The sequence below is a fragment of the Rutidosis leptorrhynchoides genome, chromosome 10, assembly GCF_046630445.1.
Source record: "Rutidosis leptorrhynchoides isolate AG116_Rl617_1_P2 chromosome 10, CSIRO_AGI_Rlap_v1, whole genome shotgun sequence".
Taxonomy (NCBI): domain Eukaryota; kingdom Viridiplantae; phylum Streptophyta; class Magnoliopsida; order Asterales; family Asteraceae; genus Rutidosis; species Rutidosis leptorrhynchoides.
Window position 1 is genome coordinate 315,477,614 of NC_092342.1, and position 72,089 is coordinate 315,549,702.

The 72,089-nt window shown below is 33.4% G+C and overlaps 2 protein-coding genes across 2 annotated transcripts; one reads left to right on the top strand and one right to left on the bottom strand.

Annotated features, from left to right (window-relative positions):
- The first annotated feature begins 22,439 nt into the window (after positions 1–22,439).
- Positions 22,440–27,688, top strand: LOC139872890 (uncharacterized). Its single transcript, XM_071860822.1, has 10 exons — positions 22,440–22,693; positions 23,533–23,658; positions 23,774–23,861; positions 24,169–24,254; positions 24,722–24,937; positions 25,326–25,486; positions 26,098–26,256; positions 26,621–26,701; positions 26,789–26,843; positions 27,286–27,688. Exons 1-10 carry the CDS (start codon positions 22,583–22,585, stop codon positions 27,472–27,474), a joined length of 1,272 nt encoding a protein of 423 aa, XP_071716923.1. The 5' UTR covers positions 22,440–22,582; the 3' UTR covers positions 27,475–27,688.
- Positions 27,689–27,841: 153 nt separating this feature from the next.
- On the bottom strand, positions 27,842–29,895 carry LOC139871641 (uncharacterized). The gene is made up of 3 exons (XM_071859360.1): positions 29,669–29,895; positions 28,353–28,409; positions 27,842–28,236 (listed from the first exon to the last, which is right to left on the bottom strand). The coding sequence occupies exons 1-3, from the start codon at positions 29,729–29,731 to the stop codon at positions 28,018–28,020; spliced, it is 339 nt and encodes a 112-aa protein (XP_071715461.1). The 5' UTR covers positions 29,732–29,895; the 3' UTR covers positions 27,842–28,017.
- Between the last annotated feature and the right edge of the window lie 42,194 nt (positions 29,896–72,089).

A 72,089-nucleotide genomic window follows, 5' to 3' on the forward strand; every position in this document is an offset into this window, starting at 1 on the left:
GAAAATAATGGAAAGGAGGAGTTTAATTTATAATGGAAATATCAGACGGAGAAATCGAGGCAGATCACCGTATTTAATTATAGAGATCTTAATTTCCTTATTCGCCGAAGAATCAAATCTTTTAGATTTCGAAGATTTTCTTTAAATCCCTTGAATTTTAGGATTCAATCGTGACTACGTCAAAAGTTATGGAAAATCTCCATTTCTTCATCTCGATCTTTGGTGATAGCATCATTCATACGATTCGATTAATCGAATCATTTTATTCATATTACTCAATAATGATAAAACTTTATTTATCGACTCATATTCGTCATGAAAACATTTTTATTGTTAGTCATAACTACCTCACTCAAATTTCGGGACGAAATTTCTTTAACGGGTAGGTACTGTGATGACCCGGGAATTTCCGACCAAATTTAAACTTAATCTTTATATGATTTCGATACGATAAGCAATGAATGTAATGTTGAGTTTAGAAAATTTTGAAAACAATGTTCATATATTCATTTGACCATGACTATTCCCGACGATTCACGAAACATTGCTTGTAAATATATGTACATGTATATATATATGTAATAACTTGAATTAAATTAATAAACCATTATTATATATATAAATAAATATATATATATATATATATATATATATATATATACACACACACACATATACATATATAAATATATGAATGTTACTTGTACATATATATTGTTATATTAAATTTAATTACTTAACATATATAATTAATATATTCTTTTGTGTAATAAAACTTGCTATTTAAAACTCTTTATATATAGAAAGAGATTATATTAAATATAATTGATTTTGAGCTTAATTAATAAATATCTGTAATACTCGGTTGTTGTTTTGTTAGTTTTAATATAGATATGGTACATGTTTATGATGGATTAAAATAGAAGTTAAACTGTAAATCGATAAAGGAGATTTTAGATTTGTTAAATGTATTGTTACCTTTTTAAGTTTAAATATTAGTACTCCGTACATATAAATTGGAACAGAAAATAAATAATTTTCGAACCTTTTTTATCAGATTTCAAACAGGTAATGAGTGAAATAATTAAATATTTTTAATCTAAAAGTTTGGGATTTTTAAGAACACTTTTATGCGTTAATTGTTTAGCAATGGACACACTCCGTTAAGAGTGTCGGTAGAAAGAGCCAATGTTAAAGGCTGCTTCACTGTTTCTACATTCATTTCATTTTATGCACCGAATGATTGATGTAATTATTTATTATTATATTATTATTATTAATCATTATTAATATTATATTTTTATAGATTATATATATTACATATATACCTACTTACACAGATAGTTTGAAAACCATACCACACCCATCATAACTTCTAGTTACGTTTCTTGTTTTTGTGTGATCATCTCTAGTCATCAACCACTTCACCATCATCTAGCCACCGCCACCAATACCACTCGGCAAGCATGAACTACCACCTATGACAACCACCGTCCTCATTACCTCTATCTCTCCCTCACCATTATCTCGTTCGACCACATACGTTTTCCTTTCCTTGTTTATCGAGTTCAATCACTAACACCACCACCTCACCATCGTCACCGCCACCATAACCATCGACCACCACTCCTTCACTATTACTTATAACCGTCGACCACCACTCTTTCACTATTACTTACAACCGTCACCCACCATCTTCTACTTTATATATACATATTTTTTTTTGTTTTCAATCGAATACCGATCACCATCCTTTTCGTTCACATTCGTGCACCCTTGTCAATCTACTGCTCTTGTTTTAATTCGATTGTTTTCTATATCTGTCAAAAGACAGTAACATGTGGCTGCTCCTGTACATAAACCGAACACCATTTTTTTTTCTTCTTCTCAGCGTTTCCATTCGTGTTCTTGTTCAGTAAATACATTAATGACGATGACAGTATGATGAAATGAATATGGGCTGTGAAGATACTACACGATATTAATGATAATGATTCGTTTATGGTGACGAAGATGATGAAGATGATGAATAGTAATTTGGGTAAATTTAGATGAAACAGAAAAGAAGGATGGTAACGATGATATAAGCGACTGTGATGATCACATGATGATAACGAGTGATGATGTTGTCGTTGAGGAAGGGGAAAATTGATGATGATGGACGGATGTTATGATGATGATGATCGAAGAAGATGATGATGTTATGAATATAAAGAGAATAATAAAACATGGTGACAACCTGAACAATAATGATGAAACTGTGATCGATAATGATGTGGGAATGAAAATGATGATGATGAAGAAAGTAAATGGGTTTAGTAGTAAAGAGAAGCTATTAAAGTCGAGCTATGTATATTTCAAGGAAATATAATTTCAAAAAAAACAAGAGTGGAGGAGTGGTTTAGGAGAGTGTGTGGTGATCAACAGGTCACAAGTTCGAAACCAACTCGTGACGTTATTTTTATTTAAATAGCAACAGAAGCTGTTGGGCTTCACCTAGGCCTGGCTTGTAGTTGGGCTAAATAATAATTTGGGCTCAATATTACAAACAGAATACAGGTTAAATATAATTGTTACGAGTATTGTTACAGATGGGATGGAACTGATGGTTTAAAGGAAGTGTCGGGTAGCGGAAGGTCACAAGTTCGAACCTGGGCGGAGACAATTTATATTTGTTTTGAAGCTTTTTTCTTTCAAAGGTAGTTCCATTATCAATTTATTTTATCATTATTATTAGTTTTATTATTATTATGATTGTAATTATAATTATTATTGTTAAGGTATGTATTATTATATTTAACATGTTTAGGATCATTGTTAGTATTATTTATTAGTTATTATGAGTATTATTAATATTAATCTAAGTGTTTTTATCATTAATATTACTATATTAGGAGTACCCTTTAACATTCATTATAGTATTATTAATTATGAACACTAAAAATTCTATTTAAAAACGATAATTATTATTAAACTTACCATTACTATTGAAAATGCTATCTTTTGCTAAAACTATTATTTTTACTTTATCATTATTAATAAAATTACCATTGTTACTAAAATTACTATTATCAATATTATTATTATCCTTAAACTAGTATTACTACAATTGATAATTTTACAAAACGAACGATATATACACATATATAAATACAGATATATTTACTAAAGAAAGTATACTAGTACTACATAAAATTTCATTTTAACTAGTAACATTAATTAAATATCAAATAAGTATTATAATGTAAAGTAAGTATTAATAAAGTTATATATATAAGAACATTAATATTAATACATAAAATATTAGATATACACTTGTTTGATTACGATTATATATTTTAATATATACACAAATGATATAGGTTCGTGAATCCGAGGCCAATCCTATACTTGTTCAATGTCGTCATATGTATTTTTACTACAAAATACATTAGGTGAGTTTCATTTGATTCCCTTTTACTCTTTATATTTTTGGGCTGAGAATACATGCGCTGCTTTTATAAATGTTTTACGAAATAGACACAAGTACGTGAAACTACATTCTATGGTTGAATTATCAAAATCGAATATGCCCCTTTTTATTAAGTCTGGTAATCTAAAAATTAGGGAACAAACACCCTAATTGACGCGAACTCTAAAGATAGATCTATCGGGCCCAACAAGCCCCATCCAAAGTACCGGATGCTTTAGTACTTCGAAATTTATATCATGTCCAAAGGAGGATCCCGGAATGATGGGGATATTCTTATATGCATATTGTGAATGTCGGTTACCAGGTGTTCAATCCATATGAATGATTTGTGTCTCTATGCATGGGACGTATATTTATGAGAACTGAAAATTGAAAATCTTGTGGTCTATTAAAATGATGGAAATGATTATTTATGTTAAACTAATGAACTCACCAACCTTTTGGTTGACACTTTAAAGCATGTTTATTCTCATGTACGAAAGAAATCTTCCGCTGTGCAATTGCACATTTTAAAGATATTATTTGGAGTCATTCATGACATATTTCAAAAGACGTTGCATTCGAATCGTTGAATCCATCAAGATTATTATTAAGTCAATTATAGTTAGATATATTATGAAATGGTATGCATGCCGTCAACTTTCGATGTAATGAAAGTTTGACTTTTCAAAAACGAATGCAATGTTTGTAAAATGTATCATATAGAGGTCAAGTACTTCGCGATGTAATCAACTGTTGTGAATCGTTTATAATCGATATGGACTTCGTCCGGATGGATTAGGACGGGTCCTTTCAACATGTTTACTAATGCATTTATAAAATGTATAATACAATATTGATTAATCATTTATGCCCTAAAAGATAATCATATGAATTAATAAGTATTGATAGTATTAAGATAAATATAATTATAGTCATGATCATTAAAATTTTAAGTACGAAATTGATTATGATCATAAGATGTTAATATAAAGATAAGCACACATATATGAGAAAGATAATAGTAATTAAGTTATGATTATGAACTAATTATAATTTAGTGTAAATATGATATGAATATAGATATAAACATAGGTATTGATAAAAGATAATATTATAAATACGAATATTAATATTATGAAAATAATGAGGATAAGGGAAATTAAGATAAGTATAAATATATGTGACTCTATTATTATTATTATTATTATTATTATTATTATTATTATTATTATTATTATTATTATTATTATTATTATTATTATCATTATAATTACAATTATTATCATTATTAATATTATTTTTATTTTTATTATTATTATTAAAATTATCATTTTTATTAAAATTATCATTTTTATTAAGATCATCAATATTATTAAAACTATAATAATATTTTCATTATTATTATTTTCATTATTAGAACTATTAATATTATTATTTTCATATTAATAATATTATTATAACAAAAAAATATTATCTATATAAGAATATACTTATTACAAATACTATAATATTACATATAATTATATATTAACATCACTTATATAAATATTTACATGTAACAACTTATTTATTTTTAAAATGAAACTAATCACATATATATATATATATATATATATATATATATATATATATATATATATATATATATATATATATATATATATATATATATATATATATATATATATATATTAAAGAAAAAATATATATAAATATTAATTAATGTAAATATATATACAAATTAAATATATAAGATATATAATTTAAGATATAATATATAAATTTGTTCGATTTCGACTATATGTGTTAATATATATACTTGATATAGGTTCGTGAATCCGAGGCCAACCCTGCATTGTTCAGTATCATCGTATGAATATTTTTACTACAAAATATTGTAGAGTGAGTTTCATTTGCTCCCTTTTTAAATGCTTTTGCAATATATATTTTTGGGACTGAGAATACATGCGCTGCTTTTATAAATGTTTTACGAAATAGACACAAGTAATCGAAACTACATTCTATGGTTGGATTATCGAATCGAATATCACCCTTTTTAGCTTTGTAGCCTAAGAATTAGGGAACAGACACCCTAATTGACGCGAATCCTAAAGGTAGATCTACGGGCACTAACACCCCCATACTGGAAAATGGTATGCTTTAGTACTTCGAGTTTATATTATACAGATGGATTTCTATTTTGGGGATATTCTATATGCATGATGTTAATGTCGGTTACCAGGTGTTCAATCCATATGAATAATTTTTAAACACTTGCGAGTGTATGATTATTGATTAAAGGAAATCTTGTGGTCTATTATATTATTGGAAATGATTGTTTATGATAAACTAATGAACTCACCAACCTTTTTGGTTGACACTTGAAAGCATGTTTATTCTCAGGTATGAAAGAAATCTTCCTCTGTGCATTTGCTCATTTTAGAGATATTACTTGGAGTCATTCATGACATATTTCAAAAGACGTTGCATTCGAGTCGTTGAGTTCATCAAGATTATTATTAAGTCAATTATAGTTGAATATATTATGAAATGGTATGCATACCGTCAACTTTCTATGTAAAGAAATATTGTCTTTTAAAAATGAAACGTCCGCGACTAATCCTTCCGGACGGAATCTTCAACAGTTGGTCCCATCGCGATGATCGAATCCAAATAATGTCCTTAACATGAGCTTATGCACAGCGGAAGACTTAAATCGTACCTGAGAATAACATGCTTTAAAAAGTCAACATAAAGTTGGTGAGATATATAGGTTTGATGCTAGTAGCGTTATAACTATGGACCACAAGATTTCATGTTTATACATAATACACTCCTCGTGTATGAAAAGTCGTTGAGCACTTGGTAACCATACTTAACATTTAAATCACAGCAGCATATTCTTAAATAAACCCTACACCGTACCAAGTGTAGTAACGAAACGAAGTACTGTGCAACCGTTTAAAACTGGTCGTCCAGCCCGGTTGGGATTGTCAGGCCCGATAGATCTACCAACAGGATTCGCGTTTACGCTCCTCACGTAAATATTAGCTACCAAGTATAAAGAGATATGCCATGGTACAACTCAACGTAGAATTTATATTTTTGATCACTTGTGTCCATAACGTAAATCATTTATAAAAACAGCGCATGTATTCTCAGCCCAAAATATTTAGAGTTAAAAGGGAACTATATACTCACCTAATGTATTTTGTAGTAAAAATACATATAACATCATTGATCAAGTATAAGGTTGGCCTCGGATTCACGAACCTAAATCATTTGTATATATATTAATACACATAATCGCACTTAAACAAAATTTATATATTCTTATTAATTATTATTTATTATGATTTAATAGTGTTATATATATATTTATTAATGTTTTATCTTTATCTATTATGTACTAAAATTAATACTTTCATACATAATTATATTGATATCTATAATATTTGTAAAAATGTTTATCAATTATGATAGTAGTAATACTAATTAATAATAATAATAATAATAATAGTAATGAAAATAATAAATTTAAAATAAAGATACTTTTAATATTAATGATAGAAAAATGAAAATTTTGCTAATACTTTTAATAATAATAAAAAAAATGATAATTTTAATATTTTTAGTAATAAAAATGATAGTAACAATATTAGTAATAATAATAACTTTAATAACTATAATAATAATACTTTTATTAATAATGATAATAATAATAATGCTAATAATAACTATTAATCATAATAATTTTAATGATAATACTAATAATAATTCTCATTTTAATACTAGTAATATTTATAGTTATAATAATCATATTAATTGCAATGATAGTAATATTAATAAGTGTAATGTATGTATTTGTATTAGCATAATAATAATAATGATTAAAATTGGAGAAGACTACCTTAACAACTTAAAAAGAAATAAATGGCATAGCACGGATTCGAACTCACGACCTCTCGTTAACCGACCCAACACCTAAACCATTTCCCTACTTCTTTTTATCTATTTTAAATCCCCTGATTAAACTATATAACTCGTACATCATCATCATTTCTATCGTTGTTTCAACGGGCAACAATATACAATTACGGCCCAACAAACTTAAGCAAATTCACGGTCCAACAGCCAAATAAATTTACTCAGCCCAACTAAATAGGATGGATCTTCGGCCCACACTACTTAGACATCTGTTATATAAAAAAAAAATGTAGAGTCCTGGTGGTTTCGAACCCAGGACCTCTTGTTTAAGAAACGCACTCCAATCCATCTGCTCTGCATCTCCTTTTTGTTTTAGTTTATACCCCACATCTATTTAGCTACTGTATCAGTCTCCTTCTTCATCAATGGTAACCCTCATTATTATAAAATCACTGTTATCGTCATCGTTATCCCAAATAAGGTTTTTATCTCGATCAAAGCTCATCATCTTCTTCAATTACAATTCGTAATCATCATCATCTTCTTAATCATCATCGCCATAGTTAGTCATCATCATTATTAATATTATACATTTATCATCATCACCGTCACCATCCTGCTTCACGTAACTATCATCATCATCATACATCGTCTTTATCAGCTTCGTACACAAATTGCAGGTTTGTTGGTTGATGTATGGTGATATGGGTTTGAGATGTTCTCGGTTAGCAAGAAAAAAAAAATAAATAAATAAAACGATGATGATGGCGGTGGCCAGTGGTATGATAGCGATGAAGGTGGTCGTCGGTGATTGTGGGTTGCCGGAGTTGGTGAAGTGATGGAGATCCCACGGTTGCAGTGTAACAAAGATAGAACTAATGATAGTTTTTAGGTTCGGGTTTGTAAACTGAAGTAAAAACATAAACATGATATCGATGGTGGTTTAAGGCAGTTTAAAACATGAACCTAAACATATGTCGTAGCTGCAGTAGCAATCGAAATGAAACAGAAACGTATGTGTTGTTGTTTGGGTTCTGTAAAATAATATACATATATTTTAGGAGAGGGAGAGAGAAAAAGAAAGGTGGCAACGGCGGTGGTTTGTTATGGTGACAGGAGGTGGCGGATGACGATGAACTATGGTGGTTGATGACTGAACAATGGAGATGAAGAGTGATGAATTCTTCATATCACTTATATCTATATGTATATTTATATAAGGTTAAAGATAATAATAATATAATATATAATAATTAATAATAATAATTTAATATATCAAAAGAAACATGTGCAAAAGTAATAGGAATATCTGCCGACACTTATTAGCTTTTGGGTATTATTGTGTCCATTGCTAAACAGTTAATATATAAAAGTGCTCCTAAAAATCCCGAATATTTAGATTAATTATATTTTATTATTTCACTCATTAATTGTTTGGAACCTGATCTAAAAGGTTCAATAATTATTTATTTTCTTTTCCAAATTATATGTACGGAGTACAAAAACTTAGTTCGAAAGGTAAAAAAATATTTATCAAAACTATTATCTTTTTATTCAAATTTTGAAACAACATTTATTTTAAAACTTAATATATATATATATATATATTAGGCCTATTTTAGAAATAATTAAACGTCAACCGAAAGTTACAGACATTTACCATTTAAACTCAAAATTAATTATATTTAATATATACTATGTATATATATAAACAGTTTTAAATAACAGAATTTACTACGCAAATAAATATATATTAAATAATTAAATTAAATATAACAATATATATATATAAGAAATATACATATAAAATAATATATTTTTTTTTATTACGATATATTTTATTGTACATATTTATTTATAACAATAAATGTATATAATAGTTTATTAATGTTAATGTCATTATATACATATTTTTACATATACACATATTTATATAAATATCCACACATTCACAAGTAATGGTTCGTGAATCATCGGAGATGGTCAAAGGGTAATTGATTATCCGAAAATAGATTTCAAACTTTCTAGACTCAATATTACAGATTTTGCTTATCGTGTCGGAAACATATAAAGATTAAGGTTTAAATTTGATCGGAAATTTCCGGGTCATTACAGTACCTACCCGTTAAAGAAATTTCGTCCCCGAAATTTGATAGAGGTCGTCATGGATAACTATAAGAATGTTTTCATGACGAATATGAGGTAATAATGGAGTTTTATCATTATTGAGAGATATAGATAAAACGATTCGATCATGTGAAGCGCACGAGTGAAGCTATCACAAAATAGTGAAATGAGTAAATATATATATTCGTTTCAACCGATGACGTAGTTACTATTGACTTCCGGGATTTAAGGGATTTTAAAGAAAATCTTTGTAATAAGATTTGATTCTTCGATAATCAAGGAAGTTAAGATCCGCTTTAAATGTGATTATCTATTTTGATTACTCTGTCGGATACTTCACTATGAATCCACCCTCTTCATTTCCTTTATATTTTGGAGTTCCATACTTTTGTTTTCTCTTCCCGACTCTAAGTCAAACGAATAATGGTCCGGAATTCGTAGGTATAGATTTTGAAATGGACATGGTCAATGTTCTAAGAAGGGAATGGTAATGGCACGATCATGATTTGTCAAATTATCGGAATATCCGAAAAGATAGAACTATCAAGAAAATATGTTCTTAATATGTTTAGAGATTGAGTAGAATGCAAGAGTCGTGTAAATAGCACATGATGACGGTACTGTGAATCATCACGTTCCATTAGAAACTCAGCATGAACTACTGTAATATAATGACGTTGATCAAGTGTCATTATATTATACTAACTCATGCATCAGTTCCCAACACTACTTCAAAAACATTCATATTTTAAATTCGAAGATTCGCAGAATATAGAAACTAAAACAGTTTCCTTTTATGATATAATACGGATAGCGCAGAGAAATAATTAATATCGAACGAGAATATTTATGAAGATATCTTCAGAAATGTTGAGGATATTAATAAAGAAAGGTACGATGATATCTTAGGATTTTAGAATCAAATTATGATGAAAAAATTCATTTACGATGATTTAAAGTGGTTAATGAGTAAGGTATTCGCTAAAGATTTTATCAGAAACAGAATCATCTGGATTCTTTATGTACAAGTTTAGTCCTTGTAATTTGTTCAGAGTTTCATGATGAGAGATATTTTTAGGGATAAAGGTTATATGTATATATAACTTTTGATGTAGTAACGCTGTGAGATTCAAAATACTGATTGCTGATTTCCCGATATTTGGTATGGCAATTCTCGTTACACGATGCGGATGGGTAAAAGATGGAGTTTCAATGAATAAGTATAGTGACTTTTCGAAGAGGCTTAAGTCAATGAGTAATGAAGTTGCTGGTAAAGTTACTGCTAATGTGGTGGGATATAAATGGTTCTTCGGTAACGATGACGAAGGGGCAACTGTATATACCAAAGTTATAATAAGACTTATTCGAATGAAAGACCGAAGTTGATTTGTTGGAGCTGTTACAAAATTGACTAATTTGAAAAGGAATTGCAAAGTTATTTTCGGTAATAACAATGCTAAAAGAGCTGACACGGATACGTGTAGTTGGATCATCCTCTCGATTGAGGTGTTTCCAAGATTCGTGAAAGGTTTGAACGCAGATTGTAATCGTCAAGATACAAATGAGGTTTAAGATGAAATCAAGTGGCAACTTGAAGAATTATTTAGTTTCATATGTTATAATCAACATTTTAATTCATTTTATTTGTCCAGAGTTAGCAGTCCAATAGTCCGATTGTCCAATGGTCCAATGAATTCATATATAATTTAATATATAATATTCGAATTAATTAATACGTATCGTGACCCGTGTACATGTCTCAGACTCGATCACAACTCAAACTATATATATATATATATATGGGTCGATATGATATGTCAAAACATTGTATACGTGTCTCGATATTTAAAATGCGTAATTAACGGAATGACAATAAATAAAGTGCGTAAAATAAATAACAGAATTTAAATGACGATAAATAAAATTGCGAGAATGTAAATTGCGATAAATAAAATGTAACCAGTTAGCTAGGAACAGTTAGCTAGGAACAGTTAGCGTGGAATCTTAACAAATTCATCATAGTTAATTTGTTTGTTTCTAACACTTTTATTTTGTCCAATGTTTTCTTCGTTATGCCACTTGTTGGATTCTGATAGGTCAAAATCCAATTATGTAATTTGAATCGAAATGGTTATTTTGTGGTGAACGGATACGTATATCGGTGGTTGTAAGTAGGATAGTAAATGACCGTTGAATCAAATTCGAAGAATGTACATTGTAACTTATTAATGTGAAATCTAAATATTCCTCGGGTACTACCTACCCGTTAAAATATTTTCACCATTAATAGTTTGTACAAAAGAATTTTTAATTACAATCTTTATGAAAATATACTTGCATATATATTTTCTTCAGATGTAATTATGGATTTAATGAGTCAATATAATATTAAACTCATTTGATTTACCGTTAGAACAAGAATATTTAATCTCCAAAACATTAGAGATTACTTAATTGCCATGTCGAACGAAAATAAATAAGGTAGAACGATACGTAAAGCGAAGATAATCGATATGTAGAACAAAGATCATACTCAAAGTACATCTGGTGATATTAAGGCGTGTGATGTTGATATCCGAGGTACAGATTGTGATGTTGAGGTTTATGACGCGGTTGTGGTTGAGGGTAATAAGGGTACTGTTGGCGTTGATGATGGTGGTACTGATTATGCTGCTGGTGCTGCTGTTGGTGTTTGCATCCTTCGCACCATGTTTCTCCAAAGTCGTCACGCGAGCGCGTAGTTCGTTAACTTCTGCTAGTACACCGGGATGATTGGCGGTTGGAGCGAGCGAATGAACAAGATTCAAAATATGGGATAGTATATAATCATGACGAGATACTCTAGAAATGAGAGAGAAAATGGTTTCTCGAACAGGTTTGCCGGTAAGCGCTTTACGTTCATTGCCAAGAGGGCAATTTGGTGGATGGAAAGGATCTTCGATGTGAAATGATTTTCAGATATCGGATGATATTCTAACTATATAGAATATCTATATATGTAATACTAAAGATTCCGTAGACTACAAAGAAACCTACAGCATATGTCGGGCAAGTCTACAGATGTGCTATGATGTGAATTTTGTCTATACATTATCGATGCACTAAATGCAGTAAGACGTGTCTAGACTTAAGAATGATAAGCAGGTAATTTTCTAAGGATGATAAGCATATGATTTCTGACTAGAAATGATAAGCAAAACTTTTGACATGCAGACACGGTCGAAGTCCAGACTCACTAATGCATCTTAACGACTATCAGTTAGACACACTAATGCAAGACCTGGTTCGCTAAGACCACCGCTCTGATACCAACTGAAACGTCCGCGACTAATCCTTCCGGACGGAATCTTCAACAGTTGGTCCCATCGCGATGATCGAATCCAAATAATGTCCTTAACATGAGCTTATGCACAGCGGAAGACTTAAATCGTACCTGAGAATAACATGCTTTAAAAAGTCAACATAAAGTTGGTGAGATATATAGGTTTGATGCTAGTAGCGTTATAACTATGGACCACAAGATTTCATGTTTATACATAATACACTCCTAGTGTATGAAAAGTCGTTGAGCACTTGGTAACCATACTTAACATTTAAATCACAGCAGCATATTCTTAAATAAACCCTACACCGTACCAAGTGTAGTAACGAAACGAAGTACTGTGCAACCGTTTAAAACTGGTCGTCCAGCCCGGTTGGGGTTGTCAGGCCCGATAGATCTACCAACAGGATTCGCGTTTACGCTCCTCACGTAAATATTAGCTACCAAGTATAAAGAGATATGCCATGGTACAACTCAACGTAGAATTTATATTTTTGATCACTTGTGTCCATAACGTAAATCATTTATAAAAACAGCGCATGTATTCTCAGCCCAAAATATTTAGAGTTAAAAGGGAACTATATACTCACCTAATGTATTTTGTAGTAAAAATACATATAACATCATTGATCAAGTATAAGGTTGGCCTCGGATTCACGAACCTAAATCATTTGTATATATATTAATACACATAATCGCACTTAAACAAAATTTATATATTCTTATTAATTATTATTTATTATGATTTAATAGTGTTATATATATATTTATTAATGTTTTATCTTTATCTATTATGTACTAAAATTAATACTTTCATACATAATTATATTGATATCTATAATATTTGTAAAAATGTTTATCAATTATGATAGTAGTAATACTAATTAATAATAATAATAATAATAGTAATGAAAATAATAAATTTAAAATAAAGATACTTTTAATATTAATGATAGAAAAATGAAAATTTTGCTAATACTTTTAATAATAATAAAAAAAATGATAATTTTAATATTTTTAGTAATAAAAATGATAGTAACAATATTAGTAATAATAATAACTTTAATAACTATAATAATAATACTTTTATTAATAATGATAATAATAATAATGCTAATAATAACTATTAATCATAATAATTTTAATGATAATACTAATAATAATTCTCATTTTAATACTAGTAATATTTATAGTTATAGTAATCATATTAATTGCAATGATAGTAATATTAATAAGTGTAATGTATGTATTTGTATTAGCATAATAATAATAATGATTAAAATTGGAGAAGACTACCTTAACAACTTAAAAAGAAATAAATGGCATAGCACGGATTCGAACTCACGACCTCTCCTTAACCGACCCAACACCTAAACCATTTCCCTACTTCTTTTTATCTGTTTTAAATCCCCTGATTAAACTATATAACTCGTACGTCATCATCATTTCTATCGTTGTTTCAACGGGCAACAATATACAATTACGGCCCAACAAACTTAAGCAAATTCACGGCCCAACAGCCAAATAAATTTACTCAGCCCAACTAAATAGGATGGATCTTCGGCCCACACTACTTAGACATCTGTTATATAAAAAAAATGTAGAGTCCTGGTGGTTTCGAACCCAGGACCTCTTGTTTAAGAAACGTACTCCAATCCATCTGCTCTGCATCTCCTTTTTGTTTTAGTTTATACCCCACATCTATTTAGCTACTGTATCAGTCTCCTTCTTCATCAATGGTAACCCTCATTATTATAAAATCACTGTTATCGTCATCGTTATCCCAAATAAGGTTTTTATCTCGATCAAAGCTCATCATCTTCTTCAATTACAATTCGTAATCATCATCATCTTCTTAATCATCATCGCCATAGTTAGTCATCATCATTATTAATATTATACGTTTATCATCATCACCGTCGCCATCCTGCTTCACGTAACTATCATCATCATCATACATCGTCTTTATCAGCTTCGTACACAGATTGCAGGTTTGTTGGTTGATGTATGGTGATATGGGTTTGAGATGTTCTCGGTTAGCAAGAAAAAAAAAATAAATAAATAAAACGATGATGATGGCGGTGGCCGGTGGTATGATAGCGATGAAGGTGGTCGTCGGTGATTGTGGGTTGCCGGAGTTGGTGAAGTGATGGAGATCCCACGGTTGCAGTGGTAACAAAGATAGAACTAATGATAGTTTTTAGGTTCGGGTTTGTAAACTGAAGTAAAAACATAAACATGATATCGATGGTGGTTTAAGGCAGTTTAAAACATGAACCTAAACATATGTCGTAGCTACAGTAGCAATCGAAATGAAACAGAAACGTATGTGTTGTTGTTTGGGTTCTGTAAAATAATATACATATATTTTAGGAGAGGGAGAGAGAAAAAGAAAGGTGGCAACGGCGGTGGTTTGTTATGGTGACAGGAGGTGGCGGATGACGATGAACTATGGTGGTTGATGACTGAACAATGGAGATGAAGAGTGATGAATTCTTCATATCACTTATATCTATATGTATATTTATATAAGGTTAAAGATAATAATAATATAATATATAATAATTAATAATAATAATTTAATATATCAAAAGAAACATGTGCAAAAGTAATAGGAGTATCTGCCGACACTTATTAGCTTTTGGGTATTATTGTGTCCATTGCTAAACAGTTAATATATAAAAGTGCTCCTAAAAATCCCGAATATTTAGATTAATTATATTTTATTATTTCACTCATTAATTGTTTGGAACCTGATCTAAAAGGTTCAATAATTATTTATTTTCTTTTCCAAATTATATGTACGGAGTACAAAAACTTAGTTCGAAAGGTAAAAAAATATTTATCAAAACTATTATCTTTTTATTCAAATTTTGAAACAACATTTATTTTAAAACTTAATATATATATATATTAGGCCTATTTTAGAAATAATTAAACGTCAACCGAAAGTTACAGACATTTACCATTTAAACTCAAAATTAATTATATTTAATATATACTATGTATATATATAAACAGTTTTAAATAACAGAATTTACTACGCAAATAAATATATATTAAATAATTAAATTAAATATAACAATATATATATATAAGAAATATACATATAAAATAATATATTTTTTTTATTACGATATATTTTATTGTACATATTTATTTATAACAATAAATGTATATAATAGTTTATTAATGTTAATGTCATTATATACATATTTTTACATATACACATATTTATATAAATATCCACACATTCACAAGTAATGGTTCGTGAATCATCGGAGACGGTCAAAGGGTAATTGATTATCCGAAAATAGATTTCAAACTTTCTAGACTCAATATTACAGATTTTGCTTATCGTGTCGGAAACATATAAAGATTAAGGTTTAAATTTGATCGGAAATTTCCGGGTCATTACAAAAAACGAATGCAATGTTTGTAAAATGTATCATATAGAGGTCAAATACCTCGCGATGTAGCCAAATGTAATGTATTCGTCCAGATGGATTAGGACAGGTCATGAAACCTAGGACTTCTGGAAAATTGATTTTCAGATAGTTCATTTCGATTAGATGACTTTTTGTTTAGGACTCGTCTAAATCCAATATACGGTTTATGATTTATGGCCTTCCGAAAGTCACTACGCCCTTGTAACGACGTGCTGAAAATTCTGACCTACTCGTGCTTGAACCGTCGCCACGGTCAAACGAAATCGAGTTAGGATCTGAAAATTGGACAACGGTTAGAGGAGTCACATACGGAGCCTTGGCCATTGACCACGCGTCTTTTCGTTTTGTATAGATGATAATAATGATGATGATGATGATGATGATGATGATACTTAAGACTTAATTTATTCACTCTTAAACTTTTTGGGACAATATACTGACTTAGTGACCTTTGACTTAGGTTGACGACCTTTCGGACCGACTTACTACTTGCATACTTTTCATATCGACTTTACCTCATATTCACTGTGAGTTATAGCTTCCCTTTTTTACTTTATTATTTTTGAGACTGAGAATACATGCGCTTTTTATGTTTTACATACTAGACACGAGTACTTAAACTTTACATATGTGTGGGTGATTGATGTGTCAAGACGTAACCTTTAAAATGTAGACAATATGCTTAATAATTAACACATAATACAGGCAACTAAAACCCGATCATGTAGTAACTAGCAAGTAAATTGACCAGTTAGATCCACAGAGAGAAGTTTGTTTTAAGGACTTCAAAAACAGTTAATTATTCTAAGAAAAAAGGGAGTTTTAATTGTAGAATTGTTAAGTAACAAACGGGAAATAAAATGAGATAAATAACAAGGATGAGAAGGCGGTGTTTACTTCAATGCTTGATAAATGATAAGGATTGTTCTTTTATACTTAAACCCATTATTTTGTAGTTACAAGTAAATGGTTCATATCAATCTCACAATATCTATAAACCGAGAACTATAAACTTAGTAAATTCACATAAACCTTGTCATTAGTTCTTCTTTACCTATGTTTAATCAATAAGACTCTTCCTTGGTTGAATTCACATAAAACCTAGTTTATTAAGATCACTCTAAATAAACTACACTATTGTAAAATCTAGTTACCATTCAATTACCATCTTACACTCACATGTAGATGTCTAAATCACTAGGTGTTGAAGTACTAGCCATGAACATTGATAAACTCACATAAACCAATTCATAACTTGTATAATTGAACTAGATTAAATGGATACTTACAACAATGGATCTATGGAAGAACATAATTGATTTAGATTGATTAGATTAATTAGACCCAACCCGATTAAACTCACGTAAAACCTAAATTACAACAATCACTTGAGGTAAATTCATGACTATGTAGTTCTAGTACTTATTCAATTACCGATCTAAACATATAGCAAAGTCGTCAATTAAGTATATGTTTACCCGTCTAGATTACTAAAAGTATTGAAGCATAGATTATGTTCCTAGTGTCACATGTAGTTAACAATCTATGTAATTGAAGGAAAGTACCAAACTATCATAACTATGGTTCTTTTGGTTGGACATGGTAATTTAATCAATCAAACATCATAGTAACTTAAATAACATTAAAAGATAAAACAATCCCAAACCATAAATCTTACATTAAAGTAAACACACAAGGCTTTAGCCAATCATAATAATGAAGGTTACAACGATACAATCGAAACAATAGGAATTCATAATCTTATCACTAAAATAAATGAAACCGAGAGTACCTATCGTAGCGTATGATCCCTTCTTCAATCTTGATGCTCAAAAGGGTGAAGAACCCTTTAGAATGGTTGGGGAAACCCCCCTTCTCGGACTACTACTGATCTATATTGTGGTGTCTCAAATGTGTAACCAAAGCTCTTCTTAAATAGGCTCAAAAGTTAGGTAAAATGGCCAGAAATGCATCAGACGCGCCGCATCTAAAGGTGATGCGCCGCATCCCTTTATTTTTAGTGGTTTCCAGCATGTTTTAGGACCTAGAACTGTCGGCAGGACCTCAGATGCACAACATCTGGCTCAGATGCGCCGCATCTGGCACAGATGCGCCGCATTTAAAGCTGTTGGGAGTATTTTGGCCTCAGATGCGCCGCATCTATAGTAGATGCGCCGCATCTGGTACTGTTTATTGGTAATTTTCCAATATGATGTTGTAGAGCTCTGAGTTACGGACGTTTGGGCTCCAGATTCACCCTTTTTCGAGTTCGTATGACCGAGTTATGGCCAAAACGGTGCAGGTGCGCATAATCTTCTAAAATCAGCAATATTTTCCATAAATCTTCGCTTCAACACTCGCAATAGATTATACACATATTTTAACTTATTACAATACACAAGTACAACAATTACATACAAAATGATGCAAAATCGGATCGAAATAACGACAACAAATATGTATAATTTTGGCGTTATCAGTGATATAACGGCACAAAGATTCCCCTTAGCAAGGTAACGTTTAATCATTGGTTTTTGAACCGATGAACGCAAATATTAGATATGGATCCATAGAGTTTGACATCCCCACTCGGGCTAGTCGCGCTAGCATTTAACGAGTGTTTGATACTTCGAGGACATACGCACTCGCCAATACTTTTAGGGGGTATTATTATTACGTGAAGTTAGTTACAGGTGCCCACGGATAAGCATATACTTTTCATACTGTTTTGAATACGAAATCTCGTGGTCTACATTACATTACTGATTACGAATAAACTATAGCTCACCAACATTCGTGTTGACTTTTTAAGCATGTATTTCTCAGGTGCTTAGACGTTGTTGCTTCCGCTATTAGACTTGCTGTTACAGACTCGCTGTGTTAGACTTCCGCTGCATTATTTAGAGATGTCTCAATCATGGAACTTTTATTTTGCATTCGCAACTTATGTTATTTTGAATAATGGCTTTGTAACGACCTTTATGTCACGTTATCTTTTGTAAAACGTTACCTTTTCATGAATGCAAAACTTGTTTTAAAACAGCATGTAGTAATATACCGTGTAATGGACCTGTTGTTGACGAATCATACATGATGGTTTTGTACGGGGCGTCACATCAGCACAAATGGACAAAATCTCAAGCCGCGGTGCTCGACGATTGAATTTTCAGATTACGGATAAAAAAATCGAGATAACACACATGACACATTATGCTTTAATGATAAACAACATGAGTAATAATGATGCATATAGCCAACTTGAGCTTGACCCGTATGTTTTTCTCCAAACCCTAATTTCCTCCCTTGTTAATAAAAGACAAATCCTACAATAAAAAGAAATCTCACTCACTTTCGCTATCTCCTAACTTCCAAAGCAAAATAAGGAGGTTGCACACCTCTATTAGTTAATAGTTGTAATTATATTAACAATTTAATATATAGTTTAATTTTAATAGTTAAAATAATTAATATTTAAAATTTAAAATTAATATTTATAATAATATATTAATAATTCTATTGCTGTAATTAATAAATTTAATTATTTTTTATTAATTTATATATATATATATATATATATATAAATTGTGGTAAATGGTGTCAACCTATGATTGGTTGGCACCATTTGTTAATAGTAACTTTTTTTTCTTTTTTCTTTTTTTCCAAAACATGATTTGCCCAACACCCCCAAATCACTAACCCAATACCATCCGGATCCCCTGACCCGCTCCACCTACCCGACCCGCATACCCGCTACTATAGCTACAGTACCTTTTTTTTCTCTTCTTTTTTTTTCTTCGAAACCAACCCGCAGCGAAAGCGCGGGCCAAAAGACTAGTTTAGATAAAATTACGTCGGTCCAAATTTATTTTATTTTTGACTTTGGGTTTCTAGTACTTATTTCAAAGTCAGTGTTGTAAACGACGTCCGTTTCATCCGTTGCGGTGTTTTGGTGACTAGCCTGTCTCGATCTCGTCACGTCTTCTAATAAGTTGGTCAACGGTCGAAAGTATGGTCAAATGCAGGAAAGGTCTGGTCAACGCCGGTTAAAAGTCAAAAATTTGATTAAAATTGGTCAAAAGTTGGTCGAATTAATCAAATTGACGTAGTTTAGTGTTATTTTTTGTATTATATTAACGATAATAGCGATCATAGGTACAAACTTGTCAACGAAAGTTTTTGGGTTTAAAATATGTGTATACATAACATATGTATTTATATGTAAAATTCAATGTAAATCAAAGTCCGTCTCGACTCTCATTTCGACCCCGTTAAAATAACAAGTTATTTGTTATGAATGAAAGGTTAAGGATATAAAATGAACAAGAATATGAAGAACTAAATCTGTTAGATTGATTTCAAAAAATTACAATCAAATTCTTATATAGAGGATTAAAAGCAAAAGTAATGATTAAAAATACAACTAGTACACTAATTAAGCATTAAGATATGATAACAAGTTGCGTAAGATAGACGTAAATGAGCAACTTGATCAAAAAAGTCGGCAACAAGTTAGGCGGCTGCAAGTTGCAGGCAGGAAATGCGCCGCATCTAAAGCTAGATGCGCCTCATTTTATATCACAAAATCTACTGACTTCGAGTGGTTCTTTCATACACTACGAATGCGCCGCATTTGTCATTTTGGTCTGTAATGGTGTATCCTAGGGTGGTACCAGTACCCTTTGAAATCAGTGGAGTGGAAAAAGGGGGAGTTTCAAAAGAATCATCATCTTGGGTTTCTTCATCATCATCATCATCATCATCATCATCATCATCATCACTGTCATCTTCAATGTCAACAGCCTTATTGCTTTCATCATCATCATTCCTAGCAGTAGTGTCAACATTTTAATCTTGCAGAATCATCCCTATAAAATAAAATAAAATAAAAACAAATAAGTATGCAACAGAGCATCAACATAAATTGTCAGTATGATTCACAAAATTACGGATGAAAAACATACTTCTCCTTTTAGGCTTTTCAGTAGCCTCACTCACTGGACGCTTCCCTTCACGTTTAGAGCGCCTAGCAGACTTTTTGGCGCTGGGCGGTTGGGGGGTAGTTTCAATAATTTCGACATCAGGAGACGGTTGAACAATACCACCATCTCCACCTTCAGCAGGCCGCTCTGGACTCTTGAGTTGTTGCTCAAATTCAGCATCCTTAACTTTATCAGCCTCAATTTCAGCAGGGTTTACAACAAGGGGATCTAGATTGGTTTTCTTAAGAGTCCTGTAAACCTGCATCTCTCCTTCTGCAATCAGATAACATACAAACATGCAGGAAAATATATAAGAATATACATAATTCATAGTAGCATAATATGGGTATAATATATCAATAAAAGTACCTACCATGGCCTTCCCAACGCAACACAGGCACATATCCATTATGCCAGTTGTCACTCATACCACAGAGAACTAAGATGTCTTCATACTCACTATATGACCTTTGAGGAAGCTTCGGTGCTTTTCAATCTTCAACTATTGTCTTCTCATCCTCAGATAAAATGATGGATTTACTCACTCCTATTTCTTACTTCCTCCATTCACGAACATTGGCCCAAGCATCATTAATGACCCTTTCATTAACAAAAAAGTAGGGGTCTTTCCAGTTTTTTAAAGAAGTTTCCTTCACCCCAGTAAAAGCTTTACTTGGCTTGCAATCAAATGTATACCAGCATTTACTAACTAAACTAGTTCTAAACAATTAATGGAAAATATTTACATTTGGTACTTCTTCCACAACATTACAGTACATTTCTAACAGAATAATTTTTTGTAATCCTAAGGGATGAATTTGACTAAGACTTATTCCATAATGAGCAAGAATTTTTTGAAGAAAGGAGAATACGCAGGTGACTTAATCACCTGGACTACAAAGTCATCTACCAAAAAATGCAAAAGTAAATATATATTCATATAGTGTAAAATTAATCAAGAGAGCGAGAAGATATATTTAGGTGAAGTTTATTTAAGATTTTTTTTTATGAAAATGGTTATGTGACACTTTACCCCTAGTTGGGGGTCGATTCTAATTATTGAACGTGTGGGGCTTTTTTTAAAAAAAAAAGTGGAAGGAAAAGAAAAAAAAAAAATTATTTTTTATTAATTAACCTTAAAACAAGGGGATCACTGGTCGTCTTGTCGGGTACACCGTAACACCCTACACCCCACTACACCACATCACTAGAAAAAGATCATCGCCAAAAAGACCTCCGCCATAGCTCCAAAAACACCTAACCTTTTCCGGCCACCAACAGACGAACAACCAATTCCATACAAGAGAACATATACATATAAAAAATGTCTCTAACGAGTGTAAAAATGGCGGAAGATGTGTGGTTAACTTGTCTTACTCATGCATTGTCCACCGAAACTGAAGAAATCATGGGCCTCCTTCTCGGTGATATTCAGGTCTTAATCTGTACATTCATCTGTATCTATAATTTCTTAATTATTATTCAATTGCGTACGAATTTTTACATTTTTAGGGTTTCTATCTCCTGTATACATTTTAGCCTAAATACTGTGAAATCGTTTACGGTGTATGGATTTATTTGTTACGATTATGCATAATAAATCGTTATATTATTAAGGGTTAGGGCTCCGAAATAGTTGTATCTATTTTTATTTTTGTTCTAATTTAGACTACATACCCAGAAATATACCAGTGTAGGTAACATATTTTCAAAAAGTGTTCTAATATAGGCTATCGGTGACCGGTTAACCAAGTGTGCAGTGCCTGAAGCTGACGGACGTTAACATTTAGGCGTTTTTAGGATACGATTTCTTTATGAAAGTTGTTCTAGTTCCATCACCTAACACTCGTGAACTAAAATCAAGACGTGAAAATTCGAGAAACGATCCAATTGAATTGTCGACCAAAATCTCATAAACTTTGACTTTTCGATTTGTTGTTCATAGATGAATTTTAACACGATCCGATGCAACACGAAGCTTGAAGGAGTAATCTGGAACTTGAAACTCTAATCAATTCGATCTATGAATGCTTCTTGTTAACGTCTGTTAGCCCTAGGGACTGCACACGCAGGTAACCGGTCACCAATAGCCTACATTAGAACACTTTTTGAAAGTATGCGACGTACACTGGTATTTTTCTGGTTATATAGCCTACATTGGAACAAAAATAAAAGTATAAAGCTATTTGGTAGCCTTAACCCTATTATTAATTATGTATATAATCAAGTGTATATAGCTGTTTTAGGTTTTGATATGTGAAATTACAATTTCAGCATTCGAAAAATGGAAGTGTGATTGCATTGATTTGGGGAGCATTGCCGCAACCACGGAGTGATAGGCAGAAGGATCGTGTTGAGACAAATCCTGAGCAGTTGACAGCTGCTTCGGTTCAGGCTGAGATATCCTTTGTATGATTTAACTTCCATTTTTCGATTAAATACAAAGCTTATAAGCGGTTACTGCGTTTAGATAATGAGAAATATTTGTATTTGTTAATAATTAACAATGTAACACAAAATGACTGTTGAAACTGGAAGAACGACACGGGTTATCGGCTGGTATCATTCACATCCGCATATTACGGTCCTTCCTTCTCATGTTGGTAAGTGTCTGTAAACTGCTACTGGTTGCGTTATACTTTACTGTTGATTTATCAAGTCTGTCTTTCGAAAAAGGGACTTTAAGATAATCTGCACAGTCTTATTGCATTAATAATATTAGTAGATCAATGGTATTTATATGTTTGTAATGTACAGTAGTAAACTTGACTACTTGAGACCTCATAGAGCATGAAGCTCAAATGAGATGGTGTAGAAAGCGTAACATGCCAAACTGTTTATGTTGATGCATTTTTTTTTATATAATCTATAAATGTTTATCATTGTGTTTAAGTGGCTACGCTTCTGCAGATGTGCGGACTCAGGCCATGTATCAACTTCTAGATGCTGGATTTATAGGGTTGATTTTTTCTTGTTTCAATGAAGATCAATACAAGGTATGAAATATAGCTACAACTTTGTTGAAATTACTGTTTGACCCGTTACTTCAACTAAATTTCATATGCGACTCTAAAATGAAAACAAATTTGTGTGTGTGTGTGTCTCTTGTATTTTAATATATTCAATGTTTTGAATAGTAAAAATGCCATTTTCAACTCATTTACTTATGAATGGGTCGGTTCAAGGTTATATGTTATTGTAATGGATCAAAAGAGTAAAAATTAGAACAATTTGCCAACAAAATGGGTCATCAATGAAATATGTAAATTTTCTTGTATTACATTCAACAGTATTTGGTCAATCAAACTTGAAGTTTTTTGGACAAAAGGTGCTTTGACATGTACTGAACAATCACCCGTTTTGAGTGTCACTAACTGGCCATTTTGCCACCTCTAATTAGTTATTTATTAGCTAAAAAGAAGCCAACTTGCTGACGTGTCTAACATGATTCTAATGCAATCAGGTTGGAAGAGTACAAGTTACTGCATTCCAGTCCTTAGATGGAAAGCAAAACAATGTCTTAAGACCTGTCCCTGTATCCCCCATAAATAAAGGTTCGATTATAGACTTGGAATCTTCATTAAGTACCGAGAATTCACTCTCTAGTTCTGGTTCAGCACGGGTAGAATCTTTAGAGCATGATACCGGTGACTCCAAAGCTGTTGCACGAGCATCCAAGGTATGCTTTGTAGCCTTAATTATGAATATGGTTCATACAACATATTAAATCTTGGTAGCTTTGCATTAGATACGTCAACTATTGGTTATGACAACTTTGTATTTTGTAAAAAGAAATTATAACTTGGATTGATCGAGTCTAGTTAATTATGCTTTGTGTTTGTTAGTCTTTATTGAAAGTCACTCTAGTCCATCAACGAAATTGGAGATATTTAGCTGCTCTAGAAACTTCTTTTGATACTGTTCTTAAAATACTGCTGAATAGTTTTCTTAACGTCCTGATACAAACCTACCCTATATGAACCAACATTATTGGTTCTTATAGGTACTTTGCTATCTGTTACATTATGCCCTTAACTTTACTCATATTGCTGTATATGAATCGTCAGGGTGGACCCAAAGCATCCGCCTTGAAAGGTTTCTTTGCAAATGCCGATAGAGGGGGGAAGTACCCTACCGAAAACATAGAAAGTTCAGTAGTCGATATTGACCCCATGGATATGTCTGAAAGTATGCAAGAGGCAATGCATCGTTCCACTATGGAAATGAGGTAAGCATATGTGTGTCCGTTCCTCAAAATATTTGTTTGGATTCATTTAACTTATGTTCTTTTCATCTACTAGTTTACGACCCTTGATCTACCATTGGCATTTGGCTTCTGTTATGTTAATGTCTATCAAATAGAAGAATTCATAGGTTTTGACCTTTCAACTTGTCAATTATTTGTTTATTAATATATCTATTCTAATCCCAGTTAGTTGTTGGCTAAACAATTATAATAAATTATACAAATAGCATCAACAGAAGTGGAAAATTTGTTCTAGTGATATTTCGGTTGATGCGGGTTATGTTTTATCTCTAACGAGTCAAACGACTAATATAAAGAAAGACGTAACATGAAATGGGTTTTAATTGCCCAAACCCAAAGTGTGTTTCTTATGCATAAAAACCCATATACTATTTACTATATCGATTTAAATATCATTTTATTACTGAAGTTTTGAAAATTAGACAAAGTGTTTAGACCTGAAATGTTTTAACCCTTACAAAAGTTAGAAGACTTTATCCATTAAGCGACCCACCCAATGTGTCACCTCTACCTGTGTTTGCATTTCATATGTATAATATGTATAACACAAATATTGATCTTATTTCTGGCAGCGGTGCAGAATATATCAGGAAAGAAGTTCCTCTTCATGTTTTGCCAACCTTGTCTCTTCTCAACCTGGACTCACCGCTGACATCATTCACTGACTTACAATCTGTGTTGTATGAGGAGGAACGTACAGCATACCATCAAGCAATGTTACAAAATATGAGGTGCATATGATACTACTACATTTCATCATATATAGATTCTGAGGTGGTAGTTATAACCCATTCACTTATGAGGCGATCAATTCAGATCATGTTTCATTTTAATGGGTCATAGGGGTAAAATAAATGAAGAAAGCGTTAAAAAGAAATGCGGCAAAGACCTAAAAAAGTTTATTCGAAAAGTTTGATCAACTTTGAAATGATAGTTTCTATCATTTATTGACACCCTAATTAATTGCATATATATATATATATATTTCTTATAAAGAACAAGGATTATTTTAAAGAATTCGTTAGGGGTCAACCTCTTGATATATTTGCTTATTCTTCTAGACCTCTTCTATGTAACTTTGACTGTTTGGTGTAGGGACGGGAAAGTTCATCCGCTTTCTTTCATTCATCATTCTTCAACTTATCAAGCTTCTATCTGCAAACTAATGGAATATTGGTTAGAAGCTACAGCCCGTACTATATGCATATAAAAGTATTAAATTTGTATTTTCTCATCTTGCTAATTAAAAATTACTATGTGCAGCTTAAGCCCTGCCATAAATGCTCTTCAGGACCGTATATCAGAAAATGAGATCCGGGTATGAATTGTGTAGATTAGCATGCCATAATGTAGTTGTTAATGAGGTGGCAAATTCACTTCGTTTACATTGTGTTTTTCTGCAAACTAGTCGAACGTTTAACGTTTTAAACGGGTTAGAAGTTTTCTTTAGTGTATTCTAATGCATAAAACTTTCTAAACTGATTAATTCAAAGATACTATTTAATAATCATAAATAATGCATTAATAGTTTACAAAAAAAGATATTAGTATTGGACACATCAACCTTACCCAATTCCAATCTGACTCGGTACCAAAGCTGTCTGGCCCATGATCCATATTTCCACCTCTGGTTTTTATTTCCATCAATCATATTTAATAATGCCATAAGTGAACAATACATATCACCGGAAGCTTTAAGTGCCATATTAGGACTTGCATCGAATTACTGATTTACCTATTATACACTTGTTGTGAATTAGCTGCTTTTGCTTGCAAATGAAGCCAAAATTCTGGAAACAGAAAGCACAAGAGGCGTTGAGTCAAGTTCTCCACGAAATGTATCAGTTCACGGACACAGAGGATCTCCCAAAGATCTATACAGTCCCTTTGAATCTAGCAAAATGAGATCCATTTCTGGTTCTAGTAGTCGTAGTAGAAAAGGTTCTTAGTCGTTTTGGGCTATGTGATCCTTTTTTTGTTTACTTGCTGCAACATTTGGTTCATCACTGGTTTTGAAATTGGAATTGTATGATATCAGAATCATGTTCCATTAGATAGTGAGTGGATTGTAAATGCAGATCAAGTTATGTATAATTTTTCTTGATTATGGGTTAATTATTGAATTCATATAATGAGAAAACAGCTTGAAATGAATGTGTTATCAACAGGGGATAATTATGTAAACATTTTTCTTGATTAAGGGTTAATACTATGTAGAAAAGATTACCTGTCATTATTAATTTTAATTACAAATAATTTTAATTATGTGACCCTACCTAATCTGATAATCTTGTAGCAGAATTACCAAAACCATAATATTAATCAGTTACATTACATATTTTACATCAGTTGAATAAATGAAACACTTGATGAACAAATTAAACATCTTTACAATTCCTTAATTCTACCAGGAAGATCAAAACATCCCGATGCGACACACAATCAGATGAAACGGAGTAACGCAATGCAATCCGCGTAACAAGTTATCAAAATCAGTATCTAGACTTTTGAGGCTGTGCATTTGGAAGAGGAGCATGAAGATTGTGGCTCTCAGGGTTATTACCAAGAGTGTTTCTAACAGCTGTAGCTGCACCTTGGGCTAGGTTCGCTGCACCAATTGCAGCACCTTGGGCTAACCCCATTGCACCTCTAGCCGCTCCAGTAGATATGCCGGTTGCACCATATGCCATTGTTTTCACTGAGTCACTTGTCTGCATTTACAATTAAAGTTATTAATTATGGATGTGTATGTATATTAGCAAGTTTTAGAACTATGTAACTATGTTGATGGAGCTTGAAAAATATTTAAGGTGATTAGTATGTGTACCTGATTTATAAGTCTAGAATTTTCTGTTTGTTCAGACTCGAAATCTTCTCTTCGCAACTGTAAGTAAAAGATAGTTTAATAAGCGAACGATTGATGGCGTACATTAGCGGGTGAAACGAGCCAAATGAATCGAACAGTTGTCCAAAAGACATAAATTATTCACACACGATAATTCAAAATATTACAATGTAAACATTTTTATCATTATCCACTCACTAAATTGATAGATCCACACGAAATACCTAATATACCCTTAAATGATGAGTTGCACAATTTTTATGTTTGAATTTATATAGGGTATTACTGAAAAATAGTATGAAACAAATGTGGATCTATTAAAAGTGAAATTGGAAATATCAGTACCCTTTTATTTATGAGGTTTGGTCAAATTATTTATTATTTGTAATTGTACATCCATAGCCTCTCTCTAATGTACAAGCAATGTGTGTTTGTTTAGCTCTTAATTAAATTGTAGCGTTACCAACATAGCAGTGACTGGTTGGCATCCTTGGTTTCACTTAGGTGGGGCCAGGGCAAGGGGGAGAGTGGACTCAAGTTCGAGTCCCACTCTTTAAAAATACCCGTGGTAGGTTTACTTACCATAAGTCGGGTTGCCCCTGGGAAGGTTTTACCGACCTATTCAGGACCCAGATCCGACCCGCCTGCCCCTCGGGATGGTTTAAGGTTCGGATCCCTGTAATATGGTTCGGGTTTCCTGCCCGAACGCGTGTGTATGTGCAAATGATGAGTGTCGTTGAAATAAATGATACGCTGATGCAAGCTTGCCGTTCAAAAACAAAAATTAAATTGTAGCGTTGAATTATTCAGCATTCAGCGAGTTTGTTTCTGACATATGATGTTGAATGGTTTAGCTTTCACTCATTCAGTTTTAAACTATTCAAAGTTGAAACACTTCCTTAACTATTAAGCACCTAATTTTTTTATAATTTAATCCCCAAATTATATCCAGAACATTTAACAAACAAGTGTATTGATGTTTATATTCATGTAACATGTTAATAAGCTAATTTTACCCAATTCATACTTTGAATCATTCATATTATGAATCATTCAGCGCTAAATTATTCAATTTTAATATTTTATCAAACACAATCTGAATTTATCAAAAGATACGATAATCCATAATCATAATTCGTATTCATAATTTCATTAATGATAATCATAATATCATAATATTATTCCCCAATATATATAACAAATACTAACGTTTAACATTTTGATTTCTCCGAAACCAATTCAACCCTTTTCTAGATTAAAAATCATATGCTGGCAAATAAGGATGTCATTTAAATTACCTGACCCTGTGATTGATCATCTTCGGCATCATAGCTTAGTAATCGTTGACTTTGGCTAGCCATATAGATTTGCTTTTGGTTTCGATTACAATTATAAGTAATAATCAATATGTTGTTTCTATATATTTTGTTAAGATTAATGGCTGGTTATAAGGTTGTTAAAGAAGGATGGCCACAACTTATAAATATGGTCACTCATGACATTTAATATATTGGTTGGATCGTATAATCTTGCATTGTAGGATTAAAAGACGTGGGTGTGAAGAATTGTGTATTCTGTAATACGGACTATGTGATTGTTTACATTTATTCTTGGCTTTTTCGTAAGTGTACGTACATGAATTTCACTAATTTACATTCTAAGATCCTAAAATAAATTTACCTCTATACTAAATCACGTAAAACATCGGCTACAGTATAACAGTAACATACAGTATAACAGTAACCTTCATCTCTGTACTAAATGGCACTCGCCCATCTCCCTTCTTCCCCAATCCTCTGGTACCTTCTTCCCTACCTAATTTTTTTTTTTTTTTTTTTTTTAACAACAATTGCTGCTTTTAATCCTTCTCCGTAACATTCTGGGGGCTTCTTCTACAAACTGCACTTTCTTCACCCAACCCTCTCATCGTCTCTCTACCTCTCCAATCATGAACGCCGTTGTTGCCAGTTGCCGGCAATCGGCGGCACGACTTTGGTGATGGTGGAAGAAGCGACCGAAGATAGATGCTTCTACTCCATTTCCTCTGTTTCATTTTTTTGGGTTTTATGAAATCAAACAAAATCAGATAAAACAGCAGAACTAAGATTGAGTTTCAAGGACACCAAAAAAAGATGGAACGCCGTGATATTTTTAGCAACCACCGCCACCAGTTACGACGTCGCCACCCCAAAAATCGTCACCGTCATCTTCCTCTCTGAAGGTTGTCCGTGAGGTATTTAAGTGATTTGTTTTAAATTTTTAGTTGATTGTTTAATTAATTAAGAATTAGGTATTGAAACTAACTAGTTGCAGTGCCCGTGCGTTGCACGAACAATTGTATGGGTTGCGGTTAATGTGGTTGGTCGTATAAGAATCGGGTAAAGCGGCTAATTCCTTGGGTAATTGGTTTAACAACTATTAAATTGAGTTAGTAAGAAGTTAGAGATATATGAAACACACATGAGGTTTAATGTATTTATCAACAACCATAGAAATGACTTTAAAAAAAAAAACTATAGTCTCATAGGGGGTTTTTTGTTGCATGAAAATAATGCGTGTATTATAAAGGAGGAGAATGGGAATGGTGAACATAGTTAGTCTGCTGTTGATGTGCCTTTGACTTGAGAAGGAGGTGATGTGTAGGAACAAATCCGATGCCTTTGCTGGTATAATATATCTATGGTAATGAAGCAAAGCAAATCAATCAATGTCATTATGTGCAATAGTAATATAGCGAATGAGTATATGAAAGTAAAATACTAATAAAATACCTTGCGAAGGTTGGTGTGGCGGTGGCAACATGTGTGTAATCTGCGTTGTAGAATAATAACATCAAATCAATGTGTTGGAGATGAAATAATTAAGAAATTGAAATTAGTAGCAAGCATACCTCTATGAATCATGTTTCAAGTTGAAGAAAGTTTCCCTGTACACAACATTTCGTGTGTGACCCTTTAAACGTTCGTCGCTATCATTTATCATGACTATTTTTAAACCAGATGGATCGGTTACCCGTGATAGGGCAACGTATAGTTGACCGTGGCTAAAAACTGGTTTCGGGAGGTATAGACCGACATATTTTAAAGATTGTCCCTAGCTTTTGTTTATTGTCATTGCATAACAGGGCTTCACTGGGAATTGGATCCGTTGCATAACAAAGGGCCATTTTGTTTGTGCTGACGTTAGAACAATCCGTGGAATGATGACGGATTTCCCTATATGTGAGCCTGTTATAATCCGGGCTTGAAGAACAAACTTTTGGAAATCTGTTAGGATGAGACGTGTTCCGTTACACAGCCCTGCGCTTGGGCATAGATTTCGTAACAACATAACTGGTTGGCCTAATTTTAGCTTTAGTTTGTGAGGAGGAACACCTGGGAAGTTTAATGTATTTAAGTATTCCACGGGATATGTTTGTTGTTGTTCCATGTTGTCGGTTGATCCCTTGCAAATCTCATCAGAGCTTTTGTATGTCATTGTTGCCCCCTGCAATTTTTTGAACATATGTTTATTAATCTCATCTGCGTCGTCATTTCTTGGTGTCAAAATAGCCCTCTCTCGTAAATAATCTTCATCTTCTTGTCGCACGGGAAAATCTGGAAATATTGTGTCGACGATCGTTTCAATCGGGGGTTTTTTGGAGGATACAATGAATTCTTCGGGAATTTTTATCCATGTTGGCTCGTCCTCCCCTTCTTTAGCAATTGCAGGAACCTTACCTTCCCCTATATCTAGTACCCATTTATTGAAGTTTTGTTTTCGTGTATCTAGATGTCCATCTGGAGTGTATTCGTTTACCCGTATAATGCGGGATAGTGTGTGCAGGTGACAATGTTGCCATAAGTCGGACCTGTTAATGCATGCATGAACTATTTCTTGTCTTTTGCCCTTTGGTATGACTGGAAGTATTTGTCTAAAGTCGCCCCCTAGTAAGACAGGCATGCCTCCGAAAATCTTTGATCTGTTTCTGTCATCCTTGGCCCCTAAAATGTCTCGCAAAGTTTTATCTAGGGCCTCGAAAGCGAACCTTTGTGTCATTGGTGCCTCATCCCAAATTATTAAACGGACCTCTTGAATAAGTGATGCCAAGTGCGTTTGTTGTTTTATTCCGCATGTGCTGTTTTCCATTAATTCGAGGGGGATGACAAATCGGCTGTGTGCTGTCCGGCCTCCGGGTAAAAGCAATGATGCGATACCTGCAGTTTAGGTTTGTTAGTGTTTTTAGGGGTGTCTTATAAGAAATAATTTTTGGTGCAGTATGTAATAAGGTAATGGGAATATGGGTTGCCAATCATGTGTCGGTAAAGGTTAACATACCTGAAGATGCAACTGCGAGCACAATCAGCCTTTCTGACCTTAATTTTGCGAGGACAGCATTGTATAAGAATGTTTTCCCGGTGCCGCCGGGACCATATAAAAAAAATAGACCACCTTGTTGTTTATGCACCGCATTAACGACCTGGAGATATATTTCTAGTTGCTCTGGGTTGAGTGAGCTGAAAAGGGTGTTATGCAAGGTAATCATTTCTTTTATATTGTAGTTTAATTCCTCCCGTATTAGACGATTGTCCATCTGGGTTAGCATTGATTGGTCCGGCTGCGGAAGCTCGGGGAAGTCAGCTAAAGATTTGCCATTTTTATTTAAAATGCCTTGTATCTCAAGTAAGCAATAATTTTTCAGCTGAGCCTCGGTTAGGATCAAGTCTGGGAAGTTGAATATTTTTCTTTTTTTATACAGAATGTCCTCTGATAAAGCTTCCCAATTTAGTTCCAATAGTGTGAGTGGTTTGGTGACATTGCAAAAGAGTAACATGGTTACAAATAAGTCTCGAAGTTGCGAACCTGTTGCCCATAGCCTAGCTTCAGAGATGGCTTCGGTCCATTCTTTATCATCGTTCAACAAACCATGTGCAAAGCATGCATCTTTAAACGTGGGGTGTAATGCACCATCTACAGTTCGAATTTCTTCAAAAGAACGGGGACCTTTAACTATGTTCAACAACATCCGCAGGTAGTAACGTTCACCTGATGCAGGATTTGAATAGACAATACGTCCGATGCATGATCTTAGTTTTCGCCGGGTCCATATTTTTGCGTCTTTGTTCCATACATAATCTTTGGGCAATTTCGCGTAAGTTAGGGAACGCGCATGTTCATCCTGTTTGTTAAGTTCAAACCACTGGGTGAACATTGTCTCTTTAATGCTCTCTCTGTGTAGAAGGGGAGGAAGTTGTTGGGAATCGCGCAGTGTTACTGATTGTTGATTAGGCAAATGGTATGACAATTTGATAACCGATGGTCTTGAATAATGGATGTCAAACGAAAACAATCGCCAGACGGCCTCACACGGTGATAAATATCGACAATCCAAATAATTCTTAATTTCGTCAACGTCAATAACAGTTTGGACTGTTGAGTTTTCGTTGGGGAGCATGTTTTCTTGTATGACTATTGTTGCTCGATCCGGACCTTTGTTTAAGTATTTGAATAAGTACTTGATTGCGCGTGATCTATTGCACCATTCGACATTAATATGGGCGTTGTACTTGAGCAACAAATATCTGTTGTAGGGGACAACAAAACTATTATCAAGGCTAGTGTTGTTCTTGCGAAATTTGACTCCGTTGTTGCGACGCCTATAATTGGCGTACCCGTCTTCGTCAATAGTGGTTTCTGCATAATATGGCTTAGGAAAGTGTTTTGAACATTTCCTATCAATAATGCAAGGAGCATCCATATGCGTACCACCGCAAGGTCCGTGCAACATGTATTCAGTGACTGCTTTAAACCCTTCCGGATCGTGTATTTGAGAGGGTATCTCTGCTGATATGAGGTCATCGATGTCGGCTGGTGTCTTGCACTTGTATTCACGTGTCAACCATATTAACATATGTACATGAGGTAATCCGCGCTTTTGGAATTCGATAATGTAGAGGCCTGAAACAACACACGGGATTAAAGGGATTGTTAACATATATGTAATATAGGGGGGAGTGGGGGGTTGTAAAACGATAAATTATCAAAGTCAAAAAACATGGCATTATGCGCGGATGCAAATCCTTAAGTACGCGTTCATAATACCTGCCTGACACGTTCCAAATATGTGTTCTTTCATGATATCATTTGTAAGAGCATCTAGTTTCTGTTTGAATACTCGGGCGACAATCTCAGGGCGATCTGGTGCCTTTTGACCGTCGATATAGGAGAGCATTTCATCTATTTCGGGCCATTTAGGGTTAGAAGTGAAGGTGATGAATAAATCAGGGTTATCAAATTCCCGACATAAAGCCATTGCATCTTGGTAATTTTGGACCATATACCGTGGACTTCCTGTATGGGAAGCTGGCAAAATAATTCTTTTTCCGATTGATGCTGCTGACGTGTCGCCCCTTGTAACAGTATCACAAACATTATTGTATAGGTCGGTTCGTAACTCATTTTGGTGATGTCTTACCCACTGCAATCTTTGTTCTTCAACAGATGTATATGCGTCGACCAAGAATTGTTGGAATAATCGGCCACCTCTTAGGAGAGTTGTGCCCTCATTTTCACGGTGCTGAATTCTATAGCAGTAGTACTCTCGCATTGTGACGTAACCTCTGGCAGTTTGCCTTTTGCCGCTATTATTATTATATGGTATTGCTTCGTGATATCCGGTTTCACCATATGGAAATAGTAAAGGGTATTGCAACGCCATATAAAGGTGATGTAGATCTGATATTCTTTTCGGGGCACAATTCTTTTTTTGCACAATGATATCTCGTGAAGAATTGCAGTGGCCAAAGTCGCTAGTGACTAACGCAGCTATTTCACCAACATTGGGTGTATTATATTGTCGTGAGCTGGTAATCTTAGCAACTAAATGTAGCTCACAATCTAACGTTGGGTTATTACTTGACCAATCCCTTGCCATACGAAATGCCTTTGCTACGGCACTGTACTCATCTAGCATGTTAATGAGATTCCTGGTTAGGGTTTTATCAACTGTCTCTTTAGAATCATGGCCTAAGAAAGCAGACATACGATTTTTTGCTTCGTTTTGTGTATCATAAAAGTAGAGTTGTGCGTATTTTGGTGGCCCTGCAGCCTCTGGTATAAGCGAACCAATTTTATGATAGGTTTGCCCACTTATCCTAAATGTGTATGGACCTCGGCCACGGTTAACAGAATGGTCTATTTTAGCCCCAAAAGATGTGAAACAAAACATGCTATTATATATGCGTATTTGTTCTCGGAATTTAGATGATGTGGAATCATTGTAATTAAGTAATGTTTGCAACAACGGAGGAGACGGCATGAGCAGTGGGAGTAATACTTTTCCATTCTGACAACACATCGAGAAGGATGGTCTGGAAGTGTTTTTTGGCTTGTTATTCCGCTCTTCATACCACATTGTTGCAGAACAGTTCCGGCACTTAAATGAAGGAGGTCCATGAGAACGGTAAGAAACATGTGTGCCTGGTGGATTAAAGTAACAGGGGTTTTACAAATAAGATTATTTAAAATAGTAATAATTTTTCGCAAGATTTGTAAAAGACAAATATATCTAAACAGTTTATAGTGCCAATACACTTACAAATAACTCTGTTATTTTGCGCAGTATATACAAATTTAGCAACATACATTTCAGGAGTAAAAATATTAATTATTTCAGGTTATTAATGAAAGAGTATATACATATTCACAGCAAGTACTTATAAAATATCATATGGATAGAAAATATCGTGTACACGTTGCCGCACTATACATGTACAAATAACTATGTTTTTTACTATGGTTTTTCTATTGTTTGTGAATGTCTAATTGTGTAGGGATAAGTTTAAGCAATAATATTTTTTTCCTACAATTAGCGGCTACCACAAATTTTCGCAAACCAAAGAGCAACGTATCATTAACGATTGGCATATATTATGTAGGAAGTAGAAGGGATTTCAGTAAGCATATAGATGGGAACCAATAGGCGATAATCTGTGAACTCTGATCCCCAAACGCTACCGTTTAGCAAAATTTGGGTAATTTAAATAAACAACAACGCTTGTAATTATTTTAGTGTTGGAATGATTACCTGCGGAGGTGGATGCGGGTGTTGTTGGACGTTTTGTACAAACTCTGGGACCCGTGGCCACCGCACCTGGGACAATATAAATAAACGGAGTAAATAGACGGTGTTATGTTAAAGTGTCGAATATTATGAAGATGGAGTATGATTTCTCAAAATACCTGGGGAACACCCGGGCTCTCGGGTAATTGTGTGAGGGCTGCTAATGTATGATGGTTCTGGTGTAGCTATGCTCCCCTTGGAGGGGGAAGTCAATTTCAGGCCATAGTATTTCTGGATTTTTCCAGCGTGTGTGCTCGTTGTAGATGAGTAGAGGGATAGGTGGCCAGCTAACAAAGTCGATGGAGTTAGGAGAGAGTTATCTGCTGTCAATCAGGAAAGGCGTTAGAAAGTGTTAGGAGGTGGCGGATTTCAAATCCAGATTCAAAGATTCTTCAGCTGGCCTTTTGATGTAATTACCTACTAACTTGGATGTACCGCTTAAAATGGTAGGGGTGTTTGCGTTCTGATGTGTATTTAAACCACCTGCACGCGTGACGATTTAAATTGAGTTAAAGAATGATACATTTTATCTTATAATTATGATAAAATAATTAAAAAAAATATTTATAAAAAAAAATATTTAATTAACTACATAACAATACATTAGGATTTTAATAATATTATTCAATCATTTTAATGTATGACTCTTGAATTGATTTGAGTATTATTTTACTTAGTATAGTAGATGTATGACTCCTGATTTGCTTCTAATGTCAATATTAACTCATTTCAATATACGATAATTTTAAATAGTAATAAATTAAATCTATATAATCTCTCTCTCTCTCTATCTATCTCTCTATATATATATATATATATATATATATATATATATATATATAATACTTTAAGAATTAAGTTTTAGTCTAGAGATAGGCTGAAAAAGGGGATATAGGATATTTGTATGCATAGTGTTGGGGTACCTGGATGGTTCGGAGTATAGATTGGAAGACTGCCGACCGTTGTAGTGGCTATCCTCGCACCTGCAATTTGGTTTGCACGATGTCGGGTATTTAAGACCAGGCCACCGAATGAAACTATGGCCCCAGAACCTGATGCGTTTGATGATGTGTTAATTATCATCGGGCCCTTTAGAATATCTGAGAGTTGAATCTGTGGTAAACCACCTACTAATTGGAAAAATATTAAAAAAACATCCATGTGTGTCTGTGTCTGTGTGTGTATATATATATATATATATGTGTATATAAATATATATATATGTATATATATATATATATGTATATATATATATATATATATATATATATATATATATATATATATATATATATATATATATATATATATCAGGGATACACATATCAAAACATATATTTTTATTCATATGTATATTTTTACCTATATATTGATACATACATTTATGTTTGTGTATACATTCATAACCATAGACGTATTTGTACATCTCTATATACATGGGGGTTATTACCTAAGTTTCCACCAGGTCTGCCTATACAGGGGTGTTAGTATCCAAGTCCAAATGGGTGATAGCATAAATAAGGCAGTTTTTGTTGCCTGGTTTTTAAGTTTTTTACTATACCTAGACGAATCAGCAGTCAAATCATGTCATCGTGTTTTGTATAAGTACAAAGAAAGCAATAATGGTATCATGCCCCTTACCTAATCACAATCTAACATAACGGCAACCTGACAAAATACTTGTGGAGTACTACGGGTGCAGGCTGGGCGGTGCAGAAGGTGTAAAGTAAAATGCACATATATTTTGTACAGGGGTGTTATTACCTGAGTCGAGATGGGTGATGTTGCTTGTGGGGTTAGTGTACACTTGTTCCGTAAGACTTGTGCTTCCTGCACGAATTGGCAATACATGAGTAAACAGGCTATGGTGAAAACTGAGAGCGAGAATGTAATGCACCATTCATATATAAGTCATATTTTGTTGTCTGGGTTTTTTGGTTTTTAATTATCGGGAGACGAATCGGCAGGCAGGTCATGTAGTTGTGTTTTGTGTGAGTTTAAAATTTTTTTTTTTTTTTAAACTATAGGTAAATTATGATGTTAAATGACTTTAGCTTGTTATGGGTTCACAAAGTAGTTGAACAAAATTCATATCAACAGTTAATGGCCATCTTATTTAATCGGTTCTAGCTTAAAAGTTTGGAACCGTAAAGGGAAGAAATGTTATATTCTATTAGGTCTAAAATTTTAGGATGGGTGATGAATAACCTGGATGAAAGTACGGTGGGTCGCGTATTAGGAGACCACATAACACCTGCGTTCGCCCGTTCGGTCCAGTAGATGTTGAAGTGTGAATTGAGATGGGTCCATTGAGTAAATCTGTGAGTTGCAGATGCTTCCGAATGCCTGGAAAAAAAAGAAAAATGATCAAAGGTTGAAAGGGAAAAATAATTCTAGTTTAAATGGGAAGACAACACTGGGCATTCCTTTGGAAATATGGACAGAGGGGGAGGGCAATGTAGTTGAATCCATGTGAGATGAGGAGTTGGTAGAATGTGCAAAGTATACTTATAGGGGTGCTCAACAAAGTAACAGATGGGACTATTAGTATTCATAGGGGTGTTTAGGTTTCCAGGGTAATTAATAGTGTTGCATATAAGTTATAGACTTTAAGAGTAGTAATTGTGAAGGGGAAATATGAAAGGGTTCTGTTAACTAATGTTATTATGCCTAACAAATAATGATGCAAATATAATTAATCAGAGAACACATGTATTCAAATGATCAACTATAAACTCTGTAGTTAAGCAAAAACCTTCTTAATAGAATAATGCAAGTAAAATCAGTCAAGACACATTTACGTATAATAACTTGATAAGGAATAGCAGTCTAATACGCAAAGTAAGTAGAAGAAAGTCTATATGTACATATAGTTAACCACAACAGCTGACATGTATGCAACTAATAAATATGCAGACGCAAAATTATTAAATAAAAGGGTATATACAGATATAGATTGTCACAACAGTTAGTATTTACGCAAATATACAACACACAAATTCATGTGAAAGAAATAGATTTAGGTATTAAAAGTTGGTAAAGATAATAAGTGACCTGGTTTGAAGGATCCAAATAAGTCTTCGTTGATTCGTGACCAATTGCTGCTCGAAAACAATACCTGCAAAATTTTAAGCAAGTCATTGGCAACCACAATGTGTGTACACTGTATTTTCCAGGTGGTATATTAAATACATGTACATACTGGACAACAGTTATTGAGCAAACATTTGTGACAACGGATAGCTAATATATCATGAATAACATATAAACCAAATAAATTATTAAATTTGCATAAAGAGTCTGCTAAACACCTCTTAAATCTCTTTTAAGTGAATTTCAATCAAATGAAACTTGAGCATTAAAAACCATTGTGTTACAACCCACAGTTTATTATTGGGTGCGTTGGTCAGATAAAAGTAACCACAAACTCGACCTTATCGACAACTAAAGGATTAGCAGACAAAGGATCACTGTTGCCACATTTCTTTTGTGGTTCTTTTAATAGGCGTTATGTTATTTACACATTATTGAGCAACAGTTTAGTATAAGCCAGACAAAAATCATCTATTGTGTAGTCATCAAATAGATTCAAATAGCATCAACAAAGATTGTTTCAATAACAACATAATGCCTTTAGAAAATGGGTAAAATAATTTTAAAATTAACTGGTGAAAGCAGCAAACACTATTTGAAAGGAGAACAAAATCAGAAAAAATGAAAAAAGGAAAAATAGATAGCAAAGACAAACCTGGAAATTGGGAGTGACGATGTGGTGGCATATTGCGCATACATCGGATACTAACGAACTTTAGATGACCCATCCAAAAACCAACGATGAGAGTCACCAATATACATCCATATAGTTGATTTAGTGAATGTATCTTCAAAATTTTCCCAATTTCTGTACGCCTCTTCGTGGAACCCCAAAAAAAAAAAAAAAAAAAAACATCTATTGGTAGCGCTAAAATTAAAACAACTAATGAGAGGGAATATGTTTTTGGAAGATAATTTTTCAATCAAATGGAAAGGGCGACTAATTATTATTTGCCAAAACAAAGTAATATAATGCTTCCAATTAAAGCACCTGACTACACCCTCTACCAAGAATGCAATTGCAACTTCTAAAAATCTGTCTTTAACTTGGCAAACTCGAGTTACTTTCTTTCGGTTTTTACCAACGACAACGTAAGTGTTTTGAGCATACCCAGTGTCCAAGCTTAAAAAAATGTACATGCTTTTGTTGCTTACAACTTGAGCAAAGGTATTCTTCACTATCACCTGCAATTAACAATGTCATTTGTGTACAAAAGTCATTAACTTGACTCTAAAAAAAATAAAACGGGTATACAAACTTGTACTCGTATTAAATACCATAATGAGCAGTTTGTTGACTGTTAATCTAAAACGGGGCTTCGAGAGATTCGTCCCAATCAGCTGCAGTACCAGTAGAAGCAGATTCAGCATCCTCTTCCATTGAGAGCCGAGTATATTCCCGATGTGCAAATCGAGTCCATTCTGATTCTCACGTTCATGTTTCCTAAAATGGTTGTTACGTATATATATGTTCAGAAATCTAAGTTGGTTTGTAAATATGATACAACAAAAGCCTCATCAATGCAAGCGAATAGATTCTTGTCGCTAAAATATTTGATAAAGCAATAGATTGTGAAAATTTCATGCTATTTAATCAATCAAGTCTTGATCGTTGAATTATTATTGTAACACTATTGTTTTGAAATCGTTATAAGGCACTAAATATATGATTGAAATGGAAAAAAATGATTCCAGGTGAACCCCACTAAAACAGTTTTGGCCGAAACCCGTCGGGACACATTAAATAACCCACACGACCCACCCATCATGCCATCTCTAGTTGGAAGTAAAAGGTTAATTACCTGGACCAGCGTATAAGCTGAGTTGCTGTCTTCTTTAGCAACAAATGAAAAAACGTCTAAGCTAAGCTTCAATTTTTTAGAATATCCAAAAGTTTACATTTAATTAATACTGAAAGGTTGACTAATATTGACTTTAACCGGTTTTTGAAGCTATAGCTCAGCAAAAAATTTTTTTATCAAACAATAAATCCAAACAACACTTATATACATACGATGGAGGTTTGCTCAGGTCTAGCACAGCACGTGTAAAATGTGCAACGAAAAAAAAACACCAATTAGTAGGCAGGGTATACAATTCGTTTAGTATTCAAGTTGCAACACCGGGAAAAACCTACCATGGGCCACGATTTGATTGACAGGGACATACCTCTTGTAATCATCCAAGATATGTAGCATGTTGCACATATCTGGCAACACCTACACATACAGTGGCTTTGTAGCCAGTGTTGAAACCTGCACAGTTTAAAAAGCCTCAGTAAGAACCTGTACATTAAACCTGAGATGCACGGACACAATAACAAAGTCTATTTTAGGATGACGACATTGTTTTCGTTAGATATATTTCTAACGACACCTTTGCGCAAGTAAGAAGGTGAGAGGTGACTGGCCTATAAAAGGCAATATGGGAATCGCACGCTAGACGCAAAAAAGCGTAGCACCAAAGTTGGGTATACTATAGACAAATGATATGACTGTAATACATTTATAAATCAACCATTCCAACACAAAGATAATGAAAATCATGGCTTCCGATGTATAAGCCAAAATTGCTTTTATTGAGGAACTTTATTATTTTAAGTAGCATGGAAACCAAACAAAAACACATGAAAACTAAAAATTGTCTGTGAAAACCAACATGGAAACTGTAAAGGTCAACAGGCTGACGCTTTTTATTAATCACTTAAAAAAACCTATGCATCAGTACAAACGCTAGTCTTGGGGTTCGTGTCATCTCCAGCTATCTCACCCTCATCCTCAGTGTCACTTGTAACCACAAACCTGCGGGGGGACCATAATGGTGTGTATAAGAATAACGATGGTGCATGAAGGTCAAAAACATAAAACGTAAGAATTTTAATTGTGCGTGCAGGTCTGGTGCTATACATGTAAGTGTAATGTGTGCATACAAATATAATTAACATCTTACTTGCGACGGGTGACACGATCTGCAATCTTCGAAGGCGTAGGAACTTCGATTGTTCTCTTTGCGGCCTTTACTGTTGTGGGCGAAGGGCTGACCAGCTTCACACATTTGTCGTCGGGTCCAGGCCCTAAATCGTCACCCGAATCTTCAGTTGTTGGGTTCTCGGGAGCAATTTCGTGAGGGTACACTTTAACACAATTGAAAACTCTCATATGGCCCGTGCTCAAAATAGGATATTGTCTTCAACAAAACGACTTGGTTGGTATTCAGGAGATTAGCGAGCGCAGTCGGCAACACCGTGTTGCAGGTCTCCTAATCGACAACCCGTTAGCAAAATAAACGCCTAATGACGTGTGGAGTTTATTAAAAATAGAGTCTTACCGCGTCTAGCTCGAGCAACAGCCTCGCTGCAGTGGTGTGGGTCAGTTCCTCAGCTGTCTCATCGAAAAGAACAATAACTGTGGTCGCGGTTCCATCGGTGACATCACATTGCACACGAAACCTGAAACATTCAGACACGTGTGACAAACCCGTGGTTATAAAGGTACTTCAGGTGGTTAAGCATTACATTTATAAAGGATCCTATCGTCGAACTGAATACCTTGATAGTGGTTCTGGAACAACATCGCTACACGACTCGCACCAGTGTTGGTTATGCTTTCGTGAGAGCCCCTTCCGCGCCTTGCAGACACTGCAAGTGTTGTAGTACCAGCTGTTTTTTAGGCGGATGTTTGTAATTTCGACTCTACACTTGAACACGTCGTCCGACTACAATGGAAAGGTAAAAACCAAACAGAATTAGCTGTGTATTTCAATTGATAAGAGAAAGTGAGGTTGTAGCGTTACTGATACTTACCACGTGCTTTTTCCCCTTCCGTACCAGTGCAATCAGTTCAGCAAGTGTTCCTTCTTTTGGTGGTGGAAGCTTCCACCCTGTAGAAGTGTCATCCACCTCGGCTGGGAGTTCAACGCCACTGCAAAAAGAACGGTGTGAACTATCTTGGATCAAAACAGTGAATAATATTAAGTTTACACGTTACTTTCAGTGTGGAACAAACCTCATTTTCTCTAGGAACTTCGCAAGTGTCGGAATCTGAATGTCATTGATAATTTGGGTGGCGGAGGTGCTCGAGAGAGATAGGTTGCCTGCAATTAGCTAAAACTTAGTGATACAAACAGGGCATTAAGGGATCGAATTAATTCATGCACGCTATGTTCAGAGGGTACCGTTGAAGGTCTTTTTGACTGATACGGAGGTTAGAATGATGCAATACAAAGCATTAGCAGCAGGCATCTGCTCCACAAAAGACGGACCCAATGTTCCCCAAAGCGTGGTTTTCATTCTTCGACCCCTTTGCAAAAGTAAAAGATTAGAAACAAACATACAAATACTTATTGACATATGGGTGTAGGTAACAGTTTTAAAGATTAGATTGTTGAACACCTTTCATTAGCAAGGTCAAATTCTAGAATGACCGCTCCTGATTTCTGTGTTTGGGGCTCCCCGACATTCAGGACACGCCCTACAACGTCTACAACATTCAGAGTAAACTGTTTAAATAAGTTAAAAAAAAAATAAACTGTAGGGAAATAACTGAGCAGGGGTAAGTAATCTATACCGATGACGTATTTGCCCGAAGTGAGTTCCATGTCTTCCATTTCAACGCAACTGAAGGGATGGCGTACAAACAAAGCTTCGTCACGTGCGGGCTGTTTTCTGAGGAACGTGGAACCGGTGAGCTGAATGAGAACGTTGTTGTCCTTCATTATACGGTACTCGTCTTTATTGCGGACCACATCAAAGTGGTTGAGCAAGTACACTGACCCCTCCTTCAATCGAGGGATGAAATGGTGAGAAACATTGCTCTTAGCGGTCATCTGAATTACGTCGCCCTGTATCACATAAAACGCAACGCATTAGTTAAGCCGGCACAAAGCGATAATAACCACAATATAATCGGCTATCATGTAACGTGAGTCAGTTTATGTAAATTGGACAATAAATTGATTTGTCAAGTGTAAGCAAATAATTTGTTTTGCAGCAAAAAAATTCAGTCTCTACCAAATAATGAGCTTCAATTTAAATGTTATAGGCTTAAAATATTAAATATTAATAATAATCCTATTTAGATGCTTGTTAAATTATCGAAATTAAAGTTGTAAACTTTTTGAGTGCAACAGCTATATTTACATCGAGGTCTGAAACTTTTAAACTACGACAATTCATATAATCAACTGATTTCTTTATATAAATTAACTCTCATTTTATTTTATATGTAGCTTTATTCATGCATAGGGTCTTTATTTGTGTTGTACATTTATTGAAATCTCAGTGAAGTTATATTTTAGTAACAATAAATCAAATTGTACATTTATGTATCACAAAACTATAGGCAATAGCACATCTCTTAATCTTTATATTAATCAAGTCAAAGCAGTATTGATTATTATGGATGCCTTGTTTAAGCAGGTGTTTTTGAGCCTATATATGTCTCATAGTCTGTGAAAATTCATTTTTTAATATTCGTAACATCTATTAGTATCTAATGCCATTTGGAGATCCATCAGAAACTTTAAACTATGATGCATCATGAAATGCAGATGAACTCATGTATGTTATATATCATAGTTGTTTAATTGTTTTTAATTCAATCTATTACTACCTAATAGTGTATAAGTCTGACCAATAGTGTGTAACTCTGCTTGACCTAGTCAGAGGCCTTCAAAATACAATTGTAACCAAACTGTTCATCTCAACCTACAAAGCAAGGTTGATAACCTTTATGTGAGGGTAATGACCTTCAAAATACACCTATTGCAAACGTCTAATACACAACCTATAAACAAAAATCTATGACGTTTATGTAGGTTAAAAAGGTGTAACAGCATATATGGTCGAAAGTAAATAACTGAATACATATGAGGTATACTGCATTGTTAGACAATATCATTTTTTAAAAATTAAACTTCAATTCTGTTTAGTAATAAAACCTGTAATCTGTTACTACCTAATAGGGTATAATTTTGACCAATACTATATGACTATCAGTGACCTATATGAACCTCAGCAGATAATTACATATTCATTTACAACTAAGCACATAAAAATTCAACAAAATTACCCAATGTAAATGCAAATCAAAAGTTAATTTGTAGACCTGTTCATCGGAAGCTATGAAGTCTGTGCTCAGATACGTCCCGTAGGCGGTATACGTATCCCAAGTTCTACAAATCATGACTTTCACCTCAGCTTCCTTGCCAATTTCGAGTTGCCTAAGAAAGGCGTATGATTTTCTCTCAATGCTGCCGGCGGTTGCTTCTGTAGACTGTGCCATTGTAATATTATTAATTGAATATTCTGTTGCAATTGATATTCCACACAATACTGAGTGTCCTTGAAATTTATACCCATCCGAAAGGTGTATCTGGTCATGCAGGAAACCAACGGGTTGTGCAACAGACGAATTGAATTAAAAAATTCAATTGGACAAACAAAGGGCTCTGCAACACCCAAATTCAATTGAGATATTGAATTGACTGTAGTATAGGAATTGAATGGGCATGCGTTGTAAAATTTGGGTTACCGAAAACAGATCTGGCATTAAGGAAGATGGACGGTTGAATTAGAGGGAAGATACGGTTCATGCAGGACAGGCAATCGCATAACCGTCGTACTTTTTTCTGGAGTTAAAGTAGAATGGGAAGAAGAAAGGGTGGAGGGAGAGAATTGTGGCGAGTATAGCGGGTAAAAAGAATTTAATTAAATTAATTTATCCTTTTTTTGTAAGTGAATTTTTATATATTAATAACTAATTAACTAATATATAAACGTATTATAGGATATATGTACGTATTAAAATTGGGCTGTTTGAATAAATTACATGGAATTTATTACCCTAATTTATGATACAGGGTGTGAGGATTTAGATAGTAATAGATTTTATATGGGGAAATAAGAACACATGTTGTCTGCGAATCAACTATCATATGTGTGTGATTGCACCATTGTGTTGGCTATTGTGACGATCGCTCCAAATCCATATGGACGAACACGTCATTCATTGATTTCATTGCGAGGTATTTGACCTCTATATGATACGTTTTGTAAACATTGCATTCTTTTGAAAAGGCACACCATAAATGAATATTTAAATCAAAGGTTTTCGACGTCTGATGATTTCTACATATAGACAATCACCATAAATAATAGTTTACAACAGTACTTCCGTTGACAATGCAGTCAAAATAAGATACATGGTGATGATTTGGTGAATGCAATGTTTCCTTGAAAAATATGTCATGTAAGACTGATGTCAAAGCAGAGGGGTATAAAATACTATTAAATTTTAGCAGAAAATACTATTAAATACGATACAATTTTACACAAGATATTTATTTATTTATAGAATGGATATACTTAAACCTTGCTACAACACTTATAGGCAGTGTACCTAATCGTACAGTAGTGTAGTTTTTAGTAAGTCCGGTTCGTTCCACAGGGAAATCTTTAAACAAAGCTCAACGCTATATTAGTTAACTTTTATAAAAATACAAATATAAATATAGGTAATATTATTATTATAAAGGGGGGTTTTTACCGTTTAATGACCGGTTTGTCGATTTTAAAACTTTAGTCGCAGTTAAAACCTAATGTAAAATATAAAATAAATACAAGACTTTAAATTAAAGCGTAAAGTAAATAACGATAATGAAATTGCGAATAATAAAAATGCGATAAAAATTAAATTGCGATAATTAAAAAGTACGATAATTAAAAGTGCGATTAAATAACAATAAATAAAAGTGCGATAATTAGAAGTGCAATTAAATATAAAATAAAGGAAATTAAATATGAAATAAAAGAATTATGCTTATTTAAACTTCCGTAATCATGATGTTTGACGTGTTGATTTTAGTTTTATGCCCATGGGTTAATTGTCCTTTGTCCTGGATTATTCAATATGTCCGTCTGGTTTTTGTCCATAACAGTCCATCAGTCATAAATATAAATTGCAAGTGTCCTTGTCAAATTATTATTATACCTGAAGATAAATATTCCAACTAATTGGGGATTCGAATTGTAACAAGGTTTTAATACTTTGTTTAATGAATACACCAGGTTATCGACTGCGTGTAAACCAAGGTTTTACTACTTTGTTAACAATTACACCAATTACCCTTGAATGTAATTTCACCCCTGTTTTAATTATTCTAGTGGCTATTAATCCATTCCCGTGTCCGGTAAAATGAACGATTATTCGTACATATAAATACCCCGCCCATCGTGTCCGATCGAGTGTATATGGTAATTTATAGGGACGCCCAATTGTAAATCTTTATATTAACATTAACAAACTTTCATTTAGTTAAACAAATATAAAGCCCATTAATAGCCCATAGTCTAGTTTCCACAAGTGTCGTTCTTTTGTCCAAACCCCAATTATGGTACAAAGCCCAATTACCCAATTTTAGTAATTAGCCCAACATCATGATTACTTCGTTTTAAACAAGCATAATAATAACTTAGCTACGAGACATTAATATAAAAAGGTTGAACATAACTTACAATGATTAAAAATAGCGTAGCGTTACACGGACAGAATTTCGACTTACACCCTTACAACATTCGCTAACATACCCTTATTATTAGAATTATAATTAAAATTAAAATATAAATTATAAATATAAATATATTTACGTTGAAGAGGAAGAGAAAAAGGATGATAATTCGATCAGAATTCGGTTGGCTTTATAGCCAGAAGTGAATTTTGGGGCTCCGCGACTCGCGGCAAAAAGCCCTTCAAACTCCGCGAGTCGCGGAGAGGTATTTTCAATTCACACCCTTGGAGTTTCTGGCTGCCGACAGTTTTTAATATATATATATAATATATATATAATTAATATAATTAATTATATATTATATTATATTTATATACATAGTTAACTTGTAATTTTTAGTCCGTTGCGTCGAGCGTTAAGAATTGACTCTGGTCCCGGTTCCGGATTTTCGAACGTCCTCGCGTACAATTTAATATCTTGTACTTTGCGTTTTGAATCTTGTACTCTTGTGATTTTGAGACGTTTCTTATCAATAATTGGAACCTTTTTGATTGTCTTTTGTTCTTTTGAGCTTTTTGGTCGTTTGCGTCTTCAAATCGTCGAATCTGTCTTTTGTCTTCACCTTTTATTATTTAAACGAATATCACTTGTAAATAGAACAATTGCAACTAAAAGCTTGTCTTTCTTGAGGAATAATGCTATGAAATATATGTTCGTTTTTAGCATTATCAAATATTCCCACACTTGAGCGTTGCTTGTCCTCAAGCAATATTGTCTTGAAATACTAGAATCACTTCTTTATTCTTCACACTTTGTACATCAGTGATTTCTATACGGCGGTATAAACAATGGTAGTAACGATATGGTTTACAGTCCCACATGACTATAAAAATTTAGATCCATTAAGGAAATTGGATCTTTATGAAAACATTTGATCTTTTGAAAATTAAATCTAGTTTTTACCCTAGATAAGTTTTCCGGAATAACCCTTTACCGGTGTTTGCAAAATATTTTTGTGGGTTTGGTGGGTTTCAGATTTGAAAATTTTAGCTCAAAACTTGCGGTTTTGTGTCACCCACTTGCTAACCTTGTATTTGGAAAGCAACACGTCCAGTTTACTTGTTCCGTATATTACCTTTCGGCAAACTACCGTCCGGTTGTAAAGGAAAGCGTTGAACAAGCAACTGTTTAAGGCAATGTCCCGTGACATGCTTTTGATTATGGTCTATAACGTGTCGGACGCAATTACTATCCTTGGTAGGAGCAATAATAAAGCTCACCCTTATAATTTGTCGGTCTGGCACAAGGTCCTGTCTTTGACCATGCTATGCAACCACCGTTCTTACGGTTGACACCCGATTTGATTCAGGTGACCTAATGAATTCCAGGTGAATTCCTAGGATTTTATGTTCAATGGTAATGAACGCATTGAAAATAGGGTTTTCAGAAAACAAATCGGTTTATAATTTTTATCAAAATATTTTCTCGTTCAAGCTCGAGTTTAGATATCATTGAATTCCATGAGTTTGAATTCTCAATCTTTAAGGTCAATCTCTAGGATTGAGTAATATCAGTCTTAAAAGCTGATTTTTAATCTTTAAGGAGATTATCCTTTCTGGGGATCTGATTCATTAGTCTTATCCAGCTAATTTGCACGGTGCCTCCCCATTGTACGAGATAAATCCTTCTCATGGTTAGGATAAATCTGACCACTTGGCGACCCTGTTTAATGCTGAGGTCCGTGGATTTCCTGCTGATTTTAGTGATGACTTTTCTAGATTTTTCGTCAACCTACAGCTGGTCTGGACGACAACTTCATGACCTAAATCAAGAAGCGCGTGTCTTTTTCGGAAGACTTTACTTCCTTTTAATGATGGAATTGATTCATCGTGTAGATCCATTTCTTCTTTTCTTTCATTGGGTAAAACAGTTTAGTTTAGTCCAAAGCAAAAGTATTTTTAGTTATTTGTTACAGATATATGTGACATATGTTTAAAATAACTTGGTAAATTTTTCCACACTTGGCTTTTTATTTTTCTTTTTATCGTCCTCTATTCCATTTTAAATGAATTTTAACATTTTAGTTTGTTTCTCAATTTATGTCCTTTCCGAGGTAACAATAATTTCGGTGTTAAAACCTAGTTTTATCGTTCATAAATATGTATAAACATGATTTGAATTCATTTAATTAAAAATTTTGAAAAATTTTACTAGAATTGGGTAGTCAGTATATAAGACTAGGGCTGTTCTTTTTTATCAGAGAGCACTAGATTCTAATACAACTACTGCTTTACTAGTATTTTAATGGTAACCAAGTGTATAAAGTAAAAAATTTTAAAATCCGAAAGAATTTAACCCCTTCCCACACTTAAGATCTTGCAATGCCCTCATTTGCAAGAAATCAGTAACAATTTAAATTATTGAGGGTGATTTGTGTGAAAATGATTAAATTTTTACCAAAGTTTCCAAATATATTGGCATTTGTTTGCTGAATGATAAATGGTGCACATCATTTGTTCATTCCGTCTTGTTGTTATTTCACATATATTTTGCATCTTGTCGTCAAAATTAGTTGCTTTTGCTGAACTTAATGCCAGTCTTTGAAAATGCGTTGTTTTACCCTGTTGTGTACATAAGATAAACTGCAAACATATATACATATTTTTGAAGTTTGGTTTATTACCCCACATTCAAAAATTATTAAAATCTAAGAATAAAAGTTAGATAATTATAAAAATGATTACAATATTAATAAAAGTATTAAACATATCAATAATTACAAATTACAAAATAATAAAAAAAAATAAGTAAACTAAGGATGATATTGGTACCAATAGGGGTTCCACGCATAACCATAAGTGCTATAGAATGCTTCGGCAGGGTCATACGTAGGATATGGTGGCTGCATCTCTATCGACCAAGGAGGGAAGACGGGCTTCGGTGTAGGAATATAGTTTCTACCTATATGTTGGCAATGCGCTATGATCTGGTTCTGATGAACTTGCCAATCCTCAAATGCTCTCTGTCTAGCATTTTCGTATTCCTGAGAAGCTATAAACCTATGCATTTCTTGCCCCCCTCCTACATTACCTTGTTCCTGGTTTCTCTCTACCTGTGGATGTCTACCATTGTATCGTACTGCGGCGTTATTTCGCCGCTTCAACACTTTCGCACCATGGTATACATTTAAACCTATAGTGTCGCGGGGTTCCGGCTCTTCTACTAATAATCCCCCCCGACTTATATCCACACCGAGATATTCACCAATCAAAGTAATAAAAATACCACCTCCTATTATGCTATGTGGACGCATCCCTCGAACCATAGCTGATAAATAATAACCCACACAATATGGTATACTTACAGCGCTGTGTGGGTCTCGAATACACATATGGTAAAACAAATCTTGTTCATTTACCTTTTCTTTGTTTTTACCCCTTTGTGTAATCGAGTTAGCTAAAAACCTATGTATTACTCTTAATTCGGCTCTATCTATATCCAAATAAGAGTAGTTTCCTCCTTTGAAACGGTGATGGCTTGTCATTTGACTCCACACACCGTGTGTATCAAAATTCTCATCTATTTTCCTACCGTTTAGTATCAATCCTCTACAATCGGCAGACGCTAATTCCTCAGGCGTATATATACGTAAAGCCTGAGCCATGTCCAGTAAAGACATGTGGCGCATCGAACCGCCTAACAAAAATCTAATAAAAGAACGATCGGTTAAACTAGCTACCCGATCATTCAACTCTATACTACATAACAACTCTTCACACCATACTTTATATACAGGTCTGCGTATGGTGAATAAACATATCCAGTCATTAAAAGAAGAATTACCATACCTCTGTACCAGTAATTCCCTAATTGGCCCGGCCAATTCTACAGCTTCCAAGGGTCCCCATTCTATGACCCTCGGTACCTCAACAACCTTAGAGTGAAGAGTATGCAAACCCCGTTGATATTTTGGATAATCTATCCAAAGTCTGTCAAATCGCAGGTTCGGGTGCAACTGTTCCAAGTGCATATCTGAAAAGGTCATGACTGGATGAGGTACATCCTGCCTGTAGTAGTTATCTACCTCCTGTTGTTCCAAGTTCTCAGCAGGAGCGTGACGGGCTTGGGATGAAGATTCACCCCTTTCATTCTGCAAAACACATCAAACACAAATTTTGTGCATCCAAATATGCATTAGTGTCAGCAAAATCATCAATCAAAATAATTACAATGACATTATCAATTTATATCAAACTTAAGCTTATTTCCACATTTTTATCAAATCGACACTTTTTCAAATAAGCATATACGAAAATTTTCGCCAAGTTCATAAGCATTCAACTCAAATAACATGTCAAAATAATCATTACTAGCAAATAAACAAGTCTCAAATGGCATTATCTTTCAAAAATCAAGTTCATGAATTTTGGACTTGAAAAAGTCCACTTTAATTCTCAAAATCATGTTTAGGCTCAAAGTTTGGATCATTTAACTACCTAGTCATGTTACACTACTCAATTTAGCAACAATTCATGACAAAAATCGGCCATAACCTGTTTATATCAAAAAGCCCCAAATTGCTCAAGAACACAAACCCTAGATTCTAAAGATTTTGAAGTTTTTGGCTTCAAATCATGTTAACAAGCATCAATCTAGGTTATACATGCATAATATACTAACAATTTAACACTAATTACACTAAAAATTAACAAAATTCAAATTATGAAAATATGCTCAAGAACACACTAAAATTCGGATTTAAAGGTGATTTGGGGTGTAATTGTACCTGTTTTCTTGAGTAATTCTTAGATAAGATCCTCCTCAACATGATTGTAGTGAAAAATTTGAAGATTAACGGTGAAAAATCGAGTTTTTGGGATGATTTTCGTGGGTTTTCTCGGGTTTTTTCGAGCTGTATTTGGGTGTTTATGTGTGTGGGAGAGTGAACTGATCGTGTGCAGCTGTTTTATTTTTTTCTGTAATTTGGTCCCTCCGCGAGTCGCGGAGGTTTGCACTGCAAACTCCGCGAGTCGCGGAGTTTTTTTTTTTTTTTTTTTTTTTTTTTTTTTTTTTTTATATAATCTTTAACTTATAAAACAATTAAGAAATTAATTTTAAAATTTTGTTTCCCTTGTTAATTAGGACGAGGTCGTTTCGGATCGATGTCCTAGTCCGTCCCTCGACAAAATTTTAAAATTTGTCTTTTTGTAGCGATTGTTTTAAAAGCTAGGATTTTTGGGTTTTTTCAATGTTTTTGGCATACTTTAAATTAATAAGATTAAAAATAATGATAATAAAAGTTCTCGTCCCTCCCTCGGGTAAAGCAATTTCGGTTCAAAGACCTAGTCTTCAACTTACGACGAATTTTAAAAATCATATTCTTAACTTAATGAGATAAAGTAAATTTTTGTTTTTAAATTCACACAACTTAAATATAAAATTCAAAATTAAAATTAAAAATTCACACCAAACTCAAAATTTAAAATGCATAAAATTAAAAATTAATATTTTAAAAATTAAAAATTCAAACCAAACTTAATTTTAAAAATTCATATTATAAATTCACACCAAACTTATATTAATTTTTCAAATATTTACAATTTTAAATATATTGTTTTTACAAAGTTTACAATATTAATTTAAGATTTAAATATTAATTTTAAAAACATGGTAAAAATAAAATTTAAAAATCTTTTTGTCTTTTTATCCCACTTTAATCAATCAAATATTATCAAAAATATGCGCCCCTCTTTTCGGTAAAGTAATTTCGGTTCCAAGACCTAATTTAACTCATGACGAATTTTTGAAATATTTTGGGTTGATTGATTAAAGATATTTATACCTTAAGAATAAACGTTAAATTTCGCAGTGATGTAATAAATTTTTGAATGATATCAATAATTTCGGTCGCCAAACCTAATTTTATTTAATACCAATTTAATACTTTTTAGCGAACAAATTAGCGTTTATTATCAAAAGGTTAAAAATAAAAATAAAAATAAAAACTGTACAGACATACCTGTGAAATAGATTTCTTAGTTATATGATCTATTATATTCATAAGATAGTCGGTTTAATTGGTTTTCCATGGCTGCATAGGCGTAACCTCGAGCATTCATTGTCTTTTCTTCTAAACATATGAACGGTCCGTCTCTGCATAAAGTAACAAATTCGGTATTTGAATAGGTTTGATTATTTGAACATTTACCTCCATGTGACCATTTTCCGCATTTGTGACATCGTTCTAGGTGTCGTGCTCTTCTTTTCGCTGCGGATTTTGATTTTCCTTTACCAAATTGTAACTTATTATCTTCGCATCTGGATCCTTTTCTAACTCCGTCCATTCTTTCTCTGATTACTGATACTAATTCACTCGGTAGTATGTCATTATTTCTTTTAGTGATCAAAGCGTGTAGCATTAGACCATGGTTTAGTTCACAGGCAGTCTTCATTTCGTAAAAACCTAAAAAAATAAAAATTCAGAATGGGGGAAGAAGACTAGTTCTTTAGGGTCTGCTAGGGAAAGACCATACGTGTTCCATTTTCGAGAACTACACGAAAACAGACAATCTAACTCTAACAGAAATACTTATTATCCTTTAAAGACTTGATTCTCCCCACACTTAGTTAGCTGTGGTGTCGAAATTGTGATTAACTTCGTTGTCGACTTCCATCGGACCATGTATGTAATGTTTAACTCTGTGACCATTAACTTTAAATTCAATCCCATTTGAATTTATTAATTCTATCGTTCCGTATGGGAAAACTCTTTTGACTATGAATGGTCCAGACCATCTTGATTTCAATTTTCCAGGAAATAGCTTGAATCGTGAATTGAAAAGAAGAACTCTGTCTCCTTCTTTAAATTCTTTTGATCTTCTGATTCTTTTATCATGCCATTTCTTCGTTCTTTCTTTATAGATTAACGAATTTTCGTATGCTTCATGTCTTAATTCTTCTAATTCGTTTAGTTGACTTAATCGTAGACGTCCGGCTTCATGTAAATCAAGATTACATGTCTTCAAAGCCCAAAATGCTTTGTGTTCAATTTCTACTGGAAGATGACATGCTTTTCCATAAACAAGTCTAAAAGGTGTGGTTCCAATTGGAGTTTTGTAGGCTGTTCTAAAAGCCCAGAGTGCATCCTCCAATTTAATGGACCATTCCTTTGGATTTGATCCTACGGTTTTCTCTAGAATACGTTTTAAAGATCGGTTGGTATTTTCAACTTGTCCACTTGTTTGTGGATGATATGCGGTGGAGATTTTATGAGTTACTCCATATCTTTTAAGAACTTTCTCAAGTTGATTATTACAGAAATGAGTACCCCGATCACTTATTAAAGCTTTCGGTGTTCCAAACCTTGCAAAAAGACGTTTTAAAAAGTTGACTACAACTCGTGCATCGTTAGTTGGGAGAGCTTGTGCTTCCGCCCATTTAGATACATAATCAATGGCTACGAGTATATATAGATTATTATGAGATTTTGGAAATGGACCCATAAAGTCAATACCCCAAATGTCAAATACTTCACATACTTGGATGACATTTTGTGGCATTTTATCACGTTGACTTATTCTTCCGGCCCTTTGACATGCATCACAGGATTTGCAAAGAAGGTGTGCGTCTTTGTAAATTGTAGGCCAATAGAATCCAGCTTCATAAACTTTTCTTGCTGTTAGTTGAGGCCCATAATGCCCTCCTGTTGGTCCTGTGTGACAATGGTTTAAAATTTTACTAGCTTCATCTCCAAATACACATCGGCGTATTATTCCATCGGGACAACTTTTAAACAGGTGTGGATCTTCCCAGAAATAGTGTTTTATATTACTGAAGAATTTCTTTCGTCTTTGGTACGATAATCCTTTTTCAAGGAATCCACAAACCAAGTAGTTTGCATAGTCTGCAAACCATGGGATTTCTTTATAATCTATCTTCAATAGATATTCATCAGGAAAGTTGTCTTTTATGGCCGATTCATTCAGAACTTCTAATTCGGGATTTTCAAGACGAGAAAGATGATCAGCAGCGAGATTTTCTGCTCCCTTTTTATCTCGGATTTCAATATCAAACTCTTGTAAGAGTAAGATCCAACGGATTAATCTTGGTTTAGCATCTTGTTTTGAAAATAGGTATCTAAGAGCAGAATGGTCGGTATAGACCACCGTTTTTGCTAGAACGAGATATGATCGAAATTTGTCAAAAGCAAAGACAATAGCAAGGAGTTCTTTTTCAGTAGTTGTATAGTTCGTTTGTGCTCCTTGTAATGTCTTACTAGCATAATATATAGGTTGAAATCGTTTTTCAATCCTTTGTCCTAAAACGGCTCCCATTGCAAAATCACTTGCATCGCACATTAGTTCAAATGGTAGATTCCAATTTGGTGTTATCATGATCGGTGCATTAGTGAGTTTTTCTTTAAGAATATTAAAAGATTTGATACATTCATCTGAAAAGATGAATGGCGCATCCTTTTCTAGGAGTTTATTCATAGGAGTGGCAATTTTAGAAAAATCTTTTATAAAACGTCGGTAAAAACCGGCATGCCCTAGAAAACTCCTAACTCCTCTAACATTGGTGGGATGTGGAAGTTTAGCAATTACATCTACTTTAGCTCTATCCACTTCAATTCCTTCTTTTGAAATTTTATGTCCAAGAACGATGCCTTCTTTAACCATGAAATGGCATTTCTCCCAATTAAGTACCAGATTTGATTTTTCGCATCTAATTAGCATTCGTTCCAGATTAACTAGACATGATTTAAATGTATCACCGAAGACTGAAAAGTCATCCATGAATACTTCCATGCATTCTTCTATCATGTCATGAAAAATCGCCATCATACACCTTTGAAAGGTTGCAGGGGCGTTACAAAGTCCAAATGGCATGCGTTTGTAAGCAAAAGTACCATAAGGGCACGTGAATGTGGTTTTCTCTTGGTCTTCGGGTGCTATTGGAATTTGAAAATATCCGGAAAATCCATCTAGAAAACAATAGTAACTATTTCCGGCTAATCTTTCCAACATTTGATCTATGAAAGGTAAGGGAAAGTGATCTTTTCTGGTGGCGTCATTTAATTTTCTATAATCAATACATACACGCCATCCTGTTACAGTCCTAGTAGGAATAAGCTCATTTTTCTCATTTGTAATGACAGTCATGCCACCTTTCTTAGGCACGCATTGAACTGGGCTTACCCATGGACTATCAGAAATTGGATATATCAAACCTGCATCTAGCAGTTTAATAATCTCTTTCTTAACTACATCTTGCATATTAGGATTTAGTCTTCGTTGGCGTTGCACATACGTTTTATGACCTTCTTCCATAAGGATTTTATGTGTGCAATACGAAGGACTTATTCCTTTAATATCATGAATCTTCCATGCAATGGCTGGTTTATGAGCTTTCAACACAGAAATGAGTTGTGATTTCTCATTTTCAGTAAGAGAAGACGATATTATTACAGGTAATTCAGATTCACCATGTAAATAAGCGTATTCCAAATGGTTTGGAAGTGGCTTTAACTCTAATTTCGGAGGTTCTTCTATCGATGATTTATATCGATATCTGTCTTCTTCTTTTAGCATTTGAATTTCTTCTGTTGTTGGTTCATATCCATTAGCTATAAGTGTAGCTAACATTTCAGCTTCATCAATTGGTTCATTACCTTCTCCTAAAGAACATTCTCCTGTTCCTTGTAATTCTGGAAATTCTTCTAATAATTCTGCATGTGCATCTATAGTTTGAATATAATAACATGTATCATCTGCAGATTGTGGTTGTTGCATTGCTCTATCAACTGAAAAGGTAACACTCTCATCCTCTATACTTAGGGTCAGTTTCTTACCGAACACGTCTATCATTGCTTTAGCCGTGTTTAAGAATGGTCTTCCTAATATTAGAGGAACTTGAGAATCTTCTTCCATGTCCAAAACAACAAAATCTACTGGAAATACTAAAGTACCAACTTTAACTAGCATGTTCTCCATTATCCCTCTAGGATATTTTATTGATCTATCGGCTAGTTGTATGCTTATTCTGGTTGGTTTCAATTCTCCAAGGTCTAGTTTAGCGTATAGTGAATACGGCATTAGATTTATACTAGCACCTAAATCTGCCAATGCTTCTATTGAACTAAGGCTACCCAGAAAACATGGAATTGTGAAACTTCCTGGATCAGATAGTTTTTCTGGTATCTTATTCAACAGCACTGCTGAACAATTAGCATTCATAGTTACAGCCGAGAGTTCTTCCATTTTCTTTCTATTCGTGATTAGATCTTTCAAGAATTTAGCATATCTTGGCATTCCTGAAATCACATCAATGAAAGGAAGATTTACATTTATCTGTTTAAACATATCCAAGAATTTGGATTGCTCGGCTTCAAGTTTTTCTTTCTTCATTTTACTCGGATAAGGAAGAGGTGGTTGGTATGGTTTAACATAAGGTTTATCCTTAACTGTGTTATCTTCATTAACCTTTATAACGACCCTCATTTTTTCCATTCTATATTTTTCCAATATTAAAAGCCCAAACAATATAATTAAAACTTAATGATTAAACTTTAATCAACAATTGTTAAGTGTTAAGAGTTAGAAAACATATTAATTAACTTTGTACAAAAATTGACAAGTTAATAAAAGATGAAAATAATAAACTGTTAATCGACACTCACTGCTAATTAAAATTTATGCATTTATGTAATATTATAACTAATAACCTATAAGTAATAAATAAAAAGTGACATTTATATAAATAATAAAACAATTGGGAACTAAATATATACAAGTCATGAATTAGTAAAAAGAAAATAATACTTATCATGTAGTAAATGTAAAAATAATAATAATAATAATAGTAATAATAATGAGACTAAAAAAATCTTACATCCTTATGTTGACTAAAAATAAAGTGTAAACTAGTACATCCTTATGTTGACTAATTATAAACTAGTACCACCTATTGTTGACTAAAAATTATAAAACAAAATAAAATCATTAATTAGAACATCCTTATGTTGACTAACACTCTAATACTTGCACTATATAAACACCTAGTTTCTCATTCACAAATCACACCAAAATCCTCTCTCAAAAACAATCTCTCCCTCTCCCTCTCTTGTGGTATTCGGATCTTCAAGCTTGTTCTTCGTGTTCTTCAAGAATCTTCAAGGAGTTCTTCAAGATTTTCAAGGCTTTGATCTTCCATCTTCATCGTGTTCATCTTTTCTTTGTTAATTATCTTGAATCTTCAAAGGTATAACATAAACCCTAAACTATTTACATAAACTTTGATCTTTGATAATTCATATTCATATTATAAACTTGTTATTCATAAGTATATACATAAACACACCTAGATTTATATATACATATATACATGTAAAAAAATATTTATATATATATATACATATATACACGAATTATATATACATATACATATTAAAACCTTAAACCCTAATTACACCTAAACTATAATTCTTAAACCCTAATTAATTAAACTCTAAACATTTATGAAACCCTAGGACATTAATTACTAAACCCTAGTTATTAATTACTACTTTAATTAACTAACCCTAATTAATGAAACCCTAATACTACTTATACTAGTACTTAACATGTATACACTATTACTATTACTAGCACCTATAACCTACTAATTATATTGTAGCACAAAAACATTTTGGGATATGTATTAGAGATGTATAGATCTTCGAACTTTCTTGACGAATGGTTTCTACGAGATTCTAGGCAGAGGGTTTGGATTTACGATTTAAAGGGTCCTATGGCTCAAGCCCCTAGATCTAAATTAGCCATTCGAAGGGAAAGGGGTGATTGGAAGCTTATCTAATACGGCAAGTATCCTAAAATGGAAACACTCATAAAAGTAGAAACTCTCTAGTCATAGAAACTTAGTAAAATAAGAAACTTTCTAAAAATAGAAACTTTATAAAAATAGTAACTTACTAGGAATAGAAACTTAGTAAAACAAACTATACTTAAACACATACTTAAACTTAAACATGGGCAAAACACTTAACTACTCTTAAATGTCAATAGGTTGACTTTCCTGCTCACTCGTTCAACTCTCTATTCCGAGGAATAACTCTCTCTACTTACTAAGGTGAATTCATAGCCCCACTCTTTATTGCTAGCAAACTTATTTAACTTATTTGGGGTGAGACACATGCTGCTTTTACTATTTACAATTTAGACACAAGTACCAACTGCTAAAACTATGCTATACCCGGCTACGTCCGACTAAGTCCCTACAGTGATATTTTTAAGTGCTGCGGCATGCTTATTTATTGGGGGTAGGCCTATCGGGAGTAACGTCCCCGATACATTTGACTCAGTCTTTGTATTACTTGATAATGAAATTTAAACCGACAAGGACAGACACAACTTGTCATGGGGCAAACTTGAACGTTTAGTCTAAATATCACGCACTGGCATAACTTTTGGATCTGCGAGATCTACTTTTTGATCCTGCGGGAGATCAACTTTACAACTAAATCTTGTGGTCTAAAAACAACGATAACTACTTTTGTTAAACCTATGAACTTCACTCAACCTTTTTGGTTGACACTTTAGCATGTTTTGTCTCAGGTGCTGTTTGATTCAAGCTTTCTTATCTACTACTTATGTGATGCTACTTGGACTTAGGATCAAGAGATATCGCATTTATTACTTCTGCATATGAACAATTACTTTATCGTTATTTCCATTATTGTAACGACATTTCATTTTCCGCTGCGTACTCAATAAAGTTAAATTTTCTCATTTAGTATTGTTCTCGTATTATAATATGTTGGTTTATTTGATATTAGTAACGTTTCTTCCAGACCCTATTGGGAGGACGTTACAGATTGGTATCAGAGCATAACCAGGCTGTTATAGAGAACCAGGATTGCAATTTTATGTGTGCCTTACTTGCTAGCTAGGGTGCCTTAGCAATCTAGGAAACTATAACCTTTCCTGCCTTACACTTAAAGCACTTAGGATTGCCTTATAATCTTAACAATCATGCTTTACCAAACTTGACTTAAAGATTCTAATCAAAGTCTCTTTCCTAATGTAGGACTACAACTTTTCTTGACCATAGTGCCTTTAATTGTTGCCTTTAACTGTTAAATGCTACACTATACTTTATAAACTTTACTTATCTTAGAATGACGAGCTAATCTAAGAACTCTGCTCACTTTCCTGAGTACTATCCAATTACACCACCGCATCTAAATGCGACACAATGATTTCAGAAATTCTTGACATTCATAAGTCATCTATCATGGTTATGTGTATTACATATGTATTACATGAAATATTATCCATGATTTTGAAACTCTTATAATTGTTACTACTCACACACAAACGTATATAACTAACTGTTATATCACGTACCTATATGCCTTATGCCTTTATGCATCGGTTTATGAATCGAAAAATGTCATTGGGTTATCACAGTATACGAATTGAAAGTCTTTAATCAAAAGATTATTAGATTACATACTTATCACTTTATGATCTCGACACGTCATACTGCCATTATTAAAGTATAGACACATCATATCTTATTATATCTTATCGTATCTATCCCAATAGATTTTGTCTAACACTTTTCCTAAATTCCCTCCGTAAATTACGGAAATCTTTTTGCTATATACACGTATTCGAGGAGACGAATATATCATCCAGTATTCAACACTAATCTCATATCAAAAACCCTAATTCCAAACACATAATATGGATTCCTCGAACTCTTCGAGCTCCAATGGCAGCGTAACCGGAATGAACCAACCAATCAGCCATCATCTATTTTGGATGAATTGGGGATGGGTTCGTAGTAAACTTAATCAATGGAGACAAGAAGAAGGTGATCCCTTCCACCAACCGAATTCACCTCTTGGTGAAGAACCTGAAGCACTTACTGGCGAACCCGTTCGGAACACTATTTTCACCCTCATTTCCAGGATATCCAGTCACGAATATATAATATCTAAAATTTTAGATCTTATTCATCCACTTGTCCGAACCGCCAATCATCCCGGAATAATAGAAGAAGTCAACGAGCTTCGCGCTCGAGTAGTGGCTCTGGAGAATATGGTGCGAAACCTACGAACACCAGCAGCAGCACCAGCAGCATAACCAGTACCACCAGTACCATCAGCATCACCACCAACATCACCACCAACATCACCGGCTTCACCAACGACAACATCCGCATTCCACGCCTCAACATCGCACTCAGTACCTCAAACATCAACATCATACGCCCCATAGATACCAAGGAATATTATTAATAATGAGTTAAGATGTATTGACTCATTCTTCCTGAAGAATTACATATGTATACTTTATATATATGGATTGGAACAATAATAAATCTTTTCGTACTAAGCTATTACGTGTGAATCTTAACTAGTATGTACTACATGGTTAATTCATATCACAATATGCTATGATGTACATCTTTTGTTAATAACTTAACAATCGTTAATCATTGCTTCAATACAATAAACTCCATTTCGTAATAAACCAAGTGTATTACTCAAATATATGATTGATTGTATACTTTAATTTTCGATGTACTCGAAACTTTCTAGAAAATATCATTAGTGCCTTATGAATTTCACAAGAATTCCAAGAGCACCAACATCATATACCGAAGTATATCAATAACAATGAACGATGAAGTATTAATTCATAACTTCATTAGCGAAATATTTCACGACAATTATGAAATCTCTAAGGTTTTGGAGATTATTTATTCTCGTTTCAACAGCAAATCAAATGAGTTTAATATTATATTAGCTCATTAAAACCATGATTACATCTGAAGAATACATATATGAACGTATATCTTCTCTTTTGTACAAACTGTTAATTGTAAAAAATATTTTAACGGGTAGGTAAAACCCGAGAGATATTCATATCTCATATAAATATGTTACATTGTACATTCTTCCATTCTGATTCAGCAGTTGTTAACTATACTACTTACATTCACATGATATATGTATATGTTCACCAAAGAAAAACCATTTTCATACAAATTCAGTTACATACTCTGATTTTGACATATCGAAACTTAAGTAAAGCTTTAGCAAGTGTTATCTTCCTAAAGATCACTACATTCATGAATTATATTCATTCGTATTCTATGATGAATTATCAAATCAAACCACCGAACTTACCATCCCTTACTTTTGAAAATCACAACATTTCTTCGTCAACCGTTAGATCCATTGATGGATGCATCTTACGCTTAAACACTTCAAATTTAAAATTCTTGAAAACATCCTTTGAATCTTGACGATCGCAATCAGCGTTTAATCATCTAAAAATGAAATTTCTTGAAACCATTTCGGATTGATAACCGATGATTCAAATATGGCTGCATTAAATGCAGAGGAAACAGAAAAATTGTAGATGGTCTTAAGGGCCAACAGTTTGATAATAAAGAATGGTACGTTGGAAAAGCTCAAAAGAAAATTTAGAACTGAAAAACGGATTGAGCTAACCATGGAGGAGACCAAGGACAAACACAAGGGTCAAACCCTATATTCAAAGAATCCAGGTAATTTTGGATCCGGTGAAATCTTTAGAGAATATCTTGCTCCGAAGTCATGTTAAAAGCTTGCGGAAAATTTTTCTTCATCAACTTTCGAACTTAGAAATTCCAAAATATCATCATAAATATCCTCTATATTTCGAAAGATATCTTCATAACGATTCATGTCCGCAATTAAGTATCTCTTTGCGATATCTTTATAAAGGAAACTGTTTTAGTTTCTATATTCTGTAAAATTCGAGTTTAAATTATAAATGCTTTGAAGAAGTGTTGGGAATTGAAGCATGAGTTAGTATAATATAATGACGTCAGGCCAACGTGATTATATTACAGTAAGTCATGCTAAGTTTTTAATGGAAGATGATGATTCATAGATTTTATAATCATCATTTTCCATGTTACACGACTCTTACATTCTATTTAACCTCTAAATATATCAAGAACATATTTTTCTTGATGATTCGGTCTTTTCCGGATATTCTGGTAATATGACAAATCAAATCGTGCTATTACATTTCCTTTCTACTTTATATATTATGATCATTCGAAACTTCATACCTATGAATTCTGGACCATTACTCGCTTGACTTGAAGTCGGGAAGAAGAAACAAAAGCATAAAGCTCCGACATATAAGGGAAAATATAAAGCCCGATAACGACTCCGAAATTACAAACCGTGTATATCAATGCGTATAGCAATATAAAGACACGGGATAATTAAAAACACTATAACCCCAAGAGCATAGTAGAAGTAAACAGATTCCTCTGGCGGTAAAAGAAAAAGAAGAATGACTGCATAGATGGTCAATATAATAACCAGGATCAGAACTGGATTAAGCATTTTCTTAATCTTTTGGAAGTTTGAATTGAGAAAGAAAGTATAGAAGTGGTGAAGATAATGAAACGAAAGAAGCTAATTTATAGCAAAATTCCAAACACATCAATCGAGGCAAATCACCGCATTTAATCAAACAAATCTCAAAATTTCGTAAATACCGGAGAATCAAATCTTATAGATTACGAAGATTTCCTTTAATTCCTTGAATTCCGGAAATCAATCGTGACTACGTCAAAAGTTAAGGCGAACATTTAATTTTCTCATTTCACTCTTTTATGATAGCTTCATTTATACTCTTCCTATAAACGAATCGTTTTATCCATATTATTCAATAGTGATAAAACTTTATTTTTCAACTTATATTCATCATTAAAATATTCTTGTTGTAAACAATGAAGATCTCTATCAAATTTCATGACTGTGATTTTCACGAACTCCTCTTTGTTTGTCTGCCCTAATATTGTGGCATAAAATGCTCAAGGTTTTAAATGAGCTCAGTACTATTCATAACACATTTCATGTATCCAATTTACTGAAATGACTTGTATAACATCATCATTTTGAATGATATTCGCATTAATGATAAAATGCACTTCGTTGAATAACCTATAGAAATTATGGAAGGAGAGGTCAAACAAACGCGTAAAAGCAATATACCTATCGTTAAAGTCCGTTGAAATTCGCGTAGAGGCCCCGAATATACCTGGGAACGCAAAGACCATATGAAACGGAAATATCCCCATCTCTTCTCAACTGCTGATGCAAACGAGGAAACTACCTAAAAACTTCGGGACGAAGTTTTCAATAACGGGGAGGTACTATAACGACCCTCATTTTTTCCATTCTATATTTTTCCAATATTAAAAGCCCAAACAATATAATTAAAACTTAATGATTAAACTTTAATCAACAATTGTTAAGTGTTAAGAGTTAGAAAACATATTAATTAACTTTGTACAAAAATTGACAAGTTAATAAAAGATGAAAATAATAAACTGTTAGTCGACACTCACTGCTAATTAAAATTTATGCATTTATGTAATATTATAACTAATAACCTATAAGTAATAAATAAAAAGTGACATTTATATAAATAATAAAACAATTGGGAACTAAATATATACAAGTCATGAATTAGTAAAAAGAAAATAATACTTATCATGTAGTAAATGTAAAAATAATAATAATAATAATAGTAATAATAATGAGACTAAAAAAATCTTACATCCTTATGTTGACTAAAAATAAAGTGTAAACTAGTACATCCTTATGTTGACTAATTATAAACTAGTACCACCTATTGTTGACTAAAAATTATAAAACAAAATAAAATCATTAATTAGAACATCCTTATGTTGACTAACACTCTAATACTTGCACTATATAAACACCTAGTTTCTCATTCACAAATCACACCAAAATCCTCTCTCAAAAACAATCTCTCCCTCTCCCTCTCTTGTGGTATTCGGATCTTCAAGCTTGTTCTTCGTGTTCTTCAAGAATCTTCAAGGAGTTCTTCAAGATTTTCAAGGCTTTGATCTTCCATCTTCACCGTGTTCATCTTTTCTTTGTTAATTATCTTGAATCTTCAAAGGTATAACATAAACCCTAAACTATTTACATAAACTTTGATCTTTGATAATTCATATTCATATTATAAACTTGTTATTCATAAGTATATACATAAACACACCTAGATTTATATATACATATATACATGTAAAAAAATATTTATATATATATATACATATATACACGAATTATATATACATATACATATTAAAACCTTAAACCCTAATTACACCTAAACTATAATTCTTAAACCCTAATTAATTAAACTCTAAACATTTATGAAACCCTAGGACATTAATTACTAAACCCTAGTTATTAATTACTACTTTAATTAACTAACCCTAATTAATGAAACCCTAATACTACTTATACTAGTACTTAACATGTATACACTATTACTATTACTAGCACCTATAACCTACTAATTATATTGTAGCACAAAAACATTTTGGGATATGTATTAGAGATGTATAGATCTTCGAACTTTCTTGACGAATGGTTTCTACGAGATTCTAGGCAGAGGGTTTGGATTTACGATTTAAAGGGTCCTATGGCTCAAGCCCCTAGATCTAAATTAGCCATTCGAAGGGAAAGGGGTGATTGGAAGCTTATCTAATACGGCAAGTATCCTAAAATGGAAACACTCATAAAAGTAGAAACTCTCTAGTCATAGAAACTTAGTAAAATAAGAAACTTTCTAAAAATAGAAACTTTATAAAAATAGTAACTTACTAGGAATAGAAACTTAGTAAAACAAACTATACTTAAACACATACTTAAACTTAAACATGGGCAAAACACTTAACTACTCTTAAATGTCAATAGGTTGACTTTCCTGCTCACTCGTTCAACTCTCTATTCCGAGGAATAACTCTCTCTACTTACTAAGGTGAATTCATAGCCCCACTCTTTATTGCTAGCAAACTTATTTAACTTATTTGGGGTGAGACACATGCTGCTTTTACTATTTACAATTTAGACACAAGTACCAACTGCTAAAACTATGCTATACCCGGCTACGTCCGACTAAGTCCCTACAGTGATATTTTTAAGTGCTGCGGCATGCTTATTTATTGGGGGTAGGCCTATCGGGAGTAACGTCCCCGATACATTTGACTCAGTCTTTGTATTACTTGATAATGAAATTTAAACCGACAAGGACAGACACAACTTGTCATGGGGCAAACTTGAACGTTTAGTCTAAATATCACGCACTGGCATAACTTTTGGATCTGCGAGATCTACTTTTTGATCCTGCGGGAGATCAACTTTACAACTAAATCTTGTGGTCTAAAAACAACGATAACTACTTTTGTTAAACCTATGAACTTCACTCAACCTTTTTGGTTGACACTTTAGCATGTTTTGTCTCAGGTGCTGTTTGATTCAAGCTTTCTTATCTACTACTTATGTGATGCTACTTGGACTTAGGATCAAGAGATATCGCATTTATTACTTCTGCATATGAACAATTACTTTATCGTTATTTCCATTATTGTAACGACATTTCATTTTCCGCTGCGTACTCAATAAAGTTAAATTTTCTCATTTAGTATTGTTCTCGTATTATAATATGTTGGTTTATTTGATATTAGTAACGTTTCTTCCAGACCCTATTGGGAGGACGTTACAACCTTCTCAACTACCGGTTCTTTTTCCTTATCCTGATCAGGTTGTGGTTCTTGTGGAGTAGGAATAGTTTCATCAGAAGTTACAGGTATTTCAGGTGGTTTAAGTGTTGTACCACTTCTTGTGGTAATAGCTTTAGCTGTTTCATTCCGGGGGTTAGCATTCGTATCACTAGGTAAACTTCCCGGTTTTCTTTCACCTATTAACCTTGCTAGGTTACTTACTTCTTGTTCCAGATTTTGAATAGAAGCTTGTTGATTTCTAAATGCTTGAGCATTTTGTTCATTGGTTTGTTTCTGAGATGTGAAAAACTGCGTTTGAGTTTCAACTAGCTTCGTCATCATATCTTCTAAATTCGGCTTTTTATCATCGGTTTGTTGTGGTGGTTTGTTTTGAAAATTCGGTCTTTGCTGATTGTAAGTATTATTGGATAATTGTGGATTGCTAGGACCTTGTTGGTTGTTGTATGGAATATTTCGGTTATAATTCTGGTTTTGATTGTAAATCGGTCTTGGCGGTTGATAATTATTCTGATAATTATTTCCAGGCCTTTGGTTTATGTATGAAATATTCTCTCTTTGTTCCATTGTTAATTCAATACTGAGACAATCTTTTGTCAAATGTGGTCCTCCACACTGCTCACAACTAATTCGTATAGCATGAATATCTTTAGTCATCTTTTCCATTCGTCTCTCGAAAGCATCTATCTTTGCGGAAATGGAATCTAAGTCATGGCTAGAATCGGCTCTAGCTGCTTTAGATGATCTAATGATGTCTTTTTCTTGGTGCCACTCATGTGAGTGGGAAGCAGTATTATCAATAATTTTGTAAGCATCAGTTTCGGTTTTCTTCATAATAGAACCACCAGCTGCTATATCTATATCTTTCCTTGTAGTGATGTCGCATCCTTGGTAGAATATTTGTACTATTTGACAGGTGTCTAAACCATGTTGCGGACATCCTCTTAACAACTTTCCATATCTTGTCCACGCCTCATATAGAGTTTCATTTGGTTTCTGTGTGAACGTAACAATTTCTGCTTGAAGTCTTACGGCTTTAGATGCAGGAAAGAATTGTTTAAGAAATTTATCAATTAAAACGTCCCATGTATCGATCGCCCCTTCAGGTAACGATTCCAACCAATCTTTGGCTTCTCCCTTTAAAGTCCAGGGAAATAACATGAGATATATTTGTTCATCCTCCACTTCTCGTATTTTAAATAGTGTGCAGATCCTATTAAAGGTACGTAGATGTTCATTTGGATCTTCCTTCGGCGCACCACTAAATTGGCATTGATTAGTCACCATGTGTAAAATTTGTCCTTTGATTTCATAATCTGGCGCATTAATGTCTGGATGAGTAATTGCGTGACCTTGGCCAGTGCGTTTAGCTCTCATTCGGTCTTCCATACTTAAAGGTTCCAGATTCTCCATAATTGAATTTGTTGACTTGGTATCAATAGATGATTCTGATTTAATAGTTCGTTCCTCAACAATCTCTGTTTGAATGATTGGTGGTTCCGGAGGAAAGTTTAATGGTTCAGGATCTATGAACCGTTCCTGAATATTTTCTGGATTCTCAATTGTGAGGTTTGTTTCAAAAACTGGATTATCGGAAATTTGAACTGAAGTACTTGGTCGACTGGATGACGATTCTAAAGAAAAATCAACGGCGGTTATATTTGTTAAACGATGTCTTGATCGAGTTACAGGTGGTGAACGTACAAAAGGTGGTGAACGTCTTGCTCGGTGCATTCACTGAATATCCTATTAGTTTTTAAAAGGAAAGAAAAATTATAATAAGTTATCCAATCAATAGACTTTTCTGATTTTGCCCACGTTTCGAATAGCCAAAAGATGCAGCAGAGGGGCAGGATTCGTTTGGTCTCAATATAATTGAGGACTGTTTGGCTCCAATAACCCGGTCCACGTACAAATCCAACTATTACTACGAACCAGAAAATTTTGATGTCTATTAATTTAACCACTCAAAATAAGTTTTCGTAATTTTAAGAAATTTAGATAAGAAGTAGAATAAAATTCTAAGTCCTAAAACTAGAATAGCGAGAAATAAGAGAGAAAAAGATTGCGTCGAAAAAGGTCGAAAAAGAAAGAAAAAAAATATGGTTGAAAAATAAAAGGTGACGGAAAAATAAAAGAAACTTATAAAAACTTAAAAATACTTAACTAATTTATCCTTATTACTGCAACTAACTTAAAATTATAATCGCAAATTGAAATTACTAATTGGAATGATAATTGATACATAGTAAAAGGTGTCTAAAAATATTAAAGCTTACAAGGAAAAACTAAATCCCAAATGGAAATAACTTAAAAAGAAACTAAAACTTCAAAAGGCATCGCAAAATTCTAAAGCACCTAAATCTTAGTCTAAAGAAAAAGCACTTAAGGAATTCTACGGCAAAGCCTAAAAATCTAGGAGGGGTAAGTAATCTATACCGATGACGTATTTGCCCGAAGTGAGTTCCATGTCTTCCATTTCAACGCAACTGAAGGGATGGCGTACAAACAAAGCTTCGTCACGTGCGGGCTGTTTTCTGAGGAACGTGGAACCGGTGAGCTGAATGAGAACGTTGTTGTCCTTCATTATACGGTACTCGTCTTTATTGCGGACCACATCAAAGTGGTTGAGCAAGTACACTGACCCCTCCTTCAATCGAGGGATGAAATGGTGAGAAACATTGCTCTTAGCGGTCATCTGAATTACGTCGCCCTGTATCACATAAAACGCAACGCATTAGTTAAGCCGGCACAAAGCGATAATAACCACAATATAATCGGCTATCATGTAACGTGAGTCAGTTTATGTAAATTGGACAATAAATTGATTTGTCAAGTGTAAGCAAATAATTTGTTTTGCAGCAAAAAAATTCAGTCTCTACCAAATAATGAGCTTCAATTTAAATGTTATAGGCTTAAAATATTAAATATTAATAATAATCCTATTTAGATGCTTGTTAAATTATCGAAATTAAAGTTGTAAACTTTTTGAGTGCAACAGCTATATTTACATCGAGGTCTGAAACTTTTAAACTACGACAATTCATATAATCAACTGATTTCTTTATATAAATTAACTCTCATTTTATTTTATATGTAGCTTTATTCATGCATAGGGTCTTTATTTGTGTTGTACATTTATTGAAATCTCAGTGAAGTTATATTTTAGTAACAATAAATCAAATTGTACATTTATGTATCACAAAACTATAGGCAATAGCACATCTCTTAATCTTTATATTAATCAAGTCAAAGCAGTATTGATTATTATGGATGCCTTGTTTAAGCAGGTGTTTTTGAGCCTATATATGTCTCATAGTCTGTGAAAATTCATTTTTTAATATTCGTAACATCTATTAGTATCTAATGCCATTTGGAGATCCATCAGAAACTTTAAACTATGATGCATCATGAAATGCAGATGAACTCATGTATGTTATATATCATAGTTGTTTAATTGTTTTTAATTCAATCTATTACTACCTAATAGTGTATAAGTCTGACCAATAGTGTGTAACTCTGCTTGACCTAGTCAGAGGCCTTCAAAATACAATTGTAACCAAACTGTTCATCTCAACCTACAAAGCAAGGTTGATAACCTTTATGTGAGGGTAATGACCTTCAAAATACACCTATTGCAAACGTCTAATACACAACCTATAAACAAAAATCTATGACGTTTATGTAGGTTAAAAAGGTGTAACAGCATATATGGTCGAAAGTAAATAACTGAATACATATGAGGTATACTGCATTGTTAGACAATATCATTTTTTAAAAATTAAACTTCAATTCTGTTTAGTAATAAAACCTGTAATCTGTTACTACCTAATAGGGTATAATTTTGACCAATACTATATGACTATCAGTGACCTATATGAACCTCAGCAGATAATTACATATTCATTTACAACTAAGCACATAAAAATTCAACAAAATTACCCAATGTAAATGCAAATCAAAAGTTAATTTGTAGACCTGTTCATCGGAAGCTATGAAGTCTGTGCTCAGATACGTCCCGTAGGCGGTATACGTATCCCAAGTTCTACAAATCATGACTTTCACCTCAGCTTCCTTGCCAATTTCGAGTTGCCTAAGAAAGGCGTATGATTTTCTCTCAATGCTGCCGGCGGTTGCTTCTGTAGACTGTGCCATTGTAATATTATTAATTGAATATTCTGTTGCAATTGATATTCCACACAATACTGAGTGTCCTTGAAATTTATACCCATCCGAAAGGTGTATCTGGTCATGCAGGAAACCAACGGGTTGTGCAACAGACGAATTGAATTAAAAAATTCAATTGGACAAACAAAGGGCTCTGCAACACCCAAATTCAATTGAGATATTGAATTGACTGTAGTATAGGAATTGAATGGGCATGCGTT

Bases quoted from the DNA above. Each gene is read 5' to 3' on its own strand.
- LOC139872890 (XM_071860822.1), top strand. From the start codon at position 22,583: ATGTCTCTAACGAGTGTAAAAATGGCGGAAGATGTGTGGTTAACTTGT. The intron at 25,487-26,097 runs GTAAGCATATGT...TATTTCTGGCAG, and splicing joins CGTTCCACTATGGAAATGAG to CGGTGCAGAATATATCAGGA. The intron at 26,702-26,788 runs GTTAGAAGCTAC...TACTATGTGCAG, and splicing joins TGCAAACTAATGGAATATTG to CTTAAGCCCTGCCATAAATG.
- LOC139871641 (XM_071859360.1), bottom strand. From the start codon at position 29,731: ATGGCTAGCCAAAGTCAACGATTACTAAGCTATGATGCCGAAGATGAT. The intron at 28,410-29,668 runs GTAATTTAAATG...TTTTACTTACAG, and splicing joins ATGATCAATCACAGGGTCAG to TTGCGAAGAGAAGATTTCGA. The intron at 28,237-28,352 runs GTACACATACTA...TTGTAAATGCAG, and splicing joins ATTCTAGACTTATAAATCAG to ACAAGTGACTCAGTGAAAAC.